At 44.0% G+C, this 61,731-nt stretch overlaps 2 protein-coding genes across 4 annotated transcripts; one reads left to right on the top strand and one right to left on the bottom strand.

Moving 5' to 3' along the window:
- Positions 1 to 13,286: 13,286 nt before the first annotated feature.
- Positions 13,287 to 23,270, top strand: arfgap2 (ADP-ribosylation factor GTPase activating protein 2). Of its 3 annotated transcripts, none has more exons than XM_018743359.2 (17): positions 13,287 to 13,372; positions 15,504 to 15,622; positions 15,809 to 15,881; positions 16,083 to 16,214; positions 16,425 to 16,505; positions 16,658 to 16,700; positions 16,843 to 16,899; positions 17,263 to 17,307; positions 18,104 to 18,156; positions 18,601 to 18,737; positions 19,094 to 19,225; positions 19,317 to 19,445; positions 19,664 to 19,813; positions 19,996 to 20,122; positions 20,314 to 20,401; positions 20,506 to 20,627; positions 21,093 to 23,270. In XM_018743359.2, the coding sequence occupies exons 1-17, from the start codon at positions 13,301 to 13,303 to the stop codon at positions 21,111 to 21,113; spliced, it is 1,581 nt and encodes a 526-aa protein (XP_018598875.1). In that variant the 5' UTR covers positions 13,287 to 13,300; the 3' UTR covers positions 21,114 to 23,270. The 3 variants fall into 3 exon arrangements, with proteins under 3 accessions (XP_018598875.1, XP_018598872.1, XP_018598874.1); XM_018743356.2 differs by having other exon boundaries at positions 16,592 to 16,700; XM_018743358.2 differs by lacking the exon at positions 17,263 to 17,307 and having other exon boundaries at positions 16,592 to 16,700.
- A 3-nt stretch (positions 23,271 to 23,273) lies between these two features.
- LOC108929058 (para-nitrobenzyl esterase) lies at positions 23,274 to 36,298 on the bottom strand. Its single transcript, XM_018743355.2, has 9 exons — positions 36,222 to 36,298; positions 33,025 to 33,725; positions 27,807 to 27,914; positions 27,504 to 27,700; positions 26,295 to 26,494; positions 25,924 to 25,982; positions 24,472 to 24,639; positions 23,620 to 23,841; positions 23,274 to 23,426 (listed from the first exon to the last, which is right to left on the bottom strand). The coding sequence occupies exons 2-9, from the start codon at positions 33,716 to 33,718 to the stop codon at positions 23,284 to 23,286; spliced, it is 1,791 nt and encodes a 596-aa protein (XP_018598871.2). The 5' UTR covers positions 33,719 to 33,725; positions 36,222 to 36,298; the 3' UTR covers positions 23,274 to 23,283.
- Between the last annotated feature and the right edge of the window lie 25,433 nt (positions 36,299 to 61,731).

Here is a 61,731-nt window from a genome sequence, read left to right as displayed (position 1 = left end):
GTGCAGGATCTGACCGAGGCAATTGTTTAGAAAAACTTGCAGTTTATGGTCCAGGCTCTTTGTGTGTCTTTAGATCTCAGCCCCATATAGCAGCACTGACTTCACATTTGTGTTGAACACTCATCTTGGAGCGCAGACTGAGGCTCCTATTCCTCCACACTGGTAAAAGGGAAATAAAGGTGTGGTGTTCTTTGATCCTGGCTTTGACAACTTCATCTGTCCCTCCTGTCTTGCTGAAAACATTGCCAAGGTAGGTGAAGCAATCAATGTCCTTGATTAGTCTATCCATCAATGGTGAGTGCTTCCTGTGGGGAGTTTATTTGCAGGGTCTTGGCTTTTGTTGTACTAATTTCTAACCCTGCAGTCCTTGCAACACTTTTGAACCTCGCCACCTTTGCCTGCATGTGTTAAACTGTGTCAGAGCAGGTCAATATCATCTGCAAAATCCAGATCTTCTAGCTTCTGGGTAAGGATCCACTGTATGCCCCTTGGTTTGTCAGCGCTGTTTTAATCATCCAGTCAATAACCAGAAGGAAGATAATGGGAGACAGGAGGCAGCCTTGCCCTACTCTGGTGTTGACTGTGAAGGGTGCAGACAGTTGAGCATTGTGGATGACTGCAGCTGGTTTCTTCATAGAGGCTCTGGATCACACTGACGATCTTCTGAGGGATGCCATAATGCCTGAGGACTCTCCAGATCACTGTTCTGTTCACCATGTCGAATACTTGCTTAAAGTCATGAAAGCAGATATACAACGGAGACTGCCATTCCAGTGACTTATCAATGATGATGTGGAGAGTCGCTATCTGGTCTGCACAGAATCTACTGGCGCTGAATTCTACCTGCTCTAGTCTTAGCTTGACATCCACAGTATTTCTCCTCTCTCCCAAGCCTCTTGCAATAGGTTAACCAAGATGTCTACTGTGATTCCAGGGTCTCCTTTCAGTGCTTCCGGGGGAATGCTGTCTGGTCCTGATGCTTTCCCATTCATCTTAATGGCTTTTATTTCTTCCTTTCAGGTGCGGCCAAGGTTCACACTCATGTCTTCTCCCTCATCTATCAGAAGTGGTTTTTCCATGGATGTGCTGTTAAGCCGGTTGTCGATGTGCTCCCTTCGCCTATTAAACTGGTTTGACAGTTTTGCCAGAATGGTTCCACCTTTTCCTTTCATAGGTCTGTTGGTATTGATCTTCCTTCGTGAAAGCTGGCATGTGATTTTTGTAGTATTTCTGTAAGAAGTCATTCTTCTCTGCTACTTCAACATCAGCAATGAGTCTGACCAGCTCTCTTGCGCACTCTTCTTGACTTCCTTGTTCGTCATGTTATATTCTTTCTGTGCTTGTTGCTTTTGTGCTCTGGTTCTGGCATGGCAAAAGTGCTGCTTTATGGACCTTCGTTCCTCTATCTTCCTGACTGTTTCCTCTGAAAACCAGTTCTTAAACTCGCTCTTCCTGTACCCAAGCATCGCTTCAGCAGCTTCTGTAAATGTGCACTTGACGCATTCCCACTACTTCTTCAAAGAGCCATCTTCCAAGTCTGAAAGGGCCTGGAATTTGTTTGACAGAGCCAGGGTGAACTCCTTTTGCTGTGTTGTCATCAGTTTGGAGATGTCAAACTGAGAATGCCTCTGTGGTCAATCCTTTCGTGTGTCTAGGATTTTGACTTGCAGCTTGGTCAGATCCCGCATTAGCCCCTCTACATGCTCTCACATCAAGAAGACTCCTACATTTCAGGGATATCATCAAATGGTCAATCTGGTTCTTGCATCAGGAAACATCCATGTCACCTTGTGCACATTGCAGTGGGGGAACACAGTTTCTCCAATCACCAAGTCATTCATTTTGCAGAAATCTGAGATCGCATTTTCATTCATCTTTCTATGGCCTGCGGTTGCCATGATGAGTTCTCTACTGGTGTTATCACTCCCCATTTTGGCGTTGAAGTCACCAAGCACAATGGTGATGTCCCCCTTGGGAACTCTGTCCAGTATACTCTTTATCCATCCATCCATCCATCCATCCATCCATCCATCTTCCTCCGCTTATCCGGGACCGGGTCGCGGGGGCAGTAGTCTAAGCAGAGCCCCCCAGACTTTCCTCTCCCCGCAAACCTCCTCCAGCTCCTTTGGGGGAACCCCAAGGCGTTCCCAGGCCAGCTGGGAGACGTAGTCTCTCCAACGTGTCCTGGGTCTGCCCCGAGGCCTCCTCCCAGTGGGACACGCCCGGAACACCTCCCCAGGGAGGCATCCAGGAGGCATCTGGAACAGATGCCCGAGCCACCTCAACTGGGTCCTCTCGATGTGGAGGAGCAGCGGCTCTACTCCGAGCTCCTCCCGGGTGACTGAGCTCCTCACCCTATCCCTAAGGGTGCGCCCAGCCACCCTGCGGAGGAAACTCATTTCTGCCTCTTGTATCCGCGATCTCATTCTTTCGGTCATGATCCAGAGTTCATGACCATAGGTGAGGGTAGGAACGTAGATCGACCGGTAAATTGAGAGCTTCGCCTTACGACTCAGCTCCTTCTTCACCACAACAGACCGGTACAATGACCGCATTACACCCCGCACCGATCCGTCTGTCAACCTGCTGCTCCATTTTTCCCTCACTCGTGAACAAGACCCCGAGATACTTAAACTCCTCCACTTGAGGGAGGAGCTCCCCCCTAACCCGGAGGGGGCAATCCACCTTTTTCCGACTGAGGACCATGGTCTCGGATTTGGAGGTGCTGATTCTCATCCCCACCGCTTCGCACTCGGCTGCAAACCTCTCCAGTGCACGCTGTAAGTCTTGATTCGATGAAGCCAACAGGACCACATCGTCCGCAAAAAGCAGAGACGAGATCCTGCGGCCACCAAAACAGACACCCTCCGTTCCCTGGCTGCGCCTAGAAATTCTGTCCATAAAGATAATGAACAGAATCGGTGACAAAGGGCAGCCCTGGCGGAGTCCAACATGGACCGGGAACAGGTCTGACTTACTGCCGGCAATGCGAACCAAAGCTCCTGCTCCGGTCATACAGGGAACGAACAGCCCGTAGCAACGAGCCCTGAACCCCATAATCCCGCAGTACCCCCCACAGGATGCCACGAGGGACACGGTCGAATACCTTCTCCAGGTCCACAAAACACATATGGACTGGTTGGGCAAACTCCCATGAACCCTCCAACACCCTAGTGAGGGTATAGAGCTGGTCTAGTGTTCCACGGCCAGGGCGAAAACCGCATTGCTCCTCCTGGATCCGAGGTTCGACTATCGGTCGGATTCTCCTCTCCAGTACCTCGGCATAGACTTTCCCAGGGAGGCTAAGGAGTGTGATCCCCCTATAGTCGGAACACAATCTCCTGTCCCCCTTTCTTAAAAAGAGGGACCACCACCCCGGTCTGCCAGTCCAGAGGCACCGTCCCTGAACTCCACGAGGGGCGTGTCAGCCAAGACAGCCCCACAACATCCAGAGACTTGAGAAACTCGGGGCGGATTTCATCCACCCCCAGAGCCTTGCCACCGGGGAGTTTTTTTGACTACCTCAGCAACTTCAGCCAGGGTAATGGACGAGTCCCCCTCCGAGTCCCCGGCCTCAGCTTCCTCTACGGAAGGCGTGTCGGAGGGATTGAGGACATCCTCAAAGTACTCCTTCCACCGCCCGAGGAGATCCTCAGTTGAGGTCAGCAGTGCACCACTTCCACTGTAAACAGTGTTGGCGGAACACTGCATCCCCCCTCTGAGTCGCCGGACGGTTTGCCAGAATCTCTTTGAGGCTGACTGAAAGTCTTCCTCCATGGCCTCACCGAACTCCTCCCAGGCCCGAGTTTTTGCCGCGGCGACTGCCAGAGCCGCGCTCCGTCTGGCCCGCCGGTACCCGTCAGCTGCTTCAGGAGTCCCATGAGCCAGCCAGGCCCAATAGAACTCCTTCTTCAGCTTGATGGCATCCCTTACCTCCGGTGTCCACCACCGTGTTCGGGGATTGCCGCCGCGACAGGCGCCGGAGACTTTATGGCCGCAGCTCCGAACCGCCGCCCCGACAATGGAGGTGTGGAACATAGTCCATTCGGACTCAATGTCCCCAGTCTCCCTCGTGACCTGGTTGAAGCTCTGTCAGAGGTGGGAGTTGAAGACCTCTCTGACAGGGGCCTCTGCCAAACGTTCCCAACAGACCCTCACTATGCGTTTGGGCCTGCCAGGTCTGTCCAGCTTTTTCCCCCGCCATGGAATCCAACTCACCACCAGGTGGTGATCAGTTGACAGCTCAGCCCCTCTCTTCACCCGAGTGTCCAAGACATATGGCCGAAGGTCAGAAGAAACGACTACAAAGTCGATCATCGACCTCCGACCTAGGGTGTCCTGGTGCCAAGTGCACTGGTGGACACCCTTATGCATGAACATGGTGTTCGTTATGGATAAACCGCGACTAGCACAGAAATCCAATAACAACTCACCGCTCGGGTTCAGATCAGGGAGGCCGTTCCTCCCAATCACGCCCCTCCAGGTATCACTGTCGCTGCCCACGTGGGCGTTAAAGTCCCCCAGTAGAACGACAGAGTCCCCAGTGGGAGCGCTTTCCAGCACGCCCCCCAGGGACTCTAAAAAGGCCAGGTACTCTACACTGCCGCTAGGCGCATAAGCACAAACGACAGTGAGAGACCGTTCCCTGACCCGAAGGCATAGGGAGACGACCCTCTCATTCACCGGGGTGGACTCCAACACATGGCGGCTGAACTGGGGGGCTATTAATAAGCCCACACCAGTCCGCCGCCTCTCACCCTGGGCAACGCCAGAATAGTGGAGAGTCCACCCTTGGTTGAGAAGAGTGGTTCCAGAACCCAAGCTGTGAGTGGAAGTGAGCCCGACTATATCTAGACGGTATCTCTCAACCTCCTGCACTAGCTCAGGCTCCTTCCCCGCCAGTGAGGTGACATTCCAAGTCCCAAAAGCCAGAGTTGGCACCCGAGGTTTGGGTCGGCCAGGCACTCGGCCCCGACCACTGCCCAAATCACAACTCACCGGCCCCTTATGTCAGTATACTCTTTAGTTGCGCATAAATGTCCATGTTAACATCATGGTCTGCGGCATCTGTTGTGTAGCACTAAATGAGTCACTGGCCGGAACTTGGAGCAGAACCTGGCCTTCAGCATTGTCTTGCTACCTGGCTCCTGTTCTATCAAGCTTCTGCTTGTTTTCCGTGTCAGCAGTCCCACTCCATTTCTGTAATCGTCATTTTTGTCTGGAGGTCCAGAATACAGCAATATGTGACCTGATGCTAGAGTGACATGTCCAGACGTGGTCCACCTCACTTCGCTTAATCCCACAATCTCGAGTCTGTATCTGCCCATTTCCCTGGCAACCTATGCTGCTCTACGTACTTCATACAGCAGCCTCACATGCCATAGCTCAGTGCTTGTTATTGCTTTGGGGGGGAGAAGGTTTATCGGCAAATCAGTTCCCTGCTGGGTTTGGCTGTTCTGCTTCATGTGCTCTTTCCTGGGTTGTTGCTCAATCATAAGATGGAGTGTTTTCAGTGTTGGTTTCTGCAGCTAATTTTTACAGGGTGGGGTTGCTAGCCCCACACCCAACGCTCCTGTTGGTAGTTGGAGCAAGTCCATGGCTTGCAAATGTTTACTAAACTTCATCTGCAATGTGCATATAACCGAATCCTAATAATCATGGTGCATTATACTTTGCTTTAGAGGATCATCGCTGCAGTTCATTGTGATTCTGATAAGTTTATTTGTTGCTAGCACTATATCCAAATGCCCATTCTTGTGTACTTGTATGGATAGAAGCAATCCGTTGTGTGCGTTAGTGCAGTTGTTGGCTGTATTTATTTAATTGGATTTGCGGTTTATTAGGGTATGTGCAAATCTAAAAATACTGCATCCCGTATTGTAGAGTGGACGTGATTCTGGCGATTCAATTAATTGCGTCTGCATTGGTTACCATTGTCAGAGTAATTTTGACTTGGACTCTTAACTGCCCTGAATTAGCTTGGTTCAAATAACAGCAGGTGATGTGTAGCGGCAGCCTGAAATGCAAAGACAAGGGAGTCTACCTATGGGAGTAACCTAGGCATCTTGTTGAGCTCTCTCCCAGGGGATAACACTCAGTTGATTCTCCTGGGTCACTTCAACCTGCATGTCAAGGACATTCAAACAAGTGGCCTTCTGTTGCTCCTGCAGTCCTTTGACTTCTTCTTGTCCCAGTCTCCTGCTACTCACTAAGTTGGCAATTGCCTTAACCTTATCTTCTCCAGTAACTGTGACTGTCCTGTCCTCTGTTACTCCACTGCATGTCTCTGATTTCTTTATCTCCTTTCAACCCTGCCTCATCACTAATCCCTCTCCTTCTGCACCCATTGTCACTTTCCTCCGTAAATTAATCTCTCTCCGTCCTGCCTTGCCTCTACCACACTATCCGCTCTCCTTTCTGCTGCACAATTGTCAGGTCTATCAACAGGTAATGCTATTACCATTTTTCTCTCTGCCCTATCTTCCTCTCTTGACTCTGTCCACTAATTTCGAGACCAGCATGCCCCAGATCCACCCCATGGCTGACTGATACATTACGTACTAACAGGACCAAACTCTGGGCTGCAGAGCAACGATGGTGAAAATCCCAGCCTCACATGAACCTAGATGTCTACAAACACCTATCTATTTTCACTCTGTTGTCTCCTCAGCAAAAACAACCTTCTTCCACAACAAAATACAATCTGCAACTAAACCAGACTCCTCAACACCTTCTCATCCCTACTGTGTCCTCCACCCTCTCCTCTCACTGCTTATGACTTGTCTTTGTTTTCCAGAGACAAAGTCAACACAATCATGGACAAGTTCTCAGCATCACCCTGCCCTATTCGCGCTGAACTTTCCTGCAAAGTCACACTCTTCGAATTCAAGCCACTGTCAAATGAGGGGGTGGGGCAGCACGGTTGCACAGTGAGTAGCACTGCTGTTTCACAGCACCTCGGCGGTGTAAGAGGACATGGGTTCGATACTCGCTCAGTCTGTGGAGTTTGCATGTTCTTCCTGTGACCCACCACCTGCTTGCTAGATTCAATCCCACTGATCCTCCTACAGACCATCTACCTGCAATTGTTCACCTTCCTCTCTAAGATCAACTCCTCACTCTCCTCTGGCTGCTTCCTATCTGCTTTTAAAACTGCCCTCATTTCATCTCTGGTACAGAACCCTCTCTGGACCTTAACCTAGTCCAGAACTACCGGACAGTCTTCCTCCTCCCTTTTGTCTTTAGAACAGGTGGCTTGTGATCAACTGTCAGTTCCTCACCTGGAACCATCTCCTCAATGGATATCAGTCTGGATTCACAGTTGGTCACTCCACCAAGACAGGACTCCTAAGGGTCTGATGCTCTCCAGCTAACTAGAGCAGCTTCCCTCTCCTTGGTCCTCATCCTCCTCAACCTGTCTACAGAATTCAACACTGTCAACCACCCAATTCTACTCTCCTCTCTTGGTCAGCTTGGGTTCAAAGGAAAGGCACTAAGATGGTTTGAGTCCTACCTATCAGATCCTATGAAGTCTGACAGGGCTCCCATTCTTCTCCTCTGCCTCTCTCAACTGGTGTCCTGCAGCACTTGGTACTGGGCCCTCTGCTCTTCTCAATCTACACCTCCTCCATCAGTCCTATCAGTGTCTCACATGGATTCAACTACCACTGCTATTAGACTGGAATTTAGCATCTTCCGGAGTAGACTGCGTTGTCATAGAGACTAATCCCAACGTTTCATTTCCTATGTTGGAAACATCCTCAGGTTCTGCATCGTAAACCACTAGACGTTGTCTTCACAGATCATTGATGTAGTCTGTTAGGTTGACTGAGGAGTTTAGGTATTTATAGTGGTTGGTGGGCGGGGCTATAGTCAGCGGGAGGTGCAATTGGATCGTCTATCTGCCAGAGGGCGGGGTCGTAAGTAATAAGGGGTCCTATTGTCAGCGTGTAGACTCCCTTGAGGGGCTGTACCAGCCGGGGGCAGTTCGTCTATTAGCTGTTCAGCTTTGGGGTGGTTTGATGATTGGTCCGTGGTGTATCTGGTGGAGATAGATGAGATTAGTGGAGTCCATGTTTGTGACAACTTGAAACCATCTTCTTTGTTAAAGTTGTCTGGATGCTTTTCTATCTCTACAGCTTCTCTAACCAATCTGCTTCTGTAGTTGGAGACTGATGCCAGTACCCTTATTTGCTCAGAGTTTACTAGGTGACCAGTCTCTAGTGAGTGCTCCGCTACTGCAGACCTGACGTCATTGTTTTTGGTTGCCCTGATGTGTTCCTGTAGGCGGGTGAAGATGAGTTGTCCCGTTTGTCCTACATAGATTTTGCCGCAGCTACACGGAATCTCATAGACTCCACTGGTTTTTAACGGCAGTTTGTCCTTGACTATAGAATGCTGTTGCCTGAGTTGTTTGACTTGCCAAAGCGTTCCCATGTATCCTCTACTCATTTCTCTGCAGTGGCTTCGTATACCTGCCCAGATCAGCTTTAAAATCCTGGTTATGGTCTACAAATGCATCAATAGAACTACTCCCAGCTATCTACAAGAGTTGATCATCTGCTACACCCCAACCAGACTGCTTTGCTCTTCCACATCTTCCTGCTTGGTGGTCCCATGCATGAAGTTTCTGGATTCTGGCTCTGTTGTGGTGGAACGACCTCCACCTCTCACTCAGAACTGCTGAATTGCTGTCCATATTTGAAAAGGATCTTAACTCACTTCTTCCAGACTCACTTTGCCCATGATCTCTTATTTTCATTTAAGGTGTAAATTTTCACGTGATATAACTTTAAGATCATGCCCAGATAAAGCTTTACACTGCAACTCCCATAATGTAATGTAAATGTTTGTATATATAATCTCAAAAATACTAGGAAAGTGATCTGGAATCGAGGATATTCAAATAAAGTTTAACGTAGCAACTCGTGTGATGAACATTGGTTCACATGGTGGAAAGAAACAAACTGCACTTAAGAACCAAGATTCTGCATCTATGTTTCTTTCTACTAATGTAGTACACACATTGTATTTTTACAAGATGTAAATCGTTTTGGAGAAAAGGGTCTGTTAAATGAATAAATGTAATCCAGATCAGGGAAGGGGATAGCAGCGTTTAGCACTTCCTTGGGCCATTATGAGTACACGGTCATGCCTTTCAGTCTTGCTAACGGGCCCTTGGTTTTCCAGGCCTTCATGAACCACATACTACGGGTTCTGGTCAACAAATGTGTACTGGTATACTAGGATGATATCTTGATTTATTCACACAGGAGGGAATGATACATCCAGCATGTCCGGCAGGTACTCAGGCGACTGCTATCCAATAACCTGTTTTTAAAGGTGAAAAGTGCCTTTTCCACCAGATGCAAGGATCCTCCTTGCCTTCATTCTGAGCACAGAAGGGGTAGACATGGAACCTAAGAAGGTCCAGGCGGTGTTTGATTGGCCCCAACCGACCTCAAATGCCCTGCAATAGTTTATGGGGTTCACCCACTGCTATTGCCAGTTCATTTGGGGCTTTAGTTCTGTTGCTGCTCCCCTCACCCCTGCTATGGGGAAAAGGAATCCCGCTGGTTTGGTCCTCTAAAGCCCTAGAGGCCTTCTGGGTGCTGAAAGAGCATTTTACCACCTCACCAATACTCCAACATCCTGACCCCACACTTTCAGTCATGGTTGAGGTGGACACCTCATTAGTTAGAGCTGGGGCACTGCTGTCCCAAAGATAGGGGATGTGGTGTTTTACACCAAGAAGGAATCATTGAGAGTTTTGTAAAAGAAAGGTTCCTGCCAGCCTGTAGGGTGTACGTTGACAAAGGATAATTGTCATTGGTTATTTCTTAAGTGAAGCGGGAATTGTTATTGGCGGCACTAAATATAATGCGGGCTTTTTTGCGCGGGAGCAGACGAGGTTCCGCGGTGTGAAGGAGATTGTGACACGAGCTACTGTTCTTAATAAACTCTTTTATTTGCACACTCCAAGTGTTCCAGTGCTTTGTTTCAGTGAAACCTCCAAAGAACGGTGTACCTTCCTTTCGGACACCACAGGGGACCCCACCAAAACTCAACTGCTGTGCTTGTTTCTCACATAAGCTGTTGCTCGCTGAGCGTAACTATGATATCGGATATTGAGAACTACCGGCCATTAAACGACCTTTAGAGGAATGGTGACATTGGCTGGAGGGGGCCACTCACCCTTTCCTTGTTCTCAGGGACCATAGAAACTTTGAGTATTTACGGACGGCTCACCAGCTTGATCCATGCCAAGCACCCTGGGGACTGTTTTCACCTGTTTCCAGTTCAGTGTCGTACAGGTCTGGAACAAAGAACACCAAAGCAGATGCATTATCCCGGATACATGACAAGGACCCAATCATGGCTGCCCCGGAATCAGTTTTGCCTCCCACCTGTTTCATTGCTCCTGTACCGTGACGGTTCCTGCAAGACCTCAAGATAGCCGAGGAGTGGTTGCCAGGTCCAGCCGACAGGCCAGCCAGGAAGGAGTATGTCCCCGTATGGTTGAGGGCCCCTTTACTCCAGTGGGTGGCACGGTGGCACAGCAAGTAGTGCTGTTGTCTCACAGCACTTGGGTGGTGCAAGAGAATGTGGGTTTGATCCTTGCTCAGTCTGTGTGGAGTTTGCATGTTCTCCCTGTGTCTGCGTAGGTTTCCTCCCACAGTCCAAAGACATGCTGTTCAGGTTCCCCCATGGTGTGTGACTGACACAGAGAGAGTTTGTTTCACTGATGTACGGATGAGTGACCCATTGTAAGTAGTGTATCTAGCAGTGTAAGTCACCTTGGTGAATAAGGTGTGTGGGCTAGTAACACTACATAGTATTTGTTGTAAGTCGCTTTGGAGAAAAGCATCTGCTAAGTGAATAAATGTAAATGGGTGCATGACTCACCAGGGGCTGTGCACCCAGGCAGCTGGAGGACTCTATCTCTGTTGCAAGGCAGGTTCTAGTAGCCCTCCCTCTGAGAGAATGTGGAAGCATGTGAGACATGTGCCCAGGTCAAGACCCTGACCCAGAAGCCTGCTGGATTATTGGAGCCACTCCTGGTACCCTCTATGTGGTGGTCCCATGTGGCAGTGGACTTCCTGACTGGCCTGCCCCTGTCTAAAGGTAACACCATTGTTTTGGTGTTGATCGATTGTTTCTCCAAAGCATACGACCTGATCCCCTTGCCACGACTCCCTACGGCTCTAGAGAGGGCAGAGACCTTATTCCATCAGGTCTTTTGCCTATACGGCTTGCCGGAGGACACTGTGTCAGATCGGGGAGCCTAGTTCTAGTCCAGAGCATGGAAGGCCTTTTGGCATAAGCTGGAAGTTTCGGTCGGCCTTACCTTGGGATATAATCTCCAGGCAAATGGCCAGGTTGAGAGGCTAAACCAGGACTTGGGTCAGTTCCTCAGGAGCTACTGTGGTCAGCAACAACACCAGTGTTCATGTTTCCTGCCTTGGGCAGAGTATGCACATAACTCCCTGTTTCAGTCGTCCATAGGACTCTCCTCTGTACCCATGGCACCCTGGTCCCAGCGATGTTCCTGCTGTATACATGTGGTTCCATAACAGCAAAGAAGTGTTTAGGCAGGTGCGGGACCAACTCCACCAGAGCACCCAGCGGTACAAGTACCAAACGGACGGACATTGTTGCACGCTCCTCTTCCAACCTTGGCAACAGTATGGTTGTCCACCAGGGACATAAAGCTGCGGCTCCCTTCCAGGAAACTCAGCTCACGATTCATAGGTCCCTTCAAGATCCTCCAATGGATCAACCCGGTACCCTATAGGCTGCAAATGCCTCCACATTTACGCATTTGCCCCACATTTCATGTCTCTTCAAGCCCTACAGTATCTCCGTTTTGCATGCTTGTCATGGGGCTGCGCCACGTCCTCTGTTACAGGTTGATGGAGCCCCGACATATACAGTTTGTGCGCTCATGGATTCCAAGCACTGGCGCAAAGCTTTACACTACCTGGTGGACTGGGAGGGGCACAAGCATGAGGAGAGGTGCTAGGTCCTTGCTCGGGACATCCTCGACACATCCCTAATTGCCGACATTCACAGTGACCATCCAGACCGGCTGGTGCATCGTCTCCGGGGGCGTTACCCTTTCAGGGGTTGCATGAGGAGGGGGTACTGCCACGCACACACCCTCAGCACAACGGCAAGCACCTAATCACAATCAAAGCAGCCGAGTATAAATGGCACAAGTCCACTACTCCCCGGTTGTGGAATCTGTTTGAAACAACCGTTCCTCCTGTTCTCGTGATACTTCTACCTCCCCTTCTCCGTGCATCTCCCTCCTTGTTCCTTCAATTGTCTCCTTGTCTCTGTTCTTGTCTCCCATGACATCGACCCTCGCTTCACTTCATCGACCACGTCTTCGGATTCTCCTCCTGAACAACGTTTGTGCCTCGGATTGAACCACACCTGTCCCAGATCACGAGCATTGCTTTGCCCTTTGTACCTTTGTAAGAAACGATCCCGCAACTGGGTCCACATCCGGGTCTCCAGTCCCCCCTGTGCAACAGAAAATAAAGTAAAATACTAATCTAGGTACACTGTATGACTACCTTTTGATATAAGCAGGTATAACAAGATTATATGGATTAAACAGGTTAAAAAAGGCTTTATCGGAAGGGTCAGAACCATTACTGCCTGTCCTTGCTGTTTTTCTTTGAAATGTGCACATGTCCAGGTCTAAAGCACTTTGACATTTCACACACGACCGAAGGAAATGTGCTAGTAGGCTAGGGTTTCCTGTACTGCCTTGTTGCTGCCTTTCTGTGTTTTGTGGCCTGACCACGTCAGAGTTTATCTGAGTAAGCCTCAATACACAGTAAGCATCACAGTCCTTGTAGCTGTCACAATGTCTTCATCTAGTATTTGATTTAAGTTCAAGTTTCAGGTTGATTGTCATAGATACAAGTACCACGTACATGTATCATGAAAATCTTCCTGAATGCTTCTCCACAGACTATGGGCAAGGACAATAGAAATACTGCACAAACAAAACAATGAGAAAAAAAAACAGTAAAAAAAAAACAGTAAATAACAATTTAATAACCAACCAGTGTAAGAGTTTTGGATGTTTTCAATATTAAGACATTATTTAGCTGAAGACGTGCTGGTTGTGCACTAAAAAATGACTAACTGTCTGTGATTGACATCGAACATTGTACAGTTTCCGTTCATTGATAAGCGTCATTTTAATTTGAAACACGGAAGTGACGACGCGCGTCTAGGACCCACACGGCACCCGTAGTGGCCAACTGCTCTGAGAAGTGGCAAGATGGCGTCTGAGCCCAACAAGACTGAGATTCTCACCATCTTTAAAAGGCTGAGGGCTATACCCACGAACAAGGTAACATGAATAATGATCCAGAAACGACTTTTTCCGCCGCCTTCTGGTATTAGAGTGATGGAGTTTAGAACAAAATTATTTCTCTCAGTGCTGTTTTTGTGGTTTTTCTTCGGGGCTAGCTAACGAGCTAGTCCGGCTAAGCCACGTCTGCGGTTCCCAGAAAGCTTCTCCCGAACGGTAGTGTGACGGGGCCTTGTCACTGTGTGTTGATCAGAATTACAAGGGCGGTCCTTTCGAACGGTTCACCGTTTTTAATTGATCTGAAGCGTCTGTGATCATCGTGAGCGCAGCTGACAGAACGATGCCGGCCGCAGTCTAGTCATTCCGGAATCCTCGTCGTCGTCGTTACCGCCTTCCCGAGTCCCGGACTCACAGCGCAGTACAACTAGTACAACGCAACGCCAGCGGTACCCGCTCGGTTCTCTGCAAAAATACGTTGTGTTCTTTAGTTTCTATTAAAGTAGCCACTTTGACTAGATTCCCTTGGAGAAAAAAAACGGACTTTTTCAGCTGTGGCCTATTGGATGGTCGATGTTATGCACATTTCCCTGAAGGTTTTGTTTTCCTTCCTCTTCCAGTCATCAGTGAACAGGGTTTTTTTTTTTTTTCTTTTTTTTGGTGTCACACTTGTAAGCATTGTTTCATTGATATATCATTGCTTAAGTGAAGCTTTTCTTCAATAAACCTTGCCCAGGTCAATAAATTAATACAACATATGCTTCTGTCTAATATAAATGTAAACAATTACTGTTACAATTCAGGGTATGTATTGTGTAAAAGGGTACCATAGGGGGTTTGACCTGAACCAGCAACTTTCAGGTTACATCCAATGTATGTCTTTTAAGCATCGATCTGCCTGTTGTTGCCACATGAATGCTTCATCAGCCTGCCTCCTCTTTTATTACATTTATTTTATTATTTAACATGTGTATTTATAAGATGGTCTTATCTTAGATGTTATGTACAATAACTGTAGAAAGATGGGTTTACGCTTAACCAATTTAGCAGGCACTTTTCTCCAAAGCATCTTCCAGTGAACTTTATCACTCCACACACTTTTTTCACAAAGGTGACTTACACTGCTAGATACACTTCTTACAATGGGTCACTCATCCATACATCAGTGGAACACACTCTCTTTGTCACTCGCACACTATGCTAGAACCTGAACAGCATGTCTTTGGGACTGTGGGAGGAAACCCAGACAGACACAGGGTGAACACGCAGATTGAGCTGAGATTGAACCCACATCCTCTCACACCACCCTGGCGCTGTGAGACAGAAGCCCTACTCGCTGTGCTATCATGCCACCCTTGCTTTTTGTGGTAAAGGCTTATACTTTATGATTTGAGTGTTTCTGAGATTTGTATTTGGTTTTAATTTGTGTTTTTAACTAATTTCCTGATTCTGAAACTTCCTGAGTAACACCCCAGTTGCTGAAAACACATTGTATGCTGTAAAGACACTGACAGCTCTTGGTAGAAATTGAGTAATGAAATTTTGTCTGTCTGGTTGGTAGGGTAAATATTTTTAAAAGTGCAATTAGTGTACCTGGTGACTATGTTAAAAGCACATAAATGAAGTGTATTTTTGGTATTTTAAGGATACCCCCCCCCATTGAATTCTGAATCGAAATACTGAATATAGCAGGACAGTGTTGCAACAAGTAGCGCTTTTGTCTCGCAGCACCTGAACAGTGAGAGGATGTGGGTTTGATCCTTGCTCAGTCTGTGTGGAGTTTACACGTTCTCCCCATGTTTGAGTGAATTTCTTCCAGGTTATCCAGGTCCTTCCCAGAGTCCAAGGACATGTTTTCAAGTTAATTGGACCTATTAGCTCTAAATTACTTGTAGTTCGTGTGTGTGAGGGATTCCATTCAGTCACTCACTGTAAGTAGTGTACGGTAGTATGCTTAGCATTGTATGCCACCTTGGGTGAACAGGCGTGGCCTGATGTTACTACATAGTGCTCATTAGAAGTTGCTTTGGAGAGAAATTAATTAAAATGTAATGAAGAAATGAGTCAAGCAGTGCTGCTGATAGGATAAGTAAACTGAAAAGAAGATGCAGAAGTTTGTTTCTGTGCATGAAAATGTATATCTTCTGCATGAGTGATTTCCTTTTCATTGTAGGCCTGCTTTGACTGTGCTGCTAAGAACCCCAGCTGGGCCAGTATACCATATGGAGTGTTCCTTTGTATCGATTGCTCTGGGGTCCACCGGTCTCTGGGGGTCCACCTTAGCTTTATCAGGTACTCACCTGTCTGCTGGTGTTTCCCTGTGTTTCTCTTTGGTCATGTCATTATGAGTAATTGAAACTATTAATTCTAGGGGGATATTCTACATTATCAGTCAAAAAGTTTGACTAATTTCCCGATGCCTGTCCTTTACAGTTAAAAAATAGTTTTGGTGACTGGTTTTGTTTATTTTGCACCCAGGTCTACAGAACTTGATTCTAACTGGAACTGGTTCCAGCTGAGGTGTATGCAGGTTGGGGGAAATGCCAATGCGGTTAGTACAACTATTGCATTGCTCTTCATTTAGTAGAACCCGTGGTTTACCGCTATTAAAGACTAAATTTTTTTTCCAGAGCAGTTGCACTGTGGATGTAATAGACATTGTTAATAACTTGTATTTTTTGGATTTGTCTGTGGGTATTATAATTATTTTAGAGGTCACTTGCTTAATCAGTCGTTCTGTGTTTTCTTGTAGACTGCTTTTTTCCGTCAGCATGGCTGCACGACCAATGACACTAATGCTAAGTACAACAGCCGAGCAGCACAAATGTACCGTGAGAAGATTCGACAACTGGCCAGTGCTGCTCTTTCTAAATATGGTTCTGATGTGAGTTGAGGACAAACTTTTAAAACCCAGTAGAACAGTGTAAAGTTATGTTTCAGAGTGGGTGTGAATTGTCTGATAAGTACTATAACCCTATACCAGAGTTGTTTTGGTTTTCTTCAGAATAACTTTGTTTCACATAGCTTGAATGTCTGTTTTGCTTTTAATTGAATAGCATGTTTTTAAAGTGTGGGGAAAAAAAACTGTTTTCAGCTGTGGATTGAAGCTCAAGGAAACACCCAGGTTACTACACCTGAAAAGAAAGATCAAGATTTTTTTGCAGAACATAGTCAGGTATGCAAGCTTCCACCTGCTTTAAAATATGCTGACTGTTTGAATTATATGCTGTTTGGTAAATTATTCTGCACTGTATGTTGTAGTCTGCAAACAGTTGGGATGTGACAGGTCCTAACATGCTGGAACGGAACGGTTCTGCACCCTCACAGATCGAAGAGGAATCCCCTAAAGTGGAGGGAAAAAATAGCAATGGTACTTGTGCTCTTAAATTTTCACCCTTTGTTCAGATCTCAGAATCATCTTTTGCTGGACAGTGAATGATGAAAGTCTGTGATGTGCAAATGTATTCACATGTGTTTTGATTGCTTGTTACTTATATTCTGGTTTTTATCAGAGCAAGAAGAAGGCCCAAGCATTGAGGGACTAAGCACATCCCCCAAAGCTGCCCTTGGTGAGTTGATCCTGCCCAAATTTCAGTGTTCTCTCCTTTGATATGTGCCACTATGTATTGATGGCATTCAAAAAATAAATTATTTTTATTCAGTCATAATGACTTGAAAAGAACATCTATTCTCTAACTGGAGTCTTAGACAGGTTATATGTTTCTCAAACACCACAATGAAGGGTTGGCTTTAAAGTGAAAGTACCAACTAAAATATTCTTGTCCGGTGATGGCGATTTTAGCCATGAATCACGTTAAGTCCAGTAACCAAGGTATTACACAGGGGTACCTTTGTCACCAATGCATGACTAAGTCATGATAGACTTAAGACTTATGTCTTCTGTAACAGCTGTGTTTCATTCTGTCACGTAGAAGACTCAATGCGTTTGTCCTCCGATGGACCGCAGCCTTCTGAAGGTGACCGAACATCCGAAAAGCTGCTTCTTTGGCTTGGCCCAGTGGCTGGCTAGATGGCTGGCTGGCAAATTTCATGGGCAGATCCCTGGGCTTGGTTGACTCTTCACTGGAGTGTGACGCACTGTCCTTCCTCTGCTGATGCCGTGTGTGGGCAAATATTGTTGACATTGTAATAATCAAGGCTACACCTAACATTCACATAATATACACTTGTACTGTAGCCCGATTGCCTCAATGGCAATTTTGCTGCACAGGTATTATTTGAAACATGTAGTTGACATGGACATGATAATCCTGTGAGTACTGAAGCCTTTTGAAGGTTGCCAGTTTGAAATGTTTCTATTGCGGTTTTTTATTTTGGATTTGTTATTGAGATAGGTTTCTTACATTGGAGAAGAATATAATCATTCTAATCTTTCTTTAATTTGTAATAAATGAAAATTTTCAATACGGTCTGAAATTGAAACACTGACCATATATTTTATTAAACTAGTTGAATGTCAGTGCTTCTGGAGCCTTTTGAGTGAAAGTGTCTTGCTCTTTGCTGTTGCATGAAATTGCGGAAATGAACCAACACTGATTTAAATAGCTGTAATATCTTCACTCTCTGGGTTGCTGAATCTGCTTTAATGACAGGTGCGTTCACAGTGCCAGCAGTGCTGTAGCAAGTTCAAAGTGCGATCACTGGGAAAAGCTGAGATACTAAACTACGTAACGCTCACTTTTCCTTCCTTTCAATCATTCAGTTTAATGGATCAGTTCACTAGCATATTGTTAACATTTCTTTGTATTTCAGATGTGAAGTCCTCTATCATTGGGAAAAAGAAACCTGCAATGGCAAAGAAAGGGGTAAGCTCTGAGGAAGGAGGTATCTTCAGCCATTGTGTAAATGTTTTGTTGGAAAGCTTCTCATGTTGCCGGTCTCAGTTCAGTCCAGAGTGTTAAGCAGTGTACAAGCACATAGTTTGTACCAGCCAAGCTAGATTTGTTCTTGCAGTTGATCACTTTTGGTCTTTATATAAGCTAAATGAAAATTACTTTTTGGCAGTGCTTCAAGCTGTGGATTTGCCGCATGGGTTAGAATTTCACAACAGTTTGAAGATTCTGATTAGTTTCTTAGAACATAGCTCAACAGCAATAGAAAAATAACTAACAGGATACATAGAGAATGAAGAGGGTTGATATGGCTTTCAAGAGTATTGCTCTTTGTATTTATTAATGGAGTGTTTGTGTGTCTCTGTGCGTGTGTCTGTGAATGTGCACTCCTCCCTTAAAAAAAAAAAAAAACCTCAGCTTGGTACTAAGAAAAGCCTTGGGGCCCAGAAGGTGAGCAGCAAGAGCTTCAGTGAGATGGAGAAGCAGGCCCAGGTGGCTGAGAAACTGAGAGAAGAGCAGGCTGCTGAGGCCCGGAAGCAGGCGGAGGAGTCCATGTGAGTAAGCGTTTGGCTTACGGTTGAGGGTGAAATTGCAGAAAAATTTCAGTGGCGCTGGTGGCAGTCTGTGAGGTCTTTCTTGACTCAACATGGATTAATAAATCACATTTTTATTGTTTTATAGTCATCTCTGAGATGCATGTTGCTTTGGAGAAAAGAGTATGATAAATGAATGTGTAAATTTATTGTAAATTGGAGTATATCTTACGTTGAGGATTTTAATTCACGTTTAATGGATAGTATTTCTGCCAAATACTGCTGATCTTGAAATACTCAAGGTGTCTACAGCTTGGCATCTGCATGGACAAACTTGCCTTGATTCATTAATGCTGGCAACTATACCCTCTTTGCAGTGTGGCCTCCATGCGCCTTGCCTACAAAGAGCTGCAGATAGACAGGAAGATGGAGGAAAAGAAGCTTCAGAACCTGGATGGGAAGAAAAGAGAGCAGGCCGAGAGGCTGGGGATGGGCTTTGGAAACAGGAGGTAAAATGGCACTGCTGTACTTAGGTGAAGTGTCTACACACATCTTTATGTGATACCGTCTCCTAATTATTGTCTCTACTTTGTGTTGCAGTGCTGTTTCCCATTCTGTTATGTCAGAGATGAAGGTGATTGAACAGGAGACTCCCTCTGGCATCAAGTCTTCAACTTGTTCAAAGCTGGACATGTTTGATGAGCCTGGGTTCACCTCTGGGCCCCCAAAGTGAGTCCTCACATACTTTAAGAACTACTGAATGAAAAATATATCTTGATGTATCAATATGTCTGACAAAAAGTTGACTGAAACAATATCTACAAACACTAGTATTTTGTGTGCATCCTTTGTTATGACAATGAACAACCACTGATAAAGACCAATACAACAGGTGTAAGTGTTAAATCATGTATTTCCAGAGAATTAGGAGTCTGTGTATCTGCCAGGTACAAGGACAACCCTTTCATGTCGGGTGACACCTTTGCCTCGCGGTGGGACTCAGATGGAGGATCCTCCTTCTCTTCCTGGTCTCTGGAGAAAGAGGAACCCAAGGAGAATGAGGTCACCATCTCCAGCATCCAGCCTATTGGAGAGAGGTGAGTCTGGACTTTCACTTTTTTTGCAATCTAGGAAGTAAAGTATAGAAGGAAAATCAGGAAAGTTTCTGCATTCATTTAAGTGAATTTATTCTAAATAGGTTGTTTTCAATAATTTCCCCTAGTCCCTTTCTTGATGACCCTCTTGAGTTTAACAAAATGCTACTGTCTCTGCTACATAGGTTGCCTAGCCGACGGAAGCCTGAAGCCAGCACTGCTGTAGCCGAATCTAGTGAGGCCAGGCAGAAGTTTGCCAATGCCAAAGCCATTTCCTCAGACATGTTCTTTGGAAAAGAGAGCAATGCTGAGGTAGGCCGAGATCATCACATCTACTTGAGCTGTCAGTATAGACACCAAATCACAGCTGATTTACACACTTGTACAAATGGAAATTGCTTCAAGATCAACATGTCCCGCTTTTGTTTGTGGTTCTTGATCATTTATTTTGAAAACTTGAATGAGTATAGAAGAATGTGGTGACCCTTTGGTATTTGCTGCAGTATGAAGCAAAGGCCCGTTTGGAGAGCATGTCGGGCAGCACCTCCATCAGCTCTGCAGACCTCTTTGGGGACCGCAGCCACTCTACAGGTCTGCGTTACCTCCTACCAGACGACAGTCCGTATACATCTCGGAGTATGTCTTCTTACCTCTGTAGAGCATTAGTAGTTAAATGAGCATCTTTGCATCCGCAGGTTCATCTGGCTTTGACAGTGTGCTTCCATCAGGCCCGGATATCGCCCAATTCAAACAAGGGGTGAAGACTGTGGCAGGGAAGATGGCAGTGCTGGCCAATGGGGTGATGAACACAATCCAGGTAAGGGCGTGGAAGCTAATGTCTGCCCCAGTGTTCTGCAACTTACTCATTGATTAAAATCATTTATACAAACTGTAAAACCTTCCATTTAAGAATCCTGCAATGTCTACCTCTAACCCAGCCATTTGTTTTTGTCCACTCTAAAGGGCACGTTTCTAAGTGTTTCTCAAACTGTATGTGCTGCAATGTTGAGGTCTAATGCACCTCATACGGAATATTCTAAACTTCTAAGTTCTCTGGCCCTCGTCTTTAGTGGTGGGGCTTCCTATAAATCCTAGAAATATATCCGAAAACCATTTTTGATATTTGACGTGTGCTTGGTATGTAGAGCTTTTGATGTTTTTCACCTTGACCGACTTGTCGCAGAATGCATCTTTGCATTGTCTTTAGTCTGCTGAGGTTTATTTTAACAGGAGATAAAACCAGATTTTCAGTACGTTTACTCAGTGTCTATTGCATGTTTAGGATCGTTATGGCTCCTATTGAAAACTGGCCACCTCAAGAATCACAAATACGAGCAAAACAGCAAGAACACGAGTCTTATGGTTTTCCTCCTGGAATGTGCATCAGTATCAAGAGGAAAAAATGAGCAGGATGGTATGACTGTGGTATGACATGTTTGCCTACCAAGACTTTTATAGACTATAAAGAAACTGAACCAGTATTTTTTGTTAGGAAACTTTTCAGTTTTTTTCAGGAAAAAAAGCACTGTTAGTTGTAGGAAGTCTGATTTCAAAGCCATGTGTTTTATTTCCTGAGCTGTTTGATTTATACAATTTGGTCTGCATCTTCAAAATCTTATTTTAAAGTATTAACTTATATTTATAACTGTATTTCACTTTTAGCCATGCCCATATTTTATTTACCCATTTTTCAAAAATGGGTAGTTTATGTATTTACTTTGTTGTGAAAGGGACTCATTACTGCAATTAAGTCTAAAATCAGCTGTTTCCTCATTTTATTTACTGTAAAATTGTTTTTTAGAGGATTGTTGTGGATATAAAAAATTTCCATTTACCCTAAGCAAACAAATTAGTGGGTACAGTATTTCCATGTATGCTGGTCTTGAATGTCAGAAAATGAAAATATTAACTGCCATTTTAAGTATTTCACACTTTTATTTCATGTGGTAAGTGTTTTCATCCCCAGATACTCATGCTGCCTGTCAGTTTGATTTCTTATGAAAAGATTTCTCCTGCAGGATTGTTTTTTTAAAGCCACTTGGACTGAATGTTTGAAATGGTTCTCCTCTATTAGCATGTGTGCAAGCTTTAATTTTTTTTCTCGTGTTGCGTCAGAGGAACATTTAAGTGGTGAAATGGTTTTAAAATCCTCCTGTAGTATTTTTATGATTAGTGATTTTCTTAGAACCTACATAATAGCGGCTGAAAATGAGTGAAATGTTTCTCTAAGGTGTACTAACTAGGAGTCAAGTCAGGTTTGGTTGTAGGAATAAATGACAAAATAATAAAAATGAGCAGTCATGATGACCACTTAGTCCTTTGAAATGAATTACTGGAACTGTGCTTTTAAGGCAGAAGATTCTGGAAGAAGAGTGTATAGGTGGGAACAACTTTGAAGCCTGTACTGAATACTGCTGACTTTAACTGCTGTTTCAGTGGATGACTTGGATGATTGAAGAATAATATATTTCCAGCAGCCTGTTGTATATAAATCTTGTTACCAGGATTGGCAGTGCTGAGCAAGCAGAATAAATTGACTAAAGTTATTCAGCTTCAGTCTTGTAAATAAGGAATGGGGTGATGTACAAGATCTAAGATACAGACTTTCCTAAATGCTTTAAATATTGTTTGGAGGAAGCAAACCAGTCTGCCGCTATCCAACACAAGCCCAGTGCACTGGATGTAGTGTTGCAAAGATTTTTTTATTTTTTAAAACCCAGTAAGGAAGGGGAGAAGCTGTTCTAATTGTTCATAACGGCCACTGAGTAGTAGGTTTGTGTAAAAGGACATAAAACATAAGTTCTTAAGACTGTCAACTAATATGAAATTCCCCCCCCAGCACTAATTTGCAAATGTCACATGGTTGATGATGGGGGTTTGTGTGTCTTTGCTGTTCTTTTAGCCCCACATGGCCCTACCTATCTTTTCCCTTGGTGAATTTGTTCCTGTGAGGTACACAACTTGTATGCAATTAATCAATAAAAAAAAAATGAGACCTCACTTGGCATGTTTGCTTGAGCACATGGTAAAAAGATCTTAACTCCATTATTCAAAATCCATATCCATTTATTACCTGAGTGCAAAATTCCCCAATATGCAAAGAAAATGTGGTTGAGAACACAGTGCAGAAAATACATTTGTACATTGTATTCCTTAGCTTAAATGAACATGCACAGAAGCAGTAGGTAAGACAACCAAGGCAGCTCATTAGAAATTCAGTAACGTGAACAATTCTCCTTTCTTTAGAGAAAGGAATTGAGTTAGCACTTCAGTCCATGAGAAGTAGTGGGCACACAAAATCAGTGAAAAGCAAAGATTAACAAGAAATATTCTTGTTCCCTTACCTCATTCATTTACATGGTTGATTCCCTTTTTTTGGTTACAGCTTATTTTTAGTGAAAGTCACTTGGTTTAAAGATTGTTTTCGCAAGCATTAATACCTAACTGAAAGACAGAAAGGATAAAATAGCACATTAGTTGATCCATGCGTACGAGAAGAACCCATTTTTCTCCCAGAGCTGACAGCGAGCAGCAGAGTAATTCTGAGCTGCAGAGAAGTTGCTGGACAGCATTGCCACATGGGATGGGTATCTGGGCCATTCCATTGGCATGGCTCCTGTATGATACAAGCATGACACAGTAATTGGTACCACTCTGCACCCTGACAACACACTAAATGTGATTCCTCGGCTGCAACCTGATTTGCTTTGACTGCATTTTCAATGGCGAGCTTACTTGGAATTCCAAAAGTTACCGTGAACATAATTTGGCTTATGATGTAGGAGACTGTGCCATCATGTCCAACTCACCTGTTTTTGCAAAGTGTACAAAGTACTTTCTCATAAGCTGCTGAAAGCCTTCGTCTTCTGCACTCATCTCTCCCAGTGCCCATTTCAGATTATTAAAGAATGCCAAGGCATCCAGTACATGGAAGGAGAAGCGACTTTGAAAAGGCAGCAGTTTAGAGACCTTTGCTTCTCTGGACGGTGTGTGGGTCACTAAGTAGCGGTACACAGGGCTCTTCAGGGCTTCTGGAAGAGAAGTTTGATGGAGGGTAATGAGAGAGCAAAAATGAACCAACTATGGCCAAAAATTAGTAAAAAGTACAAGAATACAAACAAAAAGTTGAAAGTATTTAGTAATTCACTTAATACATACTGTTTTATTTAGAATATATGTGTCCCTTTAAATTGGCAAATAAGAAACGGCATTAACAGATTAATTTATAGGAATTACTGTAAGTGCTTGTCTGCAGTTATTTTGACCAAAGGCTGTGGTACTGAAAGCTGAATGTGAAGTGTCCATTTAGTCAGTGCCATTTCTTTTATTTTGGGATTTAAATTGGTATACTAAATTCTGAGTCAAACACAAAACTTATATAATATTAACAGTGAAGACAGAATTATAGAGACCAAATATTTTAGTCAATTTCTATTTATAGAAAGTTGTGTTCCTTGAAAAGAGTAAGGGTGGCCAATGTTTTTGGCCAAGACTGTATATCCATGCAACTTTCTAGCGAACGACCATAAATACTATTTTAATAGTCACAAGCCACCTTTGATGGACACATCTGGAAACATTCCAAAATGAGTTCCAACCTCAAATGAATCACAATAGTAAAGCAAAGGCTGTTGCATGACAAAACCCTTCTTGGGCATTACTTGCAGCTCTCCTGGCCTTATCGTGAGCTGGACAGGTGACTCTCATGTCAGACACCAGTGTGGTGAAAAGTCTCTCAGGGCAGCGGTCATTGATGGGACACTTGGCAGAGCTGGGATACAGCTCAATGGCCTGTTTGGCGAGCTCCGCTCCAAAAGGTGACAATTTCTCTGAGAAGGAAACGGGAAAAAAAAAATAAAAGTAACACCTGGTGGACAAAACTAAGCAGTAAAGTCAATTGAATGGTAAACTTTTTGGTTTCTAATTGTACAACCCACATACACATTGACTGAAACCGCTTGTCCCAGACGGGGTTGCGGTGAACCGGAGTCTAACCCAGCAACACAGGGCACAAGGCTGGAGGGGGAGGGGACACACCCAGGAAGTGACGCCAGTCTGTCGCAAGGGACCCCAAGCGGGAATCGAACCCCAGACCCACGCCAAACCTGCTGCACTACTGCGCCCCCCTAACTGTACAACCCTATTTCCAAAAAAGGTTAAGATGGTATAAAAAAAGGCTACTAAAAAGAAAAGAGTGATTTGTAAATTTTTTGAATACAAGTCAGTGTAAAACAATAAAGGCAAGGTATTTCATGTTTTACCTAATCAACTGCAGTGGTTTTTGAAGCTATAAGTTTATTCTGAAATTGATGCTTGCAAGATGTTCCAAAAACGTTGGGACGGTCAGGTTTTTTCCGCTGTGTAACATCACCATTGCTTTTAATAACATTTATTAAGCGTTTGGACACTGATGACACCAGTTTGTTAAGTTTAGCAAGCAAAATTTCTGCCATTTATCCACTATACCGGTCTTCGCTGCTGTACTACTTGTAACACCATTATTAGTCCTATATTACCCCTGTCCCAACTTTTCTGGAACCTGTTGCAGGCATCAATTTCAGAATAAACATATATATTCAAAAAACAATGCAGTTGATCAGGCAAAACATGAAAATACCTTGTCTTTACATTGTTTTTGTTTGAATACAAGTCAAAGTAAATTTACAAATCACTCCTTTTTGTTTTTATAAGCATTTTCCATACTGTCACAACTTTTTTGGAATTGGGGTTGTACCCATTGTATTTGTGAGGCACCTCGCAGCTCCCATACTGTTGATTCAAATGTAGGATTTGAACCCAGTTCAGTCTATGTGGAGTTTAAATGTTCTTGTTTCTGAGGATTTCCTAACGATCTAAATACATACCTCGGATAAGTTAGTGACTCCAAATTACCCTTAGCGTGTGTGGTGCACTGTGACAGACTGGCATCCCATTCAGAATGTACCCTGCCTCGTGGCCCTTGCTTTCACGCTATACTACTCACCACACTGACCTTGGCAAGTGCTTATTAATAATGAACAGATGGGTGGATTGATCTACTGAAAGTAATCAAATGTTGGATTTAAAAAAAAGAAGAAACCCCACACACAAAGCACAACCAATGGAGCACTTACCAGTCACAAACCAATGATAGTCATCCCAAGTCCAGAGTGAAATGTTCTCATAAACTGGACTAGAAAAGAACATACAGACCAGCTAAAAATCTGCTTTGGATTAAAGCTGATTCAGATATAATCATTAGGTGTCTGCTATAATTTATATGCAACCTTTTTTGAGCAAGGTGGTTTTAGTTTATTCCTGAGCAGATGTTTCATTTGCATTCTAGTTGAAGAATTGAAAAGAAATCTCAGCTCCAGCCACCGTAGTTTCCAACGTACATTTCACATGAAGACACAAGCGAAAATGATAAATTACATTGGCCTGTCAAGATGACTTTCCCATGGAGGCATGAAAATGACTAGGAACTACCACCAGATCCACATACCACCAGTCCACTTCCTGCTCAGTGGTGCCGATGACAAATGGAACGTCGGTGTAGCCACTGCCTTTCTCCCAGGTCTCAAAGGGAGGAGCGAGCAGAACGTGTCCATCCACCACAGCCACTGGTCCATCAAAACGCTCCTTTACTGGAATGTCTGCAAGATCTTCTGCTGCCCAAAAAGGGTACTCCTTCCATGGTATTGCCTAAAGTGGGAGGAAAAGAATCTGAATTAAACATGACTAAATTTAACATCTTTCCACAAGACCTCTGAGCTCTGTTTACATTTACATTTATTCATTTAAAAACATTTTTCTCCAAAGCGACGTACATCTCGTAGAAAATACAATTTGTGCATTACCTCAGGAGAAAGAGACATAGCTGCAGATGTGGGATTCTTAAGTACAGTTAGTTTCCTTCACCATCTGCAACGGCGTTCATCTCACATTAGCTGCTGTTACTGGGAGCAACAACCCAAACAATTTTGGATTCCACTGCTAGATCTCAGTAAATTTATGTCTGGACAGATGGGCGGAGCCAGTTCAATGTGATGAAATTTTAACACCAACCCTCAAAATGAATCCCTAAAAAGCAAGCCACCAACAAGACATTCTCAGGGTCACTATGTACCTTACACTGGCTTTCTGTCATCTATAGCAAAACACAGTGGGGACTAAAATCATTTGAAGTTTGAGTACATTTGCTGGAACCAAGTCTCTCTGCCCCACCATCCATAACCCCGATGGAGCAGTGTGCCTCTGAAGAATGCTGTTATATAGGCATGCTGGTTGAGGTGCCATGGACTTGGTGAAGATCACAAAGTCTGGCCAACAAAGCAACCCAGACATGATACTGCCTCCTCCATGATGGACAGTGCAAACCATACAGCCACAACTCCTCTGCAACTTACAAATTCTAGCTGGCTGAGCCCAAATATTTATCAATGATACAGAATTTACATTTACATTTATTCATTTAGCAGACGCTTTTCTCCGAAGCGACATACATCTCAGAGAAATACAATTTGTGCATTACATTAGGAGAAAGAGAGACATAGTTGAAGAGATGCGATTCTTAAGTAAACCTTCTTAAAACAGAGGGAGTGTCTATGTGCCAGTTTCATCCTCCGTGAGTTAGGGAAAGAAATAATATTGCTAGTGGTTAAAAGTTGAATTTTATCACAAACTTAAGAAAAAACCAAGCATGTATCAGCACCTGGAGAACTTGGGTCTTTGAGAGCTTCTGAAGACACTCCAAGGTGCTGCATCCAGACTTATTGAGGAACACGAGGTTGTCCTTCTCGGCCTTCTTCAGGGGGCTGTTGTAAACATAGGAGCCACTCATGTCAATTGCCCTGTGGAACAGGCCCTTGGCAAGTGGTGACATCATCAATGTCCACACTGATGTCCCCCCTGCATAGAAAGGAACAAGCCAATGACAGTGTGTAGATACATAATATACAGCATACTCTACAAATACATCAAACAGACAGTGGGTATCATTTTAAAAGGCGAATACCTGAGCTTTGTCCAAATATAGTGACCCGTCCTGGATCTCCACCAAACAGGTTTATATTCCTCTTGACCCACTGCAGAGCTGCTATCTGATCCATGAAGCCATAATTTCCTACAATGTAAAAAGATGCCATACAATTACGATATTAGTTAGACATGCATCAGATCACCCCCAAACAAATTTGGCAGTGGAGGGTTTGCAAAAGAAATTAAATTCCTGTATAAACATTTACAGACACCCCTCGTCTTACGCAAATAGACGGTTCCTCAACCCCTTACGTAAGTTGAAGTGTACGTGTGTTGGATTCCCCCTCGCCCTCCGTTACAGAGCCAAGCCTTCTCATTTCCTTCGCATTTGTTGCAAACATGGGTATAAAAAAACATTACACATAATTCTCTAGTAAATGTCAGACATATTAAATACTATAATAAGACATAGGCCTAGTCAATGAAATAAATTTTTACATTTCTACAAAGTTTAAATTAAATTTAAAAAATAGACTACTGCATACGGTACACGTACGGCATTGTACTGTGCTTGCTTACCTTATATCTAGTAGTATGCTTGCACACAAGAGAGTGCTATTTTTGCATAATTTATCATTTTTACATCCGTTATTGCACCTTGACATTTCTTCGTTATTACTGTTGTTTTCATGCTAGCTGTTCCTTTCACATGCTCCTTTATACATGCAGCATCCTTCACTATCATATTTACAGTCGATACGGCTAAACCAAGTTCCCGTGCTACAGACGACAATCTTTGTCCATCTTCATACTTCCTTATTATTTTCAATTTCATCTCCAAACTGATTGCTGTATGCCTGCGAGAAAGTTCTCGATTTTCATAAAGGCGCACGTTTACCACCATAGCATTTTGAATAATGAAAAGGGTAAGCGCCGGAAAACAGACACACCTGCAGCCCTCTCCATGAACTACTCATTCTCATTCTCCCACACCCAGCATCCATCTGCCAGAGGTGGAGGCACAAGCCTGCTTGTCTCCATCACTGCCCCAATCACACTCATTGTGGTCATTCTCTATCGCCCTCCTGGTCATTTCTTGGATGATCTTGGCATCTTGTTGAGCTCTCCCAGGGGACAACACTACGTTCTCCTGGGTGACTTCAACCTGCATGTCGAGGATATTCATGCAAGTGGCCTTCTGTCGCTCCTGTAGTCCTCTCTCCCTTCTGCTGCACAATTTTCAGATCTGTCAACAGACAATTTTACAGATGTCTTCCTCTCAGTCCTATGTTCCTCTGTAGACTCTCTCTGTCCCCTAACTTCCAGACCAGCATGCCCCAGTTCCACCCCATGGCTGACTGATACACTACATGCCAACAAGAGCAAACTCTGGGCTGCAGAGTGACGATGGTGGAAATCAAGGACTCGCACAGACCTGAATGTCTACAAGGATCTCTTAGCAACCTTTCATTCTGCTGTCTCTTTAGCTAAAACCACCTTCTTCAACAATAAACTGCAGTCTGAAATTAAACAACACAGACTCTTCACCACCTTCTCATCCCTATTCTGCCCTCCTCCTCCCTCCTCTCTTACTGCTTTTGCCTGGTTTTTCTGAGACAAAGTCAACGCAATCACGGACAAGTTCTCAGAATCCGCTTGCCCCGATTATGCTGGACCTCCCTGCGAAGTCACACTCTCCGCATTTAATCCTGTCAGAAACTAAAATCTCCGACCTCCTGCTGTCACTCAGAGCCACCACCTGCTCCCTTGATCCGATCCCTTCACCACTCCTACAGGACATTTCCCTGCAACTTACCTCTTATTTCCAAGATAATCAACTCCTCACTCTCCTCTGGTTGCTTCCCATTCACCTTCAAATCTGCCCTCATTTCACCTCTGCTAAAGAAACCCTCTCTGGATCCTGACTCAGCCCAGAACTTCAGGCCAGTCTCCCTCCTCCTATTTCTGTCAAATGCTCTGGAATGGGCAACCTGTGAGCAGCTATCTGCATTCCTCACCCAGAATGAGCTCCTCTACAGATATCAGTCTGGATTCAAAGCTGGACATTTCACCAAGCCAGCCCTCCTGGCAGTGTCAGATGCTCTCCATTCGGCGAGAACGGCCCCCCTCTTATCAGTACACAGATAAGTTGTTTTAGACCTTCCTATTCTCCTCTCTTGGACAGCTTGGGATCAAGAGAACTGCACTGAAATGGTTTGAATCCTACCTATTGAAAAATTCATACCAAGTAGTCTGGTGGGACTCTTGATCATCCCTTCAGCCTCTCTCCACTGGCATCCCAGAGGGCTCAGTACTGGGACCCTTACTCTTCTCAACCTACATCTCTTCCTTCAACCCTGTCATTGCCTCCCATGGATTCTCCAACCACTGTTATGCCAATGATACCCAACTCTTCCTCTCCTTTCTGCCCAGAGCTACAGACAGTTCCATGCGCATTGCTGCCTGCCTCTCAGACATCTCTGGCTGGATGTCTGATCACCACTTACACCTCTTCAAAACAGAGAACCTTCACCTCCCAGCTGGCCCATCTTTCAGTTAAAAGCTCTATATCAAACTGGATAACACTCATTTTGCCTACTTCTTCGGCTAAGAATCTGGGAGTGATGACTGACTCAAGTCTTTCACTCAACGAATTGAAAGTACAACCCGAAACTGCAGATACATCCTACATAACATCCACAGGATCCATCCTTATTGCACAACAGACTCTATTCAACTACTTGTCCAGGCTATGGCTATATCCTGCTTGCACTACTGCAACTCTCTCCTGTCTGGCCGTCCAGCTACTGCCATCAAACCTCTACAACTAATACAGAACGCTGCTGCGCGAGTTGTGTTTGACCATTTGAAGAGTTCCCATGTATCACCCCCTCCTCATCTGTCTACATTGGCTTTCTGTAGCTGCCCGAATGTAATTCAAGACTGGTTACAGCCCACAAAACTCATCAACGGACCTGTTCCCCAATATCTACAAGACTTGAACACTTGCGACACCCCTATCAGACTGCACTCCTTCACCCCTGCCTGCTTGGTCATCCCACAAATGAAAGGTCCGAAATGAAAAGCATGAAAGTTTTTGGTTTTGGCTCTGATATGGTGGAATGATCTCCCTCCTCACTCAGAAGCGCTGAATCTCTGTACATTTAAGAAAGGTCTCAATCAACGTCTTTCACACTCATTTCACCCCAATCTCTTTATTTACATCGGGGTCACCAACCTTTTTGAAACTGAGAGCTACTTCTTGGGTACCGATTAATGTGAAGGGCTACCAGTTTGCTTTTTGGGGGTTTTTCACCGGTCTCGTGAAAAAAGACTGCTGTTTGCACAAACCTGCCTTTAACTCGCGGGCTTTTTCCACTCGTAATGCGCTGCCCGGTGGGTAGTTAGCATGGTAGCTTGCGTGACACGTTCTGAAATGTCTCTCAACATTGTGCCGCTTTGCCGTCGCCACAGTCGCCCCGCAAATGAGACACACGCAGGAATCTTTCACAGTGGTAAAAAAGAACTCTTCCTCCCATTCACTGTGAAAATGATATGTTTTCTTTCTTTTTTCTGCCATGTTTTCGGGGGTAAATCATCTCCTCCCCTTCACTGCGCCCGCTAGCTGCTCTCTACGGCAACGGTTGCCGTGGAGACCAGCTAGCTCTAATCTAATATGAAATAATTTTTAAAGTTTTTTTTTTAATATTGTCATTTTCAAATTTACACCAATGCAACTGTGATTTAAAAAGAATAGCAACAAAAAAAATTAGATGCAGCTTACTGGTAAGTGGCGCTATGGTGGTGAGCTATTTTTATAACAGGCCCGCGGGTGACTCATGTGATCCTTGCGGGCGACCTGGTACCCGCGGGCACCATGTTGGTGACCCCTGATTTACATGTTTATGTTCAATAGTTTTGTGATTCCAAATTATTGAATAATGGGTAAACCCTTTGACCGGGTCCTGCTCTCTGGCAGGTCTAGGGTTCAAGTCCCACTTGGGGTGCCTTGTAACACACTGGTGTCCCATCCTGGGTGTGACCCCTCCCCCTCCAACCTTATACCCTGTGTTGCTAGGTTAGGCTCTGGTTTGCCGCAACCCCATTTGGGACAAGCGGTTTCAGTCAATGTGTGTGTATGTGCGTAAACCCTTATACAGCTACTGTGTGCTGTACACTGGTTCATGTGGTGGATTTTGACAAATGAACTGTACTCTAGAATAACGTGTCTGAATCCAAAGCTCTCCTTCTGTTGATGTGATGCACTCATTGTATTTTTCTCTGCAACGTATGTCACATTTGGAGAACATCTGCTGAATGAATAAAGGTAAATGCTTATCAACCAAGAAATTTAATGAAATATGAAAAAACAAATCAAGTTGTTTTAAAATATTTAACAATTTTGATGCTAACTGAACAGTTTTTATGAAGAGAATGACTCGTAAAAATTTAGTACATTATATATGTACCATAGTGGACACCACTGGTTATATTAAGCTGCATAAAAGATAAGGCTATGGTATTTTGAAGGTTGTTTGCTTAAGTTTGATGCCCTACTCTTGCTATAGTTTGGGTTAAGGTTGTTGATTCCATCTTGATACTGACTGGCATATGCTTTCCCATAGACCCTGCTTTGCATTATGACAACTAAATTCCCCATCAAGGAAATTACTTAAAATTTGGTTGGCAGGCTTGACAGTAGCCGAGAAGCTCAGTGTTCAGCAGCAAATACCTTTAATTTATCATTAAAACACTGGCTGCATTCACTACTTGATATCTTCTCTTCCACACCCTCCTCTGCAAGGTTGAACAATGCTGCCCCTAGGCTTTTACAAATATAGGAAGCTGGTATAGCAAATATGAAGAACTTTTTACTTGAGTGAAAATCCAGATTTTTTTCTGGTACAGTAAAAGTATATGTGTACAGCCTTCTTTCTTAAGGATTTACTTTATTTTATTCATCCCAAATGGGTTAGGAGGTTGTTTAAAGGAAACAATGATTTGGGTTGGGGGACACCAACTTGACCAAATGATTAGTTAAGAAAAGAAGGAACATGAAAGTCTTGTAGATTTTTACCATACTGAAATGTCAAACTATTTTCATAAATGAAAATGCAGCAATGGACTAAGTTAGCTAAAACAGTTGCAACACCGCCAAAGTGTTACACATTCTTCTCTACTGTATATACTTCACACAGTTTATTTTAAACAAAAATTAAAAAAGAAAAAACCTTAAGTCGAGCCTTGAGGCTTACCGGAGGTTTTGGTTGGAGAGTTCTGTCTAAGAAGTGATAAGGCAAGGAACCCGAAAGCATTCAGGCGGTAGTTAAAACTAACGTAAACCACTCCAGTACTGGCGGCCAACTCCTCTTTGGGCGAGTAGCCTTCCTCGGAGCCACTGAGCATGTGCAGGTAACCCCCATGAATCCAAACCATCACAGGCAGCCTGGCGTCTTTCTGCAAGGTCGGGGTCCATACATTCAGGTACAGGCAGTCCTCCTCCCCTTGCACCTTGCCGTTCTCATCCAGGGGCTGCACCTGGGCGCACACATTGCGGAAGTAGGTGGCATCGTAGGTCCCCCTCCAGCAGAGGCCAGACATCCGGAGGTCGACTGGGGGCTTCCACCTCCTGTCCCTGACTGGAGGGGCAGCATAAGGGATCCCCTTGAAGGAATACGCTCCGCTCCTCCAGTGACCGCTCACTTTGCCGCAGTCAGTGGGAACGGTGGCAAAGCCGTGTGGGGGCATTTCGGCCATGTAGGCCAGGTACCCGGCCAGGATCAGGAGAGACAGCACTATGCAGCTGATGAAGAAGATGCACTTGCGAGAGGGGACCAGGAACGGGTTCACATAGTTGCGCCTGCAGTACCGCACCTCTTCCTCTCCCTCTTCCTGAACAAGGTAGCGGTACTCATTTCCGTCCCGCACCTCGTAGACGTCTTCGTTCATGGTGATTCTGAACAAAAAAAGTGCACAGAACAATTTTTCCCAGGTTGTGGCTGCAGCCATTTCCACAGAATGCCGTCTATAGCTGTCACAATCATCATCATCATCCAGTCTCGTAGCACAAAAACTTAAAAAAAGAAGTTATGAAGAACTTGATAAAGGAGTTAAAACTGAGAAAGGTATTCATATTGCATAATCTGCTCAAGAAATTAAGATTAACTACTGAATAGTTGGGATTCTTAAAAAGACAAGTTCAACTAAACACATGAACAGATTTAATGTTAAGTTAATGTTAAATTTCAAGAGGAATACCCTAATTATAGAAGTGGTGATTAAAAAAAAAAAAACAGTGTTTAAACTGAGCTAATTTTGAGAGGGTGTTTATACAGAGGTTTTTACAGTACAATATATGATGACCATATGAGGGCAGTATGGTACTATGGCACAGGGAGTCCCCAGGTTACACATGTTTGACTTAAGTACAACCCATAGTTACAAACCATCCCCTTACTGACCGGAAGGTAATTTTTTTTTTGTCACCCTTAAGTAACAATGAAATAAAAATTTCATAATTAAGCCTACTGTATTACAAATTTGAGTTACATACAGTGGTTCACAATAACAAATGGGCAGTACTTTGCGATGCGCATCAAAACACCATGGTTAGGAGGGTAAAAAAAAATTAAAGCCAAATACAGTGTTGTGTGTTACTGTATTTGACTTTAATTTTTTTGTTTTTACCCTCCTAACCATGGCACCAAAGTGTAAATGTGATGTAAGGGATGGTGATGCATCTATGAGAAAAACATGAGCACAACTGAAACTAAAGTGGAAATAATAAAGCGATCGGAAAAAGATGAAACACCAATTAACGTTGGAAAAGTGAACATTGTTTCTTTTATGTTTTGCATGCACTCTCTCTCTCTCTCTCTCTCTGAAAGAGCACTCAGCTTTAAAGACACTTCTCAACCTCTTCCCAGTTGCGCAATCTCACGTCATACAACGCCCTCGCTGTGTTCTCAAACCCACCTCGCTCTGCTCTTCCAAATCCTATTTCTCATCGTACCCCAGTCCCGTTACACGACTCTTTGACAACAACTGCCCGCCTCGTCCCTCGACCACGATTTCGGATCCTCGCCTATTTCAGTTCGTCAATCGCTCGACCATTCGCCCATCCCCGACCACGAGAACGCATCTAGTCCTTTGATTCTGAATAAATGATTGTGCACTTGGGTCCAGCCTCCTCTGTGTCCTCTGTTCATCATGACAGTAGTAACATTTTCTTTTTCTATGTCTCTCTATTAAATATACAGTAGTTACATTTATTATTATCATTATTGTATTATTACACACACACACACACACACACACACACACACACACACACACACACACACACTTTCTGAACCGCTTGTCCCATACGGGGTCGGTGGGAGCCGGAGCCTAACCCGGCAACTCAGGGCGTAAGGCCAGAGGGGGAGGGGACACACCCAGGACAGGACTCCAGTCTGTTGCAAGGCACCCCAAGCAGGACTCGAACCCCAGACCCACCGGAGAGCAGGACCTGGTCCAACCCACTGCGCCACCGTGCCCCTGTATTATTGTTATATTAAAAGTGTTTTAGTGTATCCAGAAGTGTTTCCTTAATGTTCTTTTATGCATAGAAAGGTACACTATATAGTATATACTAAGACAAACATTTGACAAACTGACGTCAGACACCCACCATACCCAACTGTTCCGACTTACGTCAAAATCAGAGTTAAAGACAGATTGAAGAACGGAACTCATTCGTAATGCGGGGACTGCCCTTACTTACACAGCACGTATAATGATCCGGGCACGGCCATTGCATTGAAGTATGTGGCACTTCTGTTTTGCTGGTGTGAACCAGCAACCCAGTTTTAATAGTTTTTTTTACGTTTCACTCCTTTAAAAAACAACTCAAGCTTTCATCGTAAAGAAAAACAAAGTTTCTGAAATCCCCCCCCCCCGTTGCCATTACACCGCAGTTCTTGCGCTCGTAAACCCCACCCCTTTATCAACATCCCGCCCCCTTCGCCACGATACCGACCAATAGGGTTGCAGAAAACACAGCCTAACATTACACCGCACCGCACCGCGCCCCGCCCTTCTCTTCCCTTCCCTTCCCCCCCGCCGCGTTTACTCCACTGGCTCTGACTTCAGCGTCCTGCGCTCGGAGAGAACAAACAAGGGACGCACTTTACCACAGAACTGCAATACTTTTAATTCACCTGCTGGTATATGTATGACTTGCAAAGAGCCGCACGCACGTGCTCGGAAAGGACAGCGATGAAGAGAGAATGCACAGACAGGACAGGAACTGCGCAGTACACGATCACGAAGGCGGTGTTTACACACACGTCCTACGGTGTGAATCCGTGAATAACTGAACTCAAGGCTGAGATGAAAAGATCGGCTGTGTTGTATGAAATAGAACCGCTACGACAGTTTTTCCCTCAGACACAATACATACAATACTCACGTTTAAAGTATCCCATGTGAGGACCTGCAGTGCTGTGTCCCCCGCGCGCGCACTGGAAATGGCTGCCCGCCCCCCCCCTTTTCTTCCCCCAACTTCCAACCCCCCCCCGCTGTTTGTGCGCGTTTAAAGGTCCCACAGCGCAGGGAGAAGGAAGGAGCGCGACTGTCCAATCGCGACTCCGGGCCGAAACAAGGGCTGTGATGAGCGCGACCGCTCAGGAAACGAACAGGCGAACAACTGCAGCTGAGTTATGTGTTGTGTAGTGTATTTAAACGCAGATCGTGCCTACACGCAGTTTAACATGGGTTCGAGTCTCAGACTTACATCCAGGACATGACATGTTTCTTTGTGAGGGCTAAACGTGGCCGTGTGGTGGGTAGACCACTGTTATTGCATTTGTATGCAAAGGTTGCAGGTTCAAATCCCACTTCCAACCTAGCCTTGAGTAAGGTTCTTGTCCTGCATGGTTCCAATGAAGTTACCCAACTCTTTAAAAAGTCGTAGGTAGCTCAACATAGCAAGTGGCCTTGGAGGAAAGGGACAGGTGTGTGAATAAATGTGAAAAATGTCCAATATCTGAAAATTCCCAGCAAAAAAAAGTTTCTAACTTTAATAATTTTTTTTGTACAAGAATGAACTCTCTAGCAAGTGTAATAATTTAAATACTGATCTTTCACAATATTTATTCAATAATAATATTGTGGTGCACAGCGCCGTGGGTTTGGATGGGGCGAAGAAGGACGCAGAGGCAGGGTTCATCTCGAACGTTTTATTAGAATACCGGCACACGGGAAATAATGCTCTCGGTCCAATGAGCCTGTTTCCTCCAGGATCCGCGCCTCAAGCCAGCCTTCCCAGCCTGCTTAGCAACCCCAGGCTCTGTTTCAACACACTGGCAAACACTGTCACCCCATCATTTCCCCCAGAGGTTGCACACCCACATTTCATATTTTTCCCTATAATTCAACTATTTACACCGAACACATCTTCCCGCCTAAACACCAGTACCTTGGGTTGTTATATAGCTCCCCGTCAAAAGAATAGCAGCGTCCCCCCTGCTGCCTGCCTCACAAATGTCCCACTGTCCGGCGCTGTCTCAACTGCCTTCGATCAGGAGTGCAGGTTCCGGATGCTCAGCGCTGGTGGTTGGGGCGGGGACAACCGAAATAGCCCACCACGGCGGTGCGCTCGGGGGTTGAGGTGGCCATCCTCATCCCTTGTCCGCCTGGCCTCTGTCCCAGCACCGATCTTTTCCTCGCCCGTAATACATACCAGACTTGGTGGCGCCCCGTGGCTTTTGCCGACCGCCTTGCACTCCACGCAGCTGACTGGCTTTCGTGGGGCCATTGAGTCGACTCTCCACAGCCACTCCGTGCTGTTCCAGCTCCGTCGCTGGGGGCGAGCACACCTCTTGTGTCCCTGGTTGTCTCGCCGCACCTCTTGCTGCTCTGCCATCTTTTCCTCTAGGATCTGGGCAAGCCACCCTGCTTGTCTCTTACTCCTCTGCCACTTCACCGCATGCCGAGCCTGCTGCGACGCTCGTAAAACCGGCTGCCTTTGTTTGCGCAGCCCTCCTGCTTTTGTGGCGTTTGTTCCGCCATGCCGCGCTAACTTTGGAAAGCTTGTTCGGACTCCAGGCAGGCTGGGCGCTTTCTCCACAAAAGTGGCAAAATCTTCATCTGCAGGCGAATTCGCGTTGACGGGTTCACTCGCCTCTGCCACAAAGCCCCGCCTGTCCATAGATGAGGCACACTGCTCCACGACGTCCAGCACATTGTCCGACCTCCTCGGGGCGACTTTCCTCAGCACCCGCCAGCGGTTCGCTGCCTTCTTCTGCTGCTCCTACTGTGGGCACAGGGAGACCCCACTTGATCTGCTCACCCCACTCCAGCGGCACCTCGCAGCTCTTTTCCGCCGTCTTTGCCACAGCGTGCGCTTCCCCCTGGACACCCATGCTGTGCAGAATTTTTCGTTCTGGCAGGATTCCATGGATTTTTACCCCTCGGCAGCTGATTGGTGGGAGGGGATCAAGGCGAAGGCCAAGACCCTCACGATCAACTACTGTATCCGACGTGCCGCTTTGCGGCGCCAGGATATCAGCTTGCTTGAGGAGGAACTCCAGAGGATTTATTCTTGCCACAATAACGGAGGGACTTCTGATTATGATAGGGCCATGGAGATAAAGGCTATTTTGAGACAGCTGCATGAACAGCAGGCCAAAGCCTTTCTGTTTGGCACCAGAGTTAAGGAGATAGAGGAGAATGAGAAGTGTACCTCCTACTTTTTTAATAAGGTGAAGGACTTGAAACGTAAGAGAGGTTTTACTTCTCTACGGAATCAGCAGGGTGAGTCCTTCACCAACACCACCCAGATGTTAGAGGTTGCGTCCTGTTTTTATAGAAATCTTTTAAAAGTTAGGGAAACAGACCCGGTAATAGAAAGGAGCTTTTTAGATAATTTGATGTCACGGGTTTCCGAGGATGCCTTTGGCGGCTTAGAGAGCCCCATCACTTTGCTCGAGCTGTCAGAGGTGCTTGGTAAGATGAATCGGAGCAAGGTTCCCGGCCTCGACGGTCTACCAGTGGAATTTCATTCCACGTTCTGGGACGTCTTGTGGCCGGTTTTTCTGCACGTTGTCGAGGAGGTGCTGGGCAGGGGCTTTCTCACCAAGAGTATGAGGACAGGGATGCTCTCCTTGTTGTACAAGAAAGGCGATAAAGCCGACCTTGCCAACTGGAGACCCCTTACGATACTTTGCGTTGATGCAAAGATCATTGCGAAAGTCCTGACTGAGCGCCTGAGGAAGGTAATGGCTGACCTGGTCCACTGGGACCAGACGTGCGGAGTACCTGGGCGTTCTGTGTTCTAGAATTTGCACCTGGTCCGGGACACGATTGCCTGGGCGAAGGACCGAAAGATCCCCTTTGCGCTGGTCGGTTTGGACCAGGAAAAGGCGTTTGACCGAGTGGATCACCACTTCCTATTTAACACATTCAGCAGATTTGGCTTTGGCCCTAATTTCTTGAGGTGGGTGCGTGTGCTCTACACCAAGGTAGGTAGCCAAGTTACCATCAATGGCTCCCTTTGGGGGTGGGTGCCCCAGCGCAGTGGCGTGAGGCAGGGTTGTCCACTCTCCCTGCTCCTCTATATTCTTTATGTAGCGCCACCCTCCATTTCACCTGACTATGAGGGTGGTGCCCTGGGTTCTATTCTAACTAAAATGTTATAAACCAACTCAAGTATTTCAGCAACAGAACAAACATTTATTATATTCTCCAAACATCTTGTAATTAAAACCCAAAGAAATACACACACATTTTCAGAACTGCTTGTCCCATATGGGGTCGCGGGGGAACCGGAGCCTACCCAGCAACACAGGGCGTAAGGCCGGAAGGGGACACACCCAGGACAGGACGCCAGTCCGTCGCAAGGCACCCCAAGCAGGACTCGAACCCCAGACCCACCGGAGAGCAGGACTGTGGTCCAACCCACTGCGCCACCGCGCCCCCTCCCAAAGAAATATTGAAAGTTATTTTCCAATACACAACCCCTAAAATCCCATCAGTCAAACAAATCAAATGCAAATAACCAAAACATAAAGAAAACACCAACTTCACAAACTCCAATGTATTACAAACAACGAATGACCTCACCACTACACTTCAACACACAACGGGCTCTAGAAGTTTCCTGCAGAACCTTCTTGCATGCACCCATTTAACGATTAGTGCCTCGAATACTCCGGAGTATTTCAAACATGCGTAAAACACCCCTCGTTGCAGGCCTGATCGCCGCTTGTGTACGTTGAGACCCAAAATTAATGGTCGCTTCACTCTTGCGAGTACACAGTCAAAAGACCGCAGTTTACTGTGTCAGCCGTCTACTTGCGTTCAGGGCAGGTAAACTCTCCAGCGACGCCCGAGGAACTTGCTGGTAGCATGAATCACTATTGGGTTCGCCTCAGTCCTCCTCCACCACTCTCGCAGCTCGACGCGATAGGCTGAAAACTCGTCGTTTCTTCATGGACTGTCTCGTGGGACCACGAGTACACCACAGAACTTAAATCTCTGTAATACGCAATTAACGTGAAATGATTTTTTGCCCCTTTGGTTGTTCTTCGAGCAACCAGGAAAATATCACCTCACACTCTGGAGCACTCTCTGTAGAACACCTCCTCTCTTCTCTTTCCCCCTTCTCGAAAAGTCTAGAAACTTTTCCCGTTCGTTCCACCCCTCTTTTCTTTCATTGGTTCTGCGCCAAACCGAAACCCAATATTCAATTTACAATACATGCAAAATTGACATAATGGGTAGGTTGCACCTGTTCCAACATATGTTGGTATGGCTTCAACCAAACTATAAATCAAATTTTTTTTTTTTTTTTTTTCGGAACTGCTTGTCCCATACGGGGTCGCGGGGAACCGGAGCCTACCCGGTAACACAGGGCGTAAGGGGACACACCCAGGACGGGATGCCAGTCTGCCACAAGACACCCCAAGCGGGACTCGAACCCCAGACCCACCAGAGAGCAGGACCTGGTCCAACCCACTGCGCCACCGCACCCCCCATAAATCAAATTTATGGAGCTTTATTTAAACCTTCAAAATGAACACACAAACTAGTAGCACTACAGGGCTACATTTATATTGAGCAGCTGGCAGTCGCCATACGTGCCCACCCGGGGATTGATGGTCTGCTTCTGCCAGGCGGTGGTGGTGAGGCGGTGAAGTTGGCCCAGTACGCGGACGATGCTACGTTGTTCCTGTGTTTGGACCAGTCGCTCGGTGAGGCGCTCGGCCTGGTTCAGGCGTTCGGGCATGCCTCAGACTCAGTGCTGAACCTTGACAAGTCTCTTGTCAAGTTCTTCGGCAGGTGGAAACATAGAGAGGATTGCATCGGTGGGTTTTCCTGATGCGAGGGCCCTCTTAAGGCAGGGGTGTCCAAACTTTTCAAAGAGGGCCAGATTTGATAATGTGAAAATGCCCAAGGGCCAACAGTCCCTGCTGACATTATTTTAAACAATAAAAGTTGCCTATAAATACACTGTTATTTAATAATTTTATTTTCAATGACACAGCATTATAGCAATGTGACCAAATGTAAGCATTCAGGTGTGAACAAATCTCAACAACTATTCTGCCTTCTTTCACATCTTGAAAGTCAGATAACATAAAGAACAAGCTATCTAAAAGCTAATTACCTAGAAACTGATAAATATTTTCACCTCAAGACAATCTTAAATATGACTTAGTAAGGGTAATGAAAAGTTGTCTAACATTTAAATTCAACACACATGAAACTTTCCCTGGTCTTTTATCAAAGATCATTCAGAAAGTAATCTTTTGTGTTATATCTACTTACATAACTCCCACCATTATCTTATTCAAAAGTTTAAAGTAAGTGCCATAAGTCCAAGTGTATATATGTATCAGTGGCTTTGGCTTTTCAGCGTTAATAGTGACAGATGTTCCCATTTGAAAAAAAACTTAGTCATCAAAACTTTCTAAGAGAAATTCAGAGATGTTTAGCACAGAGAACCCGCTGATGAATGACACAATGAAGCTTAATAGCGTTGCCTCCTTCTTCGCTGACTTTGTTACAGATCAGTGTGGATAACCCACTTCGTTCACCAGTCATGGCAGGTGCGCCATCAGTAATAATCCCACTAACTTTACTCCACGGTAGTTTCATATCATCAACAGCTGCGCAAACAGTAAGGAATAAATCTGTTCCTCTTGTTTGGCCTTTAAGGCTTTTAAGGTCAAGCATCTCTTCTGTTACGTTCATGTCATCGTCAACGCCTCTCAGAAAAATCAGTAACTGGGCAGTTTCTGATGCGTCTGTGCTTTCATCGCAGGCTAACGAAAAAAAATCAAAATTCATTGCCCTCTCTCCCAGTTGTCTCTTAATATCTGATGATAGCTCTTCAATTCTCCATGCCACAGTGTTACGAGCCAGACAAACATGATAGCAAACTCTGTCTTCTTCTCTGGGCAAATGTTTTCTGCTATTTTCATAATGCAGTCTTTGATAAACTCACCTTCCGTAAAAGGTTTGCCATGTTTAGGAATTAACATGGCCACTTCGTAGCTTGCTTTGGTGATGTTTTCATTTGACTCATGGGCCCGCGAAAAGGACCGCTGCTGTGTGGCCAAGTTATATTGGAGTTGCTTCACTTTTCTAGCAAGGTCGCTCTCTGATAGCTTGTTGTATGCATTAGCATGTTTTGTCTCGTAGTGTCTCTTTACATTATATTCCTTAAACAAGGCAACAGTCTCATGACAAATTAGGCAGACACAGTTGTTTCGGTTTTCGGTAAAAAAATATTGTACTCTCCACCTCTCCTGGAAGCGGCGGCCCTCGTTATCAACTTCCTTTTTTTTACTTGCTGTAGCCATGACAGTTGAAGGGTCAGAGCAAATTTCAAACAGCCAGTTACAGAGTGGTGCTACCACCATAAGGTAAAAAGAGGAATTGCATGTTGAATTTGTACGATATATTCATTCTGTTTGACTGTGCTGGTGGGCCATAAATAATGCGTTTTCAGACAGAAGACGTGGGCTGTATAAAATCTAACCTCGGGCCGTGATTTGCCCGCGGGCCGGGCTTTAGACATATCTGTCTTAAGGTGTTGGGGGGTCAACTTTCTTGCGGAAGGTGCCGCCAGGGTTAATTGGGAAGAACGTTTGACCAAAGCCAGATGGAAAATGGGTTTGTGGAGGACAAGGTCCCTCTCCTTGATAGGGAAAACATTGGCGCTGAAGGTGGACATCCTTCCCACTTTGCTCTACTTTGCTCAGGTGTACCCCTTGCCCCACATGATGTGGAGAGGTCTTACAAAGTACATTTTCGATCCCGTCTGGGGAGGCAGGTATGAGTACGTGAGGAGGGAGGTCATATACCTTCCAAAGGAGGAGGGAGGGAGGGATGTGCCTGACATTCCTCTTAAACTGGATTGTCTCTTCCTCTCCCAGTTATGTAACCGACTGGCAGCTCTGATGGAACATCCCCACCAGTACTTTGTGCGTCTTTGGTTGGCTCGTACAATGCGCCAGTTGGTGAAGTCCTGGTCCAACACCGGGCCTAATGCTGAGACACGGCCCGTCCATTACAGCCACGCTGTAAAGTGGAGTAAGACCACGGAGGCCAAGGTCAAGTCAGAGACCCTCCTTAAGCTTGTATAAGGCCTTGGTCGAGAGGAGAGGAACTTGAGCTCTTCTGGGGCTCGAGGAGGGCACCTGTGCCAGGATTCAGCCAAAGGGGCTTGACCACCATCTGCAGGATTTGAACTGGCGTTGTTTACACAGTAAGTTGCCGGTCCAAGTAGTCCTTTACAGGCACAAACTGACCAGCCCGTGACTCCAGTTTGGCGAGAGTGAAACTCTTGCACATGCCTTTTGGGACTGCGGGCAGGTGCGGGAGGTCTGGCATTTGGTAACTCACGTGTGCAGGAAGATCGATCTGCAAATGGTTTTGACGTACGACAAAGTCTTGAGGGGATGGGACCCTGGTGTTCAGAAAGCAGCAGCTGCCCGAATGTGGCTGGTGATCAGCGTGGCCAAGCAAATGCTTTGGAACGCAAGAACCCAGCTGGTCCAGACAGGGGTAGACTTGGGCGTCCAGGGTGTGTATCATAAAGTCCGGGCAGACCCAACTTTTAGGATGGAGAAAGATGTCACTCAGTGGGGTTACTCAGAAGCCAAAGAGAGGTGGAAAGGCCTCTTTTGGCTGTGACCCCACAGGTTTGTGACAGATCCTCCATCCTCGGGTAAGTAACACACGTCCTTTCGCACTTACAAAGCACCACAACCCCTATTTTTGGTGAATGTAAGTGTTATGTTTTGTGGTGTGTTGTATGTTTTATGTTAGGTGTAGGGTTTCTAATTTTTATGGCACATTTTACTTATTTTGCACTATTTTAAAAATTTACAGCACTGATTGCACTTTTAAGTAGCCCCCTTAAATGACTACGTGTGGGGTGTGTTTGTATTTTTTATTTATTTATTTATTTATTGTTATTTATCTATTTATTGACTTTAGTGTAGTGTAGATTTAGTTTTGTTGTGTGCTGCATGTTGTGTTTTAACTCTGTATATGTACTTTATCATTCACCTACTCCACTAAAACAACAATAGGGGAGAGGTGTTGCGGAAAGAGAATCACCCAAAAACGGTAGGTAAGGTGTATGGTAACACCCTGGGAACAGGCCAGGGGACTGCCCATCTTGAGCGATGAATGTTACCGGGTAAGTTTTCCTTTAATTATCTATTAAGTATGGTTTTTAAGCCTTGGGGTATGTCTTTTAGTGTTTTAAAGGTCTGCCATACGGTCTTCATATTAGTTGGTCTTATTATTTATTGTTTCATTTCAAACTTTATTGTTCGCATGGCAGTTTTTAGGATTAATTTATTTATTGAATAAAGATTTTAATTATCGGAAATGATGAATGGAGAAATTTATTCCTGTCGAATAAGACAGTGTGTGGAGCCAGACACCCTTGGGTGGGTTGGTGATCCATTCTGATCGGTAAGAAAAAAAAAAAAAGAAAAAAAGAAAAAGAAGTGTAGGTCCTGGAGGAAATGGCCTACAGCATTATTTCCATGGTGCCGGTGTTCAAATAAAACATTTAAGATGAATGTTGCTTCTGTGTTCTTCCTCGCCCCATCCAAACCTACTGCACTGTGCGCCACAATATATTATGCCTGTTTTTCTTTGCGTATGAAAGTGTGAAACTTTCTCATTATTCCATATGTAAATTGAACTGTATTTTCCATCTGTTGCTCTCAGTAGCTGAAACTTGACAACGCCAATATGTGAAAAATTCTGGAAAATAAGTGTTGTAGAAACAGACAGTTGGTGTCAGTATGGACTTTTACAGTTCTTCCTGATTTTTTTGTCTCATTCTAATCATCCATTTCTTGAGAGAACTTGCCTGAAAACTTTCTCAGTTATAGTAACTTAAAATCTGTTTAACATCCATCAGCCTACAGCACTGTCTGGAGAAACACTACATCTATTCAGCGCACACAAAAACTATGCAGCACCCAGCTGACATTCTCATGGAATGTAAACATTGTAAAGCTTAATAAGAACCTTAAACCTAAGAGAAATACTGAAAATGTGATTTACTGAAATTATATTTAATTAAAAAAATACTAATATGTCAACTAATTTGTTAAAATATTTAACATTACAAGACTGAAATGTGAAGCCACATACAATTATTAAACATTGAACTTCATCAGAACACAGTGGGATCTCATTCAAATGCTCGGCAGTGAAACTCTTCTATGGAAACCATCGTTGGTCTTGCAGAGAAAAGGTGAAAAAAGTTGTAGTTCAGCAAGCTGTGAACCGCTGGTGTTTTGTCCGCATGCTGCGCTGACACATTACTTGATGTTACTGATGCCAGGTACCGATTGAGGGTGAGTCATTGTTTTGTAAAATGACAGATGGGCAACACTGTTGGGATTTTTCCCTTATGGTGGGTAAAGAACAGATTGGTATTGTCCAGTAACACAACAAAAACCAAAGCTTTTTTTATTAACATGTATTTACACAGTATGTATTATTATTAAGGTTATTTAATACAAGATATTATATAACACATGTAGAACATACAAATATAATACTGTATAATAAAATAAAATTTTAAATAAATACTACATATTTAAGTATTTTTTTCAGTGTCTGAAAATATATTTTTCATAATTCTTTTTGTTTTGTTATGTTTTCCCATGAATTTCTTTAGTGAGATACTAAAGATATGCTGGAGTATTCATGGGCTGACAGAAAGAAAAAAGGCATTACAGTTTTGGCTATTTTTTGTATTTACTATACAGTGTTTTTTTGGTGATACTGCAGCAAGATGGCAGTATTGTTTAATCATGAGAACAATTCCAGCGTCTGGAACCAAAGTATGAAATGATCCCTCCATCTCTCCTGTTTAACCTCATGTGTACGTGCTTGGGGAGCTGTGCAAGCAAAACTGCAGCATCCCACAAGAACAAATTTTATGAACTGGAGCCCTTTTCCAGCCGTCAAAATTGAAAATGAATGTTAGAAAACAGCAGACATGTTAACATACTTATGTCCAGCAATTCTATGCTTAATATTTTGTAATTTTTCATTAGATATTTGAAATCCTGCAGGGAAACTCAAGCAGCTCACCATTACTACTCATAAATACAAATAATGTAATAACAAGGTACACAAGATAATAGATTTGTACTGGAGCATATTCAACTGATTTTTATATTCTTATTTTGTAAGACGTACCATATATAGCAGTGGTACCTGGTAGCGTAATGGTTACACCTGCTGCCTTTGGACGCAAAGGTCAAATCCCACTTCCAGCTGCAGTTCTCTTGATCAAGGTACTAACCCTAAATTGCTGCAGTGAAATTATGCAGTTGTATAAATGGGTAAATAATTGTAGGTAGCTTAATACTGTAAAAGTGTGAAATAAATGATTAGATTGAATAAAAATACAATTTTCACATTTTCAAATGCAGTTCACACTGATTATTGTTGCTTTTAATTGAACTTGGACCACATTACCTGTACATATACGAGCCAATACAATGTGCTGCATGTTGAAAAACACACAGCTTAGGGAAATATAAGGATGGAGACACAGGCTGTAGATCAGCGCTGTGTGGAATAAGAAATGTTAATGAGTCAGATGACTTTCCACAATACCTCTCCAGCTGTGCAAATCTGAAAACAAATTCTTACATTACTCTCAACGCTACCAAAATAATTCTGCGGAACACACACAGCTCAATTCGCCATGGGTGGGGTTCGCAGCGATTCTTGGCCCAGTGTTACATCACTCGGCCAAAGGGAGGGTGGGAGGGGGAGTGAATTGTACAAATACCCAGTAAATCACAGTAAATTGCAATATTGCACTGAAATACTGCAGCACAATTTGCTCAAAAGCAGCATAGAGGACTGTAGAGGTAAAAGGTACAAACAACTGACAAGTTATATTTGAATTTGCTTTAACGTTTACTTTCTAAACCAGTGTTTTCAGCTTCACGGAGTACATAGTGATGAAGCAATTCAAACAAGTATCTGACTCTAGGGTACTCCAGAAAGGTCTTTAATGGAAACTGAAAAGAAAAACCTTCAAATTTCAGGTCAATATCTTTAACTGCCCTGTTCATATATTGTTTCTACCTGAAGAATATCACACTGTAACCTCATTGCAGTTGTTCCTTATTATATATCAAGTTACGCTCTCATAATTATTCACTTATTTACACAGCTGTGTAATTTTTGTTGTATCAGTTCAAGGTGAACATCTTACTCAGTGGTACTACAGCAGGAATAGAGATTCAAAACTAAGTCGTTGAGTCCAAGGTGACAGCTTTAACCACTACGCCACTTGCTGTTTACATTTACAGATAACTGTGATACGTGACAAACCAGCACTACCAGCAGCAGAGGTTCCAGATACAGATATATTCCAGATACTCTATATTCAAGAAATAGAGTGCAGCATTACAATACTGCATACCACAGTAATACCTTCTAATGGTGTTGATGCATGCAGATCTAGCATTGAAACCCAGGCGCTGCTAGGGCAGTGCACATCAAGAACACGGTCAAGGACAACTCAGCCTGGGATGATTGTCTGAGGTTCTGGCCAGTTGGCTGCATACCTGGTGCCACTGGAGTCACAGAGGTTCTGCCAGGTGAGCTTCCTCAAACCAGGTGACCCGGCTGCAATGTTCAGCTCATTCCAGTGTGACCCCCAGCGGTGATACAGGATGCTCCTGGCCCGCGCTTGCACAGTTCACCTGCACTTGAATTTCTTCAGCACTTTATAGGTCTCAGTTGGAACCTGTGGATCTTGGCTTCTCTGAACGGATCCTCTCCACCCTGGTAGATTTCCCTAACCTTCCCACTTCAACCTTCTCTTGAAAACAACTCACGTCCATATGTTAAAAATAAGCACATCAGTTTTACGAATATCACAGCCTCGACTTCCTAATGTTGTATCATTTGGAAAAAGTTCAAACTGGACTCATGTTCATAGCCAGAATATAACAGTTATCAATTTCAGCTGTTTTCATGCATTTGTGGCCCTTGAGCAAAATAGCGTGAATGACCGTCAGTCTTATTTAAGCAGATTATTTATTTAGTTAATTATCTAGGATTTATATGAGAACTATATAAAATCAGTAAACTTAGTTAAGAAGGTGACTGATGAACTGTAATCAAGTCTAACTTTATATAAATGCATTTCCAGAAAAGAAAAAATGGAAAATGTCCTGTAATAATAACTCATCTATCAAAGGTTGAACAGCATCCCAATTAAGATTAATTTGGAGAAAAGTGAATATGGACTGGGAGACGTATTAAGTGCTTCATATATAGGACGGCATGTGTCACATGATGTGATGTATGTGATGTACGTACAGTGTACACGATACATCAATATGATATACTGTATGATGACGCGTGTTGAGCTATGAGGGCAACCAGAAAGATTTATAGAGTAATTAAGGGCTCAAGTGCTCAGGTGTCATAATGAAATACAGTGTAGCGCACAGATATAGAAACACACACACACACACACACACACACACACACACTCGCACTCTTTTTCTCTCCCTCCCTGTCAAAACACTCGCGCGCGCGCACGCACACACACACACAGATAGATACTCAACACCATTGCATTGCGGGACTCTTAAAAAACTCCATACTGAGGTGGCAGCGCAGGCTGCTGCTCTACGTAGTACGGTTTGCACACACACACACAAGGTGGACGCCGGGGAAGCTCACATCACACCGGGCTTTTCAAAAAATCATGTGGACTCATCCGAACTGATCGCTCGCTGCGCCGGCCGGGGTTTCGATTTCGTTTTACGGACACCTTTAATACCTTTTTTACACGTTTACCGGGACGCAAGACGGGACGCTTCGGCGAAGGTGATCGCCAACGAGCGAAAGAGAGCGCAGGTAACAGCGGCGTGTGTTTTGGGGACAAAGTTTCTGCGGTGGGAGATCCCGAGAGCGGAGGTACCGCGTTCCGTGTCACACGGGTGTGAGTGGGAAACACGCGAGTCAGTGCGGAGCCCATCGAAAAAGTTACCCTCTCTGCGTCTCACTCACACACACACACACACACACACACGGATCACCGTCTCGTTTCGCTGTTGGCCGAGCTGCTATTAACAGATAGTATGAGTATGAATAATGATTAATTTCTTGCTGTGTCGGGATCCCATGACCCCCCCCATGTGAGCAGGGCGCTAACAGGAGTAATACACATACCGGCGTCAGTAGGAGAGAAACAGGAGAAAAACGACGCATTCCGCTCTTACAAAAACACTCCGCTCTGAATCGCACAGTTTGTTGGCATATTTCAAACGGATTCCTAACGTTTTATGACATTTTAATCCTCTGCTTAACAGACGCTTAATGCAGAAAGGGCTGCACTCTGCGACCCTCCCTTCCATACACAGCAGCAGGCAGGGCAGGGTATTTAAACGAGAGTAATTCGGGGTAAGTACCTTGCTCACGTGTACCTCAATAGCGGGAAGTAGGGCTCGAACCCACAGCCTTCAGAGTCCATCCAGGTCGGCGCCAGTAACCCCTGCCCGTTGCGGACACAACACAATTGACAACAGACTGTACTGATGGATATTTTGATGCTGCCTGGGGAAAGCCTGCAATTATGAATGAATCTATCATGATTCAGTGTTGTTGCATTTTCATCTGTGGTAAAGTCAGGTTTTCTTCACCTTAAGAATGAAGAGGCAAGCGGATCATGGAGCTTCGACCCCGCACACACTTTTATTATAGGCTACTGTACTGTAACTGTACTCTTGTTGCTCTTATTTCACATCCCTTCGGTTCAGTGTATCACTGAAGCACGCAGAGAAAACCAGTGCAGGAAGTTCAATGGACACATCTCCAGTGTAGGGTGAAATGTTGGTAATTTGCGGTGGTGTCATGATGGACTGTGGGACTCCAGCAGAACCATGTGGGCAGAGGAAGCCCGGGCTCCCCACCTGAGGGTGGCGTACTGGCGGAGGGGGTCGTGCTACCAGCTCACGTCTCCTGAACTGGGGGTTTGGATATAAGTTCAAAACTGGTTCAGTCTGTCCAAGTTTGTGTGACTGATGCTGTGTGTGAGTGCCATGTGATGGACTGAACAGCTCTGCACTGAACAAGAGGAAAGTGATTACTGCATGATTTTTTTTTTTTCTTCAAAATCATAACATGCTGTAAGGACTAAGGGGATGCTATCTGTATTGGAACTGGAGGATGAAACAAACAACTCATCATCCCAGTGTTCAGTATGAGAAAAAAACCATTCAGTCATGTTGATTCTATGAATGTGATTTTTCAGACTTTCACTGGCAATTTTCAAACATCTCTTTGCAAGAATCTTCCTGCATTTCTGGATTATGGAGGGGATTTGGCTTGCTTTGGAATTATTTCACATATAATTCTGGTGCCAGTGTTTTAAAGGGGAAAGATGAATTCAAGTATATAGAGGATTAGGATACTCTGACAGCATTACTGGGGCACTGGTCTTATTTTTTTTGCCACTGTAATGTAGAAATATTAGATAGAAACCACACATACAGTTCTTTGAAAACAATTTCATGGGCATCATGGTGGTGCACTGGGTAGGGCTGGTTCCTGACAGTGCCTGTGCTGTTTGAATCTAGGTTCAGCTCCACTTCAGTCTGCCCACAGTCCAGAAATGCCTTTTAGGTGAATTGCTTGCTTTAAATTGCCCACAGTTTATGTGTGTATGACAACCCTGTGATGAACTGACATCCTGTCCAGTGTGTACCCTACTTGGCTTTGTGCCTTGTGTTTCTAGGTTAGGCCCAGGACCACAGTGACCATGACTTAGACAAGCAGTTAGGGAAAGAGAGTAAGTGAGTGGTTTCATGAAATGGTTCAAGAATCACGAATGTCCTCAACCAAACTTGACAATCTCCAGGTCCCTGTTCAATAGACCATTCAGGATTTGACTGCATGAGAAAAAATCACAGGTGAAAACCCACTTGTCAGGTACTGGGTTGGGCCCAAAAAACATTAGTAATAGCACCCAGAGGAGTTAACACAAAGGCTTGCTTGAGCATCTGTGGTTGAAACCAGGACATCTGGGGGACATGAAAAGATGTGGCCAAAAAGTATGGTAAATCCGTATTTGTGATTTACTGGGTATATCTTTGCATGTATCTTTAAAAATAATTTTTGTTTTACATATACATACCCTTCAGACCATCTGAATCTACAAAAAACTGAAATGAAGGCTTTGAAGCTTTGCAATTTTCGGTCGATGATCGGAAATGCTGATTGAAAATGGGCCACTTGAGTTACTCTAAAAATGATAGATTCCAATGACTTAAAGAAAGAAATTAATTTTATCACACATTACATGTTTTTTTTCTTTTGTGTCCCAGTAGGGCTAAATGGGAAGGCCTGTCTGTTTTGCTTTTCTGGGCCTTGCATCAGCACATATGAAAGTGGAATTTGTCTTTAAGTCCTGGATCTTCGTGCCTGCCTGTCATCACTGACTGTGGTGACCTTTTTGATCTCCAAAAACACTTGGCTCGCCAAAAAGTTCTGGCTTGCAGCAGCTGTGTGTTGCTGACATTTGACCGTCAAAGGTCATGTTCGCCCGTAGCTCAGAATGCTGTTGCAGGAACCAGTTTTCAGTCTATGAAAACTGATAACATGTACTGTATAGTTGATGTAACTCTAGTTTCCTGACAAAAGAGCACTCATTAGCATTCATTGTACAATTGGATGTATTTTTCTTTCTTAGTTGTCAGTAGACTTTCCTCAGTGACTGGACAAAGTACTGCCTAGAGCAGTGTAGCCTTAATGTTAGAGTCGTCATGTGCCATTCGTTAGCTAGAAAAAAACAGCCTAGTACTGCAGAATGATCCTCTATTTTGTGTCAAGGGGCTATTGACATTCTATTGTGTGTTTTGGTATTGGTATTCTAGACTGTTAGGCTATTTAAAGTATTCATGAATTTCAAATAATACACAACTGTTCAATCCTCTTCCCTGTTACAAGGTATCAGGCTGGGTTCTTTATGATTATCTGTACAATGTTAAACAGTCAGCGTGATGGGGAAAAAATCTCATTCCCTCATTGTAACTTGGAGTAGAAACTGTGGTCCAAACTTGCTAAGTCCTGCTAGGAGGAATGGGGAAATCTGTGGAACCTGCTTCTCGGTCACTTGCTCCATTAGCATTTATTCAGTTAGCTAATGCTTTCCTTCAAAGCAACTTGCAATGTTAAGGTGCTTACAATTATTTACCCATTTATACAGTTGAGTAATTTTACTGGAGCAATACAGGGTAAGCAGCTTGTTCAAGAGTCCTACAGCCAGAGGTAGGAATGGAACCTGTAACCTTTGGGTCTAAAGGTAGTAGCACTTACCACTATGGTACCAGCTACAGACACCTAGGAGTGGTTGGCTGCCACTGGAGATGGTCATGTCACTCCTCCATTCAGCACTTGTTAATCCCACAAGGTGGCAACACACCTAAAGCTCGTTGGAAAGACGAGGAATGAATAAATACATAGTGTGCAGGGAACAACAAAATTAAAAGCAGAAAATGTTTTAGGAAACTTAAAGGTGGTGTGTGGCACTAGTGCTTTACAGATCCTAGGCTGTAGTTGTGTATATGGATCTCAGTTTGGCTCAGCCTATGTGGAATTTGCATGTTCTCCCTTTGTTTGTGTGGGTTACATCCAGGTGCTCTGGTTTCCTCCTGCAGTCCAAAGGTATTTTTCAAGTGAATCAGTGACTGTATTAACTGTAGTGTATGAAAATGTGAGTGAATGAGCATATATGTCATTGCTTGTGATGAGCTGATGTCCCATCCATGGTGTATTCTGACTTGCATCCAGAATAGTCCAGAATAGTCTCTGAAACTCTATGGTCCTGCAGTGGACAAATGGTTACTGACAATGGATGGAAGATGGATTACATCAGGTGTCGCAAAATGTCAGTTTTTCCTTTGAAATCCTGCTGAGACGTACAGAAGTACATAATGTTACATATTCTACACTACTCTGCATAGCTTTCATTCATGGATATTCTGATTGCATACTTTGAGTGAATGAATGAATGAAACAAAACTTTATTCTTGGAGGGAAATTTGCTCTGTTTGCAGCAGCATACAACGTACAACATGGACACGTACACATATCTGATGTATATATGTACATACATAAACAAGTGACGAAACATATGAAGAAGTAGAAAAATAAGGTAGCAAGTGAATGAACAGGAAAGCATATTTAAATGCAACAAGGAGGGTGGACTGAAGTGAGATGATGAGTGAAGTGATGAGTTGATTAGGGGTTATTAACTTGTTAGTAGGTATCTGTACATTTTTTATACTAAGATTTTTCTACTCACTGACACAAAAGCAAGTTTTCTGTTTACGGGTATGGCACCGACCCAGTACATTGCAATAGAACCAAGTTGTATTTCCCTGTATTCTTGTCAGCTAATGTTGTCCGTAGAGGCAAGCTGTAATTACAAAATGATGCAATACTGCCTGAAAAGATGGTTTTAAGCTTCCTTTAAAAGTAGATAAAAGCACATTTATGCCGTTTTCCGTGTTTAATTAGAATAATTTTCACACTTTGTGTCAAGCAGCCCCCCCCGCCTTGTTTTTGAGGAATTTGTCTCTACAATATAATTGTGTTGTAACATTTCCCAAGCAATGCCAAGCCAGACCCTGAATTGGAGCACAATTTCAGATTTTTGCCTGCTATAAAAAAATGTTTGCCTGTCGTTCATGAAGCTAATGACTCATAAAGCTGATATTGATGTTTCCTTGTTCCCAGCCCTCTACCAACCATTTTTTAAAGTGTCAGAAAACACAACACAATACTTTTTAGAGAACTGACCACCAGGAAGGTAGAGCAACACTTTGTGATTAATGATGTCAAGGAATAAATCAATACACCTTCATTCCACTTGGGGGTGTGTGTTTGCGTGCGTGTGTGTATGTTTGTGCATAAAACAGAGAGAAATTGGTCCTGGCCGAACCTTTTTGACAGTGCTGCCCCAGATCGATGGCAATAACCTTTTCCTTCCTTTAGTCAGTATTTATTTTCCATTACTCTCGCATAATTGTCTAAATGACAGATTTCCAAAGCATGGAAACATTTCTTCACTGTAGGTGCCCAGATTTCACAATCCAAAAAGCTTTAGTGGTGTACAGGGTGGCAAACTGTCATTACGTTCATTACAACCGAACACAGGAAGGTACAATAGTATACAATGGAGGAAGAAGTATTTATGTACAATAGAATGGTTTCACACTGAATCCTTTTAGTTGCTGGATGATCATATGTTGCATTCTTTTCTCAAGGCATTCTGGGAAATGGAGTAAAACATCCACCTTGATGCTGTAGGAGGGGGCAGAAACGTGATGGAGTCGTAGAAACCAGAAACCTTTTCACTGAAAAACAAAGTAGCATCTGCAAACAGTGAGGAGAGAAGGGAAGAAAGGAGGTTAGCAAGTTTTGGGGGTGGGGTGAGTTAAGGTGGGGAATTAGTGGGTGTGTCAATGAAAGAGTCAAGTAGGGAGAGAATAATATCTTCTAGCAAGAGAGCCTAGAACAGATCCTTGACTTCAGATCTTTTAATCTGGTAAAGTTTGGTACTAGTTACTGCCTGAAATGAACATAGGTTATATTATCCATACATGCATTTATTATCAATAACTGTCCTGATCCCAAAAGATCAGACCCAGGATGAATGTAGGGGAGGTGGCCCCTGGAACCACTTAGCTGCCACAACACACCTGAACTCAAAAGGGACTAGCACTACAAAGGGAGTGAAGTAAAAACATCTTGTGTGGATTCTACATCAGCTGTTTACTGCATTCCCTGTCTATCTCATAGTGGTTCTTGTTCTGTTTTTACTCACTTGTTTCCAAAGTCTCATTCTCAGTATGTTTGTGTTCTAGTCCAAAGCGCCAGTCCAGTCTGCATCTGTTCCTCGCGCCCTTGTCCTGGTACCATATCCCAGCCCTCTCTAAGTCACATTTCTTTGAATTAATTTGTTTTCTCTTATGAGAACCATCAGCGTGTCACATCAGTGGTTCCTTTCTTACTTTGCACAGTTCACATACAGAGCATTCAGAAAGTATTCAGACCCCTTTACTTTTTTATATTGCAGCTTTATGCTAAAATCGTTTAAATTAAGTTTTTCCATCAATGTACAATCTCTATCCCATAACGACAAAGCAAAGGCAGGATTTTAGAAATTTTTGCAAAAAAGTGTAATGTCACATGAGGGTGCGGTGGCGCAGCACATTTGGCTGGGTCCTGCTCTCCAGTGAGTCTGGGGTTCAGGTCCTGCTGGGGGTGCCTTGTGACAAACTGGTGTCCTGTCCTGGGTGTGTTCCCTCCCCCCTCCGGCCTTGTGCCCTGTGTTGCTGGGTTAGGTTCCAGTTCACTGTGACCCCACTTGGGACAAAGAGTTTCAGACAGTGTGTGTGTGTGTGTATAATATCACACTGACATACTGTAGTATTAAGACTCTTTACTTAGTTGAAGCATTTTTGGCAGCAATTACAGACTTGAATTTTCTTGGGTATGATGTGACAAGCACTGCACACCTGGATTTGGGGATTTTCTGCCATTCTTCTCTGCAGATCCTCTCCAGGTTTGTCAGGTTGGATGGTGACTGTTGATGGACAGCTCAGGTGTTCCATTGGTTTTGAGTTGAGGCTCTGGCTGGGCCACTCAAGGACATTCACGGAGTTGTCCCCAAGCCATTCCTTTGTTGTCTTTGTGCTTAGGATCATTGTCCTGTTGGATTGTGAACATTCATCCCAGTTTGAGGTCCAGAATCCTCTGGAGCAGGTTCTCATTAAGGACTTTGCTCCATTCAGCTTTCCCTCACCCCTTACTAGTTACCCAGTCCCTGCCACTGAGAAACAACCCACAGCATTATGCTGCCACCACCATACTTCACCGTCAGCATAGCATTGCGCAGGTGATACTGTAAGTGGTGCCTGGTCTCCTCCAGACATGATGCTTAGAATTGAGGCCAGGAAGTTCATTCTTGGTTTCATGTGAGAGTCCTTTAGGTGCCTTTTTGCAAACTCCACACAGGCTTTCATGTATCTTTTACTGAGGAGAGGCTTTTGTCTGGCCACTCTACCATAAAGCCCGGATTGGTGGAGTGCTGCAGTGATGATTGTCCTACTGGAAGTTTCTCTCACTGTGGAACAGTGGAAACTGGCATCATAGCTTGTTTGGTGGTACAACCAAAATCACCTTCCGTAGTAAAGACCGATCAGAGACCGAAGAGCATGATGGTGAATCACAGTGTCCGATCTGCATGCTCAGGAATAGTTTTGAATATGTCTCAGAGTATGTAGAATTTACATTTTCTCCCTGTGTTTGTAATTGAAAGTCACACATAGAAGAATTAATGGTGAACCACTTTTTTACTCTACATTACCATAAAAGCCATGTGAGTGGTTGCCTTGTGGTATAGTCAGTATGTTTTAAAATTAGCTGCCATGTGGTGCTGCTGTGCTTGCAGAATAGATTGTACTTTTGAAGGCAACCTGAGTCTTATTTACCGTCATGAATGGACCCATTCTTAATTCTGGATATGTGTACATCTATTATATGGTGAAACTTCATGGTTTTTTTAATTTACTCAGTGAACCCGAGCTTCCATTTAAAGGAAGTTACAAATAATGCAGCACCTGTAGGGGAGGTAGAGGATTACAGTACATGATACATGCACATATTTCCATATCTAAGTCAACTTAGAAAGTCCTTCAGTCAATGAGTCTCATAATTTAAATGAATAGTTATCTCCCCTTTTTCCTCTTAGGAGTTAATGTAAGTGGATTAGACATTAAAAAGCTTTCCTAGGTGCGCATGTCAAAAGAAATATAGCTAAGGATGGTATGCAACACTCATTAGCAATTTAGTCAGGGAGGAAGATTAATTCTCCATTACCAAATGGATAAATGCAAAGCAAGAGATGACCACCTAAAGCCAGAGTCGGGGCAGTTGAATGTCAAATTCTGCGTCTTACATGATGGAGAGTGTTTAAGAGCATACAGCCTATACACATTAAGAAGTTAAAAAATAAACCAAAATGAGCTGTGTAATTTTCAGGCTTCTAGTTACAAACATTTAGACTATTGTTACCATAGCACTAGAATAGATTTGGAGGAAATAGAGAGAAATCTTGTCCACATAAATAATTTCTTCAAGAAAACAAATTTTGAAAATACAATTGTTGACATTCAGCATACATAGGAAAAGATGTTACATTCCATGCACATATATCAACAGCTCTACACAAGACAGTTTTACCTAACTCACCACTTTGCACATAAAGCCCTACAGAAAACATCAGGCAGTGCTATCATACATCTCTGTGACTCAGGACTAAGTGACTTAATCTTCTCCCCAGCAACCACTTTGACTCACAGGGTGCCAACATTTCATTGAGGTTATCAAGTGTCCACCTCCTTTCATTAGTGTTTCATTGAGTTAGGCCCACAACACTTCAGGAACACTCAACAGTGAAGTCTGGCATCCCAGACCCACCTCCCTCCACATATGTCAGATGACCCTCTACCCACAGCAGATGCACTAGTTTCTCAAACTCAAACCATCCCGATCAACACCAACACCACACCTCCATCCATACTACCAAAAAGCTGCCACCTACTGCAAGCCACTTCCTACCTACCTTAGCAAAACATTACAAACTACCCTATGACCTGCACCCCAAACTACCCTTTGACCTGCAACCCGAACTACCCAGCTCTGTTCTCATCTATAACCATGAACTAGCCTTCTCAGCAGCCTCAGAAAGCTCCTTTACTACCAATCATAGTGAGTGGCCTGTAACAACAAGTTCCACAAGGAGTGATGTAACTGATTTTGCCACAAAGCCCCGAATGCCTACATCTTCCAGTCTCACGGGAACCCACAGTCCACATTCCCTTGCCTCTGCCACGAAATGCGAATACTCTAACATTTTCCATTCGAATGCCTCTCCTATAGTATCCTCAAATGGGACCATTAACTCTAAAGTACACAATCTGCTCACTCTCAGTGTAACACCATATTAGGTCGCATAGTAACCACAATAGTTTGCTGTTTTATGACATCAGCCAGCAGCTTCCAGTCCCATGACTTACCCCATCTACCAAAACATGTCCACTCTTGCACCACATTACTTTCTCCCTGCTGCATAAAACCAGTTGTACTATTTACACTACCAACAGGCAACAAATTCTCCACAGCATGCTTGCTCTCAAAAACCCACACCAAACACTTAAGCAACTGATTATGGCACCAAGTATAGCACCCATGTGCCAAACTAACCTTGCAACCACACAAAATTTTCCTCTGTGTTACAACACTGCTACACAACAACCATCACCACCTACTCACTGCTTAACATTCTGCAGAGTCAGAAGTGCATTGAATGACTTGCCATTGGTCATGTGGTTTGACTCCATAGCCCACAAGTTTTTCCAGTGCAGCCTCTACATGCTGTCCCAATTCATTCCCTGATCCTTCTTACATTACGTTTACTCATTTAGCTGACACTTTTCTCCAAAGGAGCTTACAACTATTATGGGTGAAGGACCCATGCACAGGATCTTTTATTGCAAACTGGGAGGTGAAGACAAGTATGGTGGTTGGACAAATGGACAGTCAATCAGCAAACATTGTTCAGGAGCATGGATCCAGGGACATTGTGGTGAAAGACAAAACAATAGATCGGTACCAGGGGTGTCTTGGAGCTGGGCAGGGGACCAGGAACAAGGACTGGGTTCAGGGTGCTAGTAACCACAGAGAGGACAGTCATCTTAGATAAGATTCCCCAACTGGAAAGTGGCAGAATGGTGCTCTTTATACTCAGTTGCTCTAATTACAGCCAGGTGTTTCTGGTTGAGGTGTGGACATAGTTGTGACAACAACATTACATTTACATTTATTACATAATGTTACTGGAGCATTTTTTAGAGTAAGTACCTTGTTCAAGGGTACTACAGCTGCAGTTGGGGATAGAATCTGTGACCTTTAGATACAAAGACTGTAACTCTAACCACTATGCTACCAGCTGTCCCATTTACCTCTGTGAACACCTTTGCACACCTAGCTTCTTCTTTCCATTCCCAAAAATGTTGGAAAACCAACCTTTTATCTGCTTTCAGAGCAACACTCCACAACTGTTGCCTCTGGCCTGAACCAAACCCTACCTTCCTCCTCTACATGTGACCAACAGCTGTAGAGCCCCTTTTATGCTTTGGGTAATGTCTATAAGGTTCCACTCCTTACCTGTCCTTGCTGACAGCGCAAGGTAACCATCTGCACGTGTCTGTCACTGTGTAAAGTTTCAGAAGTGCCGTTGAAGCCCAATGGGAGCAACTAGTAATTGTATAGATCATTTGCATTAAAGATGTCCTGTTATTTTGGGAACAGGGAATATCTGCTGTCTGTATCCCTAAGTCATCAACTGTAATGAAGTATCACTAACTATATTCCCAGAGTATTTTGTGGTTTAGGCATCTATACATTGACACAGATCTCAATGGGACTCTTAAAACAAACAAACCTTGCCAGCTGTCTCTGGACTTTGGCATGGAAGTTTACTTGGGGAGGGGGCCATGGTGACGCAGCGGGTTTGGCCGGAGCCTGCTCTCTGGTGAGTCCTGCTTGGGGTGCCTTGTGGTGGACTGGCGTCCCATGCTGGCTGTGTCCTCTTCCCCTCCAGCCTTGCCCCCTGTGTTGCCAGGCTAGATTCCGGTTTGCTGCGACCCTGCTTGGGACAAGTGGTTTCAGTTAATGTGTGTGTGAGAGTTTGCCTGAACATTTTGCTGCACAAGTAGTCCATAATGGCAGAAAGAGAATACCTCAGAAAGCTGATGTCTTTCCTCTGTTCTACATCTGCACATAAAAATGTTCTATTTTACCACAGAGTGCATATAAGCTGATTTAGAAAGGAACACTAGCATGGATCATATGGTTTTAGCACGTATGAAAAAGTGTGAAACTAACTTGTACACAGGACCAAAACAAAGAATCATATTCTTAGAATGACATCTAAAATTTGTTTGTTTTTTAATTGTTTTTTAGTTATTTTGATTGAGATGGGATGGGGTGCGGTGGTGCAGTGGGCTTGGCTAGGTCCTGCTCTCTGGCGGGTCTGGGGTTCGAGTCCAGCTTGAGGTGTCTTGCGATGGACTGGCATCCCATCCTGCGTGTGTCCCCTCCCCCTTGAGCCTTATGCCCTGTGTTGCTGGGTTAGGCTCCAGTTTGTCGGGACAAGCGGCTTCAGCCAGTGTGTGTGTGTGTTGACTGAGGTGTACTAAGAAGTTCCTCAGCCTTTCTGAAGTCAGAACACTTTTTTAAACAAAAATTGATTGCTTATGGCATTGAATTAATTCAACTGATTCTTAATTTTTATTTCCAAAAAGATTCTTAACAGTACCAAAAGCCACCTACAGTATATGACCATTTTGTGCAGTAGGAGCAGGACTTCAACTGGTAACCTTAAATTTTCTAGCCCATGCATGTAAATGGTTACCTACCTGAATCCATCATCAGCAAAGCCTCATATAAACTGGCCTTAGTTAAAGATCGTGTGTAAAAAAACATCTAGCTGTTGTAGCAAGTTTTTTGAGTGAAGAATGTGTTTATTATGTTACACTGGGATTTAAATAGGATATAGACTTGGAAAAGACTGACCTTTTAGAAGACAGAGAAATATGATCTTCCAATGTAATATCAGTTTAAATTTTGTATAAGTCTCTCTGGAGAAAATGCCAGCTGTGATGTTTATGATATCTATTGATTTTACCTCGTGTTTACTTTATGTACTCCTTGGGTTAACATCAAGGCTGAAAATAATCAAATACAGCATATAAAAATGTTTATAGTTCTTACAGAATATCTAAAATGTGGCTGCACATACAGCAGATGCCAAATTAAAAATATGCATGGGAAATGTGTTATTCAGCCAGCTAGGAATAATTGCTTACCTTTATGAAAGCCAAGTTGAAAAGTCTGCAAGAGTTTCCTTTCTGGAAATGTGAAATTCAGGCCAGAGAAATGATGCTGGATTGCTGACATATGCCATTTTTGAACCTTTATTTTACATAAATACATGCTCTAGTTAAAAATTTATCGCATCAGTAGCTATTAAGTATACTGCGTTTGATAATATTTTGCATTTTACATGGAGCAGGCAGATTTCACGGTTTATGTAACTTTTACAACAGTAGAGTTCATTGATTTTGACCACATATTCATCATAAATTCATGTAATTTTGTTTATACATTGGGCTGCAATGCATTACAGTATATTAAGTTTTTCTGTGCACAACAAGGGTGCAGTTCAGCAGTTATTTTTCAGGATTTGTTTTTGGGCCTTGGCATCCTTTACTGTTTGACCCAATTTACTAATGGATACACAAGGTGTTTGCCCTTGATTCTTGACT

Source organism: Scleropages formosus, chromosome 7 (assembly GCF_900964775.1).
Source record: "Scleropages formosus chromosome 7, fSclFor1.1, whole genome shotgun sequence".
Classification (NCBI taxonomy): domain Eukaryota; kingdom Metazoa; phylum Chordata; class Actinopteri; order Osteoglossiformes; family Osteoglossidae; genus Scleropages; species Scleropages formosus.
Note: the sequence above shows the minus strand (reverse complement) of the source record. Positions and strands in the feature narration are given on the sequence as shown.

Excerpts from the sequence above, each read along its gene's own strand:
- arfgap2 (XM_018743356.2), top strand. The coding sequence starts at position 13,301 with ATGGCGTCTGAGCCCAACAAGACTGAGATTCTCACCATCTTTAAAAGG. Across the intron at positions 15,882-16,082 it reads TTGGGGGAAATGCCAATGCG|ACTGCTTTTTTCCGTCAGCA; the intron begins GTTAGTACAACT and ends GTTTTCTTGTAG. Across the intron at positions 16,701-16,842 it reads GGAGGGAAAAAATAGCAATG|AGCAAGAAGAAGGCCCAAGC; the intron begins GTACTTGTGCTC and ends GGTTTTTATCAG.
- LOC108929058 (XM_018743355.2), bottom strand. The coding sequence starts at position 33,718 with ATGAACGAAGACGTCTACGAGGTGCGGGACGGAAATGAGTACCGCTAC. Across the intron at positions 27,701-27,806 it reads TATATTTGGACAAAGCTCAG|GGGGGACATCAGTGTGGACA; the intron begins GTATTCGCCTTT and ends CTTTCTATGCAG. Across the intron at positions 26,495-27,503 it reads CAAAGACCCAAGTTCTCCAG|GCAATACCATGGAAGGAGTA; the intron begins GTGCTGATACAT and ends CTCCCACTTTAG.